The sequence below is a fragment of the Rhinopithecus roxellana genome, chromosome 8, assembly GCF_007565055.1.
Source record: "Rhinopithecus roxellana isolate Shanxi Qingling chromosome 8, ASM756505v1, whole genome shotgun sequence".
Lineage (NCBI taxonomy): Eukaryota > Metazoa > Chordata > Mammalia > Primates > Cercopithecidae > Rhinopithecus > Rhinopithecus roxellana.
The window spans coordinates 91,180,591-91,249,912 of record NC_044556.1 but is presented as its reverse complement, the minus strand read 5'-3'; the positions used below and the strand labels follow the sequence as shown (position 1 = coordinate 91,249,912).

Below are 69,322 nucleotides of genomic sequence, written 5' to 3'. Positions count from 1 at the left end.
AAATCCTAATTACCATACAAAAGTCTGAGCAGACCTAGGAGGAACTCCCTTCAAAACATGAAATAGATGGTTCCTCCCAGGTGATTGAAGGAAAAAGACACAATAGGCATTCAGTCAGCGATAGGGAAACTCTTGTAAGAGCAGAGTTAGGAAAACTGCCTAATAATTGAGCTGTTTGAACTCAGTCAATGCTTAAAGTACTTATAAAACCAGGAGAACCATCTATACCAATTCTAAGTTAATTTGGACTAAACAGGGTCTTATTAATAGCAAAGAATAATTGAAATTCCAAACTTAGAAGGTTTTCAACAAAAGTAAAGTTTGCTAAAAGTTAACAGTTTAACATGTATCATCCTAACTTCTAATCTTGCGCCCTTAGACAGTCTAGTACACAGACATGAAGGAAGTTCACGTTGAAAAAGAATGGTTATCATCTTTAGGGGGAAAAAAAAGGGCAAGGGGGAGAATTTATGTAAAAAAAATTCTTGTCCTAAAATAAGTGGTTGTTCAAAAAAAAAAAAAAAAAAAGGATGCTTGTGACAAGTCAGAAAATTGAGGCATGTCAAATAATTATCTGTGAAAGTTGTGGGGAAAGAAAAAGGTTGTAAAAGGAAATTTATGCAAGAAATGTTGTATAATTTAAAAGTTATTAGGCCTCCTAAATGTAAAACCATTGAAGATACAGTTTATGTGCAAGGTGTGTAAGGAAAGTAAAATATACTTTTGGTAAAAAGATTATAAGGAGGCATAAGAATGTGAATTTTTACCTACACTAAAAGGTTTAAAAATATGTATATTTTGTTTTAAAGGTTTAAGCAAGTTTTAAAACATTAATTGTAAGGAAATTCTGTGTGTAAACATATTAGCTAAAGTTAAACAGGTATCCAGTTTTTCTGTAAACTGGACATTAAAATAAAAACACAACAGGTTTTTCTTAAAGCACTAAACTGCTCTTTAACAACAATTTATAAAAGGTTGAAAAGAGTCTATAAAAATCTTACCTTATGGTCAGACATTAAAAATTGGATCAATACGTCTACAAGGTTTTATTAAAATTAAGTTTAGGCCGGGCGCGGTGGCTCAAGCCTGTAATCCCAGCACTTTGGGAGGCCGAGACGGGCGGATCACGAGGTCAGGAGATCGCGACCATCCTGGCTAACACGGTGAAACCCCATCTCTACTAAAAAATACAAAAAACTAGCCGGGCGAGGTGGCAGGCGCCTGTAGTCCCAGCTACTCGGGAGGCTGAGGCAGGAGAATGGTGGAAACCCGGGAGGCGGAGCTTGGAGTGAGCTGAGATCCGGCCGCTGCACTCCAGCCTGGGCGACAGAGCAAGACTCTGGCTCAAAAAAAAAAAAAAAAAAAAATTAAGTTTAACATTAATAACAAGCTAAATTTCACCTTTATATTAGTGTACCTGGTATAAAAATCATACAGGAAGCATTGTTAAATATAAAATGGTGTTTGACTTTTTTGGTCTATAAACTAATAAAAATAGGTGCTAAAGGAAATTTCTCAGAAGACACCAAAGACTGTAAGATCCACTGTTGATGTCCCCACATTTAAAACAAAAGGTCAATTTCTTAGAAATTATATACGTGGTTTATCTTCCACTTTCCTTTCCCTCAAAAACTAAAAGTCTTTTAGCACAGGTACCACCCCTAGAATTTCCAGTAAACCACCACCAGCCTGAAGATCACGTACTCATCAAAGAGTGGAAAGAAGAAAAACTCTAGACAGCCTGGGAAGGACCTTGTGCTGCTAACCACCAAGACTGCTGTCCATTCAGCAAAAAAGGAATGGACTCATCACACCCTGAGTCAAGAAAGCACCACCCCCTCCAGAATCGTGGGCCATAGTCCCAGGGGAAAACCTTACCAAACTAAAGCTAAGAAAAATTTAGCTCTTTCATCTATTCTATTACTCTTTCTTCTTTCCTCACTCTATTGCTGGCCATCTAGTTATTAACATAACCAATGAGTTTTGCCTCAAACTATGGCACTTAATGCTTGCCTTGTACCCTGTGGGGACTTGCCAAGTCAAAAACAGCTCTCTACCTCAAAAAAGTACCTCTGTCCCTCCTGACTCTCCTCAGACTGGGCATTAGTAAATTGGGACCATTTAATCCAGGGAGATTTCAATAAAGACCCCAGTGTCAACCAGGAGTCTTGCCCCCTGATGTAGAGCTTTTATGCCGTAGTTGGTCCAACATTCTGTGAATCACTAAAAGAGCAAGGATAGACTGTCCCAACCAGTTTTTGTAATTTCCTAAAACCATACATTCATTTTACTAAAGGGATAGTCCCCTCCTGTCAGCTAAACCAGTGCAACCCTATACAGGTTTATTATTTTGAGGCCCCAAAGTTCTCCCCCTTTTCTAAGCAGGTTCCTTCTTTTTTTATTTTTGAGATGGAGTTTCACTCTTGTTGCCCAGGCTGGAGTGCAGTGGCTCGAACTCGACTCATTGCAACCTCTGCTTCCTGGGTTCAAGCAATTCTCCTGCCTCAGCCTCCCAAGTAGCTGGGATTACAGGCATGTGCCACCACGCCCAGCTAATTTTGTATTTTTCATAGAGGCAGGGTCTCACCATGTTGGCCAGGCTGGTCTTGAACTCCTGACCTCAGATGATCTGCCCACCTCAGCCTCCCAAAATGTTGGGATTACAGGCGTGAGCCACTGTGCCTGGCCTCAGGTTCCCTTCTTTAAGCCAGTTTTATAGTATGGGGGCTGAGGTTTCAGGGACAGACCCTAATAGATTCTTTGAAATGCCTTTCTTTGATCCTCTGCCTCCTGAACCTGCCTCTAAACCTTTTTCCAAAACCTCTCACAACAGAACCATTGTTCCTTCTCCATATAACGACAAGACCAAGATAGCGATGATAGAAGTTAAAGACTTAAAACAAACTTTGGCAATTGAGACAGGATACCAAAATGTAAATGCCACTGAATCAAATATTCTGTCCACACGTTAAACAAAAGCAATTGTTATGCTTGTGTGCACGGCAGGCCAGAGACCCAAATTGTCACCTTTCCACTAGGATGGCTCTCCAGTAAACCAGGCATGGGCTGGCTGCATGACAGCTCTTTTCCAAGATTCTACAGCCTAGGGTAACAAGTCGTGCCAAGCTCTCCCTCTGCTATATCCTGAAATCTGGCAACCTGTGGGTCAGCTCCTGAGGGCCATCCAGCTTTCATCTCCCAACACTAAGTTCACTTTGTGTCTCTCACAACAGGGAGGAAAATTAGCATTCCTTGGAGATCTGAAAGGATGCAGTGAGCTTAATAATTTTCAAGAGCTTATCAGTCAGCCCTTGTTCATCCCTGAGTGGGTGTGTGGTGGTGTTGTAGTGGACCTTTACTGGATACTCTGCCAAATAACTGGAGTGGCATTTGTGCTTTAGTCCAATTGGGTATCCCTTTCACCCTGGCATTTCATCAACCAGAGGAAAGAAAAATAAGACATCTTAAAGAGAGAAAAGCCCCTTCTAAGTCTTTTGGCTCTCATATCTAGACACAATTAAAGACCCACGAGGAATAACGGATCCATTTGAAGCGAAAAATCAAATAGCTGCAGGATTTGAGTCAATATTTTGGTAGGTGACAGTTAATAAAAATGTAGATTGGATAAACTACATCTATTACAACCAACAGTGATTTCTTAACTACACTAGAGCTGCTGTTAAAGGAACAGCTGAACAATTAGGGGCTACTAACCAGATGGCTTGGGAAAATAGGATAGCCTTAGACATATTAGCAAAAACAGGAGTTTGTGTCATAATTAAAACTCAACGTTACACCTTCATCCCAAACAACCCTGCCCCTAATAGAAGTATAACAAAGGCATTACAAGGTCTGACTGCTCTATCCAATGAGTTAGCCAGCAACTCAGGGGTAAATGACCACTTTACAGGATGGCTAGAATAAATTAAAAAAAAAAGAAAAAAGAAAAAAAGTAGTTAGGTAAATGGAAAGGAATTATATCCCCAATTCTTACTTCCCTCACAGCCATACTAGGTGTACTTATTCTTGTCGGGTGCTGTGTCATACCACGCACCCATAGGTAGATGCAGAGGCTCATAAAAATGGCACTTACTAAAACCTCCCTTAACTATCCTCCACCTTATCGAGAGAAGCTTTTTCTTTTAAAAAATCAAGCAAAACAACCAAGCCAAGACATGTTAAAAAAAGTTTAAAAATAAAGCTGTAAGGAAGTACAAGGGGAGGGATTGTTAGATATGAGCTCAAAATTTCTTTTCAAAGAATATGTCAGTATGTTCAATTCTTTGTCTTCTACTTTTAAACTTAACTTCCTCATAAAGCAACCTTTTTCCAATTACCTGCTCCACCCTAACTCATTCCAATTATCTGCTACCCGCTCTGCCCTGACTCCTGCCAATGCACTCACGCCTGTCCTCTTTAAATTCGCCAGTTGGAATTAGTTTAGCCTGTGCAGTCTAACCCTAGCCAATAGGGGAAGGACACAGCAGCAGGGGCCACGTGCATCAGGGTTAAGAACCCCTTCCCCTCCCTTGTCCAAGTGTGCGCTCACCATTGTTCCATCTGTAAGGGCACACTCTTCTATATAGAAGTAACTTGCCTTGCTGAGAAAAAGAAAATTTTATATTCCAGTGCTATTTCTTTTGCGGCACTGAAACTTTATATATAATAGTTTTATTTACACACTCAAATCAAATAACTAAAGATTTGATAGCTGGATGGATGAAACTTTGGAGTTCAAGGGCAAATAATTACCAGATGCTGGAGTGTAAACTGGCATAAGGATTATGGAGTGCACCCATCCTATGAACCTGCTGTTTTATTGTAGTCTATATACTAGAGCAGTGTTTCCAACTGTGTAATACGACCTGTTGAAGATTCACAAATTAGTTTACTGGGTGAGAACAAACATCTTTTAATAGGTTCGAACAGTATTAACATTAATTTTCTGTTTGTCAACAAATTTAAAGTACAAGACAGACACAATTCTAATGCTTTGGGATGCACCTGCAAAAAGTAGATGTGGGTTCCATAACTGCAGTACCTTTCGCCAACAAAAAGAACTGCAGCTAAAGGTGGATATCACCCACTGCTGCGCCCACATGACCCTTCTCCATCCTCCCCACAATGTCCCAGTCTGGGTTTGATAAAGATGTGGAATCCGGCTGGAAGCAGTGGCTCACTTCTGTAACCCCAGAACTTTGGGAAGCTGAGACAGGTGGATCACAAGGTCAGGAGTTCAAGACCAGCCTGGCCAACACAGTGAAATACTGTCTCTACTAAAAATACAAAAATTTGCCGGGCGTGGTGGTGGGCGCCTGTAGTCCCAGCACCACAGAGTTTGAGACCCGAGAATCGCTTGAACCCGGGAGGCGGAGGTTGCAGTGAACCGAGATTGCGCCACTGCCCTCCAGCCTAGGCGACTAAGCGAGACTCCGTCTTCAAAACAAAACAAACAGAAACAAGCGGAATCCACCCTGCTGTCCCATGGAGAGCGCAATCCTGACCCTCAGGCCACGGGACACTGTGGCAGAACTGACTCCCTGAAGTTAACACACTTCCTCCCCGGGTGGGCTAGGACACTGCAGAGGCGCGTGGGAAATGTAGTCTCTCTCCAATGATGCCACCAGCACAGAACCAAGGGAAAAGAGCTTCCGGGTTCCTTCCGCGCATGCCCTGCCCCACTCCGCCATAGCTCCTGGTAAATTTGAACCCTGCGCTCTCTGGACTGCTCCGCAGGTCTGGGGTGGGGTTGGCCGTCCCTGAAGTTGGCTGCCAAGGCGGAAGGGGAGACCACCAGCCTTGGGGGTTCCTGGGTGGGCGTACTGGGCACCCTTGGTTGGAGCAGGCAAAGGGGCGGATTTGAGGCGGCAGGGCCTAAAGCCTAGATGTGGGGCTGGAGTAGGAGGCGACTGGGGTTGTGCTGTTCCCCGCTGCGTCAGAGGCTGTGCTCCCCATGGGCAGATGTGGCCTCTGGTCTCAGAAGAGGGTTCCAAGAGGGTGCGGCCAGGGTCCACTGGAGATGGAAGGGGTATTGGGGGCTGGGAGCTGGCGGGTCTCCCTAGGAAGGAAGGAAATCCTCCAGTGTGAAACTGTTTACACTGAAAATCTGCTGTTCAGTGTAGTCACCTAAATGGATGATTTTAGCCAGATCTGGGTCACTTGCTAAAACTTTTCCATCAGCATTTGCTGCTTCACCTTGCATTTTTATGTTATGGAGATGGTTTCTTTCCTTGAACCTCACAAACCAACTTCTTGCTGGTATCTTCCGCAATTTCCTCATCTCTCTTGGTTTTTATAGAGCTGAAGAGACTTGTATCCAGACCACTCACTCTTTACCTGTATCAGCAATAAAACTGTTACACTTTCCTGTACTCGTTTGTTCACTGGAATAGAGTATTTCCTTTCTCATTGCACTCACAACTTGGCTAAGTGGTGCAAGAGGCCTAACTTTTGGCCTCTGTTTTTGACATGCATCCCTCAGTAAACTTAATTATCTCTCGTTTTTGATGTAAAGTGAGAGATGGGCGACTCTTTTTACTTGAACACTTAGAGACCATTATACGGTTATTAATTGGCCTAATTTTAATGTTTTTGTGACTCAGGTGAGGAGACCACCCCTTCATATCATCTTATGCCCAATTTCTGCCTCCAAAGAAAGAACAAGTAAAAACTAAAAGGCAGAAATGAAATCCACAGGCAGACAGCCTGCCACCACACCCTGGGCCTGGTAGTTAAATATTGACTTCTGACCTAAGGGTCATGTTATCTATAGATTACAGACATTGTATAGAAATGCACTGTGAAAATCCCTATCCTGTTTTGTTCTGATCTAATTACTGGTGCATGCAGCCACCAGTCACGTACCCCCTGCTTGCTCAATCAATCACAACCCCCTCACATGCACCCCCTTAGAGTTGTGAGCCCTTGAAAGGTACAGGAACTGCTCACTCCGGGAGCTCGGCTCTTGAGACAGGAGTCTTGCTGATGCCCCTGGCCAAATAAACCCCTTCCTTCTTTAACTCGGTGTCTGAGGAGTTTTGTCTGTGGCTCGTCCTGCTACATTTCTTGGTTCCCTGACCAAGAAACAAGGTGATTGGCGGATGGTCGAGGCAGCTTTTTGGGCGGCTTAAGCCTGCCCTGTGGAACATCCCTGCAGGGGACTCTGATCAGCCTGAGCAACACGGATCCTGAGCACTCCTGGGTAGGCATTTGCCCCAGTGGAACACCTTGCCAGAGCAGTGTGTGGCAGGCCCCCATGGGGGATCAACACAGTGGCTGAACACCAGGGAGGAACTGGTACTTGGAGTCTGGACATCTGAAAGTTGGTAAGACTAGTCTTGAGAACTTGCCCACTCTATTTGAGTGGAAGCGTGGCCTGATCACCCACGGTGTGCCTTTATTGGCACTTAGGTTTGGTTTTGGTTTTGGTTTTGACTTGGTTTGAATTGCTTGACAGAACTGGTCTTAGGAACTTGCCCACTCTATTTAGTGGAAGCATGGCGTGGTCACCCACGGTGTGCCTTTATCGGCACTTTCATTTTGGTTTTGACTTGGTTTAAATTGCTTGACAGGACTGGTCTTGGGAACTTGTCTACTCCATTTGAGTGGAAGCATGGCCTGATCACCCACAGTGTGCATGTACGGGCACTTTGGTTTTTGTTTTTGACTTGACTTGGATTACTTGATACTTTGGTTTTGGTTTTGACCTGGCTTAGATTTCTTGATACTCTGATTTTGGTTTTGGTTCTGGTTTGGTGTAAACTGTAAAAGTGTGTGTGTGCCCTTTTTACCCTTTGTTTTGTGGTGTGCATGTGGTGTGAGCGTGGTGTTTTGTCTCGAGGAAACATGGGTCAGGCACAAAGTAAGACCACCCCACTAGGAACTATGTTGAAAAATTTCAAAAAAGGATTTAAGGGAGATTATGGAGTCACCATGACACCAGGAAAACTTAGAACTTTGTGTGAGATAGACTGGCCAGCATTAGAGGTGGGTTGGCCATCAGAAGGATGCTTGGATAGATCCCTTGTCTTGAAGGTATGGCACAGGGTAGCCTGTAAGCCAGAGTACTCAGATCAGTTCCCACATATAGATTCTTGGTTACAGCTAGTTTTAGACCCCTCTACAGTGGTTAAGAGGACAGGCAGCAGCAGTACTAGTAGCAAAGGGACAGTTAATTAAGGAAGGTTCTTGCTCCACCCGCTGAGGGAAGTCGGAACCAAAAGTCCTGTCCAACCCAACACCAGAAGAATTGTGGCAGGAATTGGTACGAGCAATACCCCCTCCTTGTTAGGAGGAAGGGCTCCCTCACCCCTGAGCCCACAGCACTTACACCTCCACCAGATAACTACACCCCTAGACCACCCAGAGTAGACAAGAGAGGAAGTGAAGCCGTGGGAGAAACTCCTCCCTTGGCAGCTTGCTTATGGCCCAAGACAGCAACCCAAATACCCCTGAGAGGGCAGTGATATACTGGGGTAGATGAGGATGGTCACATGGTGGAAAGATGTGCCTTTGTGTATCAACCTTTCATCTCTGCTGACCTCCTCAATTGGAAAAACAATACTCCATCTTACATTGAAAAGCATCAAGCTTTAATTGACTTGCTCCAAACTATTATGCAGACTCATAATCCTGCTTGGGATGATTGCCACCAGCTGCTCATGTACCTCTTTAATGCAGATGAAAGGCGAAGGGTGCTCCAGGTGGCAACTAAGTGGCTAGAGGAGCACATCCCAGTCGATTGCCAAAACCTCCAAGAATATATAAGAATTCAACTGCCAGGAACAGACCCCCAATGGGACCCGAACGAGGGACCAGACATGGAGAGGCTAAGATGGTACCATGAGGCATTAATAGAAGGTCTAAAGAAAGGGGCTGAAAAGGCTACAAATGTAATGGTCTCTGAGGTCATCCAAGGAAAAGAGGAGAGTCTAGTGCAATTCTATGAAAGGCTGTGAGGCTTACTGTATGTACACTCCTTTTGATCCAGATAGCCCTGAAAATCAGCACATGATTAACATGGCCTTAGTTAGTCAAAGTGTGGAAGATATCAGGAGAAAATTGCAGAAACAGGCTGGGTTTGTGAGTATGAATACCTCACAGTTACTGGAAATAGCCAATCAAGTGTTTGTGAATAGAGATGCAACAAGCTGCAGAGAAAGCCGTAAGGAAGGCTAATGCCAGGCTAGGCGAAACGCCAACTTACTTTCCGCAGCCATTAAGGGAATTCCCCTGAAAGGAGAGGGAAAAGGGGGTTCCGGGAGGAATACTCAGTCTAATCGCCCATGCTTGTAACATAACCAATGCGCCTATTGTAAGGAAATAGGGCACTGGAAAAGTAAGTGTCCCCAACTGAAGGAAAAGCAAGGTGGTTCAGAACAAAAGACCTCAGATAAAGATGACAGAGCTTTGTTCAGTCTGGCTGAAGGGTTATTGGACTGAAGGGGACCCGGCTGAAGTGCCCCCAAGGAGCCCGCATTCAGGATTACAGTTGGGGGCAAGGACATTAAGTTTTTGGTCGATACTGGTGCTGAACATTCAGTAGTGACCACCCCAGTTGCCACCGTATCCAAGAAAACCATTGATATAATCAGAGCAACAGGAGTTTCCACTAAGCAGGCTTTTTGTTTACCAAGGACCTGCTTGGTGGGGGGACATGAGATAGTTCACCAGTTCTTGTACATGTCTGACTGTCCCTTGCCCTTGCTGGGAAGAGATTTGCTTAGCAAGCTGAGAGTCACCATCTCCTTTACAAAACAGGGCTCTTTACAGCTAAAGTTACCAGGAACAGGAGTTATCATGGCCCTTACGGTCCCCCAGGAAGAAGAATGGAGACTTTTTCTAACCGAGCCAGGCCAAGAGATAAAACCAGCTCTAGCTAAGCGATGGCCCCGAGTATGGGCAGAGGATAATCCTCCGGGACTGGCGGTCAACCAAACCCCTGTACTCATAGAAGTTAAGCCCAGGGCCCAACCAATTAGACAAAAGCAGTATCCAGTTCCCAGAGAAACTCAAAGGAATCCAGGTTCATCTCAGGTGCTTGAAAGCCTATGGAATTATAGTTCCTTGCCAGTCTCCATGGAACACCCCCTTCCTGCCTGTCCCTAAGCCAGGGACCAAGGACTACAGATCAGTACAGGACTTGCTCTTGGTCAACCAAGCTACAGTGACTCTGCACCCAACAGTTCCTAACCCTTACACATTGTTAGGACTGCTGCCACCTGAGGACAGCTGGTTTACCTGTCTGGACTTAACAGATGCTTTCTTTAGCATCAAAATAGCTTCTGAGAACCAGAAGCTGTTTGCCTTTCAGTGGGAAGATCCAGAGTCAGGTGTCACTACTCAGTACACTTGGACCTGACTTCCCCAAGGGTTCAAGAACTCCCCTACTATCTTTGGGGAGGCCCTAGCTCAAGACCTGCAAAAGTTTCCTGCTAAAGACCTAGGCTGTGTCTTGTGCTTATGTATGTGGACGACCTTCTGCCGGGACACTCCATGGCAGTCGGGTACGCAAAAGGGACTGAAGCCCTGTTTTGGCACCTGGAGGACTGTGGGTATAAGGTGTCCAAGAAGAAAGCTCAGATCTGCAGACAGCAGGTACGCTACCTGGGATTCACTATTCAGAAAGGGGAGCACAGCCTGGGGTCCGAAAGAAAGCAGGTCATCTGCAACCTACCGGAACCTAAAAACAGAAGGCAAGTAAAGGAATTCCTAGGAGCTGTGGGGTTTTGCAGATTATGGATTCCAAACTTTGCAGTACTAGCCAAACCTTCATACTGGGTTACAAAGGGGGGTGACTGGGAGCCTTTTGAATGGGGTCCTCTACAACAGCAAGTCTTTTGTAAGTTAAAGGAAAAACTTATGTCGGCCCCAGACCTAGGACTACCAGATTTGACAAAGCCCTTTACACTCTATGTGTCAGAAAGATAACAAATGGCAGTTGGAGTTTTAACCCAGACTGTGGGACCCTGGCCAAGGCCAGTGGCCTATCTCTCAAAACAACTAGATGGGGTTTCCAAAGGCTGGCCCCCATCTCTAAGGGCCCTGGCAGCAACAGCCCTGTTAGCACAAGAAGCAGATGAACTAACCCTTGGGCAAAACCTGAATATAAAGGCCCCCTATGCTGTGGTAACTTTGATGAATACCGGAGGACATCATTGGCTAACAAATGCTAGATTAACCAAGTACCAAAGCTTGCTGTGTGAAAATCCCCATGTAACTATTGAAGTCTGTAACACCCTAAATCCTGCCACCCTGCTCCCAGTATCAGAGAGCCCTGTCGAGCATAACTGTGTAGAGGTATTGGACTCAGTCTGTTCTAGCAGACCTGACCTTCAGGACCAGCCATGGGCATCAGTAGACTGGGAGTTATACGTGGATGGGAGCAGCTTCATTAACGCACAAGGAGAAGGATGTGCAGGATATGCAGTGGTAACTTTGGATGTTGTCATTGAAGCCAAACCGTTGCCACAGGGCACTTCAGCCCAGAAAGCTGAGCTCTAACTCAGGCTCTAGAACTCAGTGAAGATAAAACTGTAAATATCTACAGACTGTAAACATTACAGTCTCACCTTCGCTGAGTTCTAGAGCTTGAGTTAAAGACTCAGCTTTAACTCAGGCTCTAGAACTCAGTGAAGGTGAGACTGTAAACATCTACACTGACTCTTGATATGCCTTTCTAACCCTCCAAGTGCTTGGAGCATTGTATAAGGAAAAGGGTCTGTTAAACTCTGGGGGGAAAGGACATAAAATATCAACAAGAAATTCTACAATTATTAGAGGCAGTGTGGAAACCTCAGAAGGTGGCAGTCATGCACTGCAGGGGACACCAGCAAGCCTCCACCTCAGTGACCTTAGGAAACTCTCGAGCTGATTCAGAAGCTCGAAAAGCAGCATCTACCCCTTACCAGGTATCGGTAGTAGCCCCCTTACTCCCTCAAACACCTGACCTGGTACCTACCTATTCTAAGGAAGAAAAAGGCTTCTTCCAAGCAGAAGGGGGGCAAGTAATAAAAGGAGGATGGATCAGACTGCCAGATGCTAGGGTAGCTGTGCTGTAGTTGCTAGGAGCCACAATCGTATTTGCCATGCATGAAACACTTATCTAGGTCAAGAGTCACTTGAAAAATTGTTAGACCGGTACTTCTATGTCTCACACTTGCCAGCCCTTGCCAAAGCAGTAGCACAACTGTGTGTTACTTGCCGACGGCACAATGTGAGGCAAGGCCCCACCATTCCACCTAGTATACAAGCTTATGGAGCGGCTCCTTTTGAGGATCTTCAGGTGGATTTCACAGAAATGTCGAAATGTGGAGGTCACAAGTATTTGCTGGTTCTTGTGTGTACGTACTCTGGGTGGGTGGAGGCTTATCCCACATGAACTGAAAAGGCCTATGAGGTAACCTGTGTGCTTATCTGAGGTCTTATTCCTAGCTTTGGACTGCCCTTATGAATCAGCTCAGATAACAGGCCGGCGTTTGTGGCTGACTTGGTACAGAAGACAGCAAAGGCATTAGGAATCACTTGGAAGCTATATGCTGCCTACCGACCTCAGAGTTCCGGAAAGGTGGAGTGAATGAATTGGACTATCAAAAATAGTTTAGGGAAAGTATGTCAGGAAACAGGATTAAAGTGGATACAGGTCCTTCCTATGGTATTGTTTAAAATTGGATGCACTCTTTCTAAGAAAACAGGATACTCCCCCTTAGGAAATAGTGTATCATAGGCCTCCTCCTATACTAGGGAGCTTCCAGGCACTTCCCGAGTTAGGTGAAGTTGAATTACAGCGACAGCTACAGGCTTTAGGAAAAATTACACAAACAATTCCAACTTAGATAAATGAGAGGTGTCCATCGGCTTATTCTCCCCAGTTCACCCTTTCTCTCCAGGTGATCATGTTTGGATCAAGGACTGGAATGTAGCCCCTTTGCAGCCATGGTAGAAAGGACCTCAGACCGTCATCCTGACCACCCCCATGGCTGTAAAGGTAGAAGGAATCCCAGCCTGGATCCACCACAGCCATGTGAGACCTGCAGCCGATGAAACCTAGGAGGCAAAACCGAGCCCGGACAACTCCTGCAAAGTGACTCTGAGGAGGACGGCAAACCCTGCTCCAGTCACACCTGGAAGCTGACTGGTCTATGCATGGCAGAAGCATGAGCAGAATCAATGTAGGACTCATTTTCCTTATAATTTGGACTTGTATAGTAAAAACTTCCACTGATTTTCCCTGCACGGAGGACTGCTCTCAGTGTATACATCAGGTTACCAAGGTAAGGCAACAAGTTAAAACAACCTTTCTGTTCTATAGTTACTATGAATGCCTAGGAACTTTAAAAGGAACATGTTTATATAATGACACTCAGTACAAGGTATGTAGCCCAGGAAACGACTGACCGGATGTGTGTTATGACCCTTCTGATCTTCCCATGTCCACAGTTTTTGAAATAAGATTAAGGACTGAAGACTGGTGAGGAATCATAAATGATACAAGTAAAGTATTAGCCAGAACAGAAAAAAAAGCGGTGCCCAAACTCATAATCTTGAAATTTGATTTCTATGCTGTCATTAATAGCAATAAGTTAGGAAGGGAATGTGGCTCTTTTAGTTGGGAAAAAGGCTGTATGACTGAAAATAAGTACGTTTGTCATGAATTAGGACTGTGTGGAAATGAATGTGGATACTGGTCTTGTGTCATTTAGGCCACTTGGATAAAAAGTGAAAAGGATCTAGTCCACCTTCAGAAAGGAAAAAATGGCCCTTCTTTACTATAGGACAATGTAACCCCTTAGAGCTAGTAATAACCAATCCCCTTCATCCTTGCTGGAAAAAAGGAGAGTGTGTGACCTTAGGAATCAATGGGGCTGGACTGGATCCTCGAGTAAATAGCTTGGTTCAAGGAGAAGTTTACAAACGCTCTCCTGAGCCAGTGTTTCAAACTTTCTATGATGGACTAAAAGTACCAATACCAGAAATTCCAGGAAAAACAAAAAAATTGTTTTTGCAATTAGCTGAGCATGTAGCACAGTCTCTCAATGTCACTTCATGTTATGTATGTGGAGGAACTATAATGGGAGATCAATGGCCATAGGAAGCCCAAGAATTGGTACCTACAGACCCAGTTCCTGATGAATTCCCAGCTCAAAAGAATCACCCTGATAATGTCTAGGTCCTAAAAGCCTCAATTATTGCACAATATTGCATAAGGAGAAGAATTCACTGACCCTGTAGGATGACTTAGTTGCCTGGGACAAAAACTGTATAGTGATACCACAAAAACAGTCACTTGGTGGAGTTCAAATCAAACAGAGAGGAATTCATTTAGCAAATTCCCAAAGTTGCAAACCGTGTGGGTCCACCCAGAGTCCCACCAGGACTGGACAGCCCCCACTGGATTATATTGGATATGTGGGCATAGAGCTTATGCCAAATTACCTGACCAGTGGGCAAGCAGTTGTGTTATTGGCACTATGAAACCATCTTTCTTCCTACTGCCCATAAAAACAGGTGAACTCCTAGGTTTCCCTGTTTATGTTTCCCACGAAAAGAGAAGCATAGCTATAGGAAATTGGAAAGGTGATGAATGGCCCCCTGAGAGAATCATACAGTATTATAGGCCTGCTACTTAGGCACAAGATGGCTCATGAGGATACTGGACCCTTATTTACATGATCAACCAAATCATATGGTTACAAGCTGTCTTAAAAATAATCACTAATGAAACCAGCAGAGCCTTGACTATTCTGGCCCAGCAAGAAACTCAGAGGAGAAATGCTATCTATCAAAATAGATTGGCTCTTGACTACTTGCTAGCAGCTGAAGGAGGGGTCTGTGGGAAATTTAACCTTACTAATTGCTGTCTACAAATAGATGATTGAGGGCAAGTAGTTGAAGACATAATTAGAGATATGATAAAACTGGCACATGTGCCCATGTAAATGTGGCATGGATTTGATCCTGGGGCCATGTTTGGAAAATGGTGCCTAGCGCTAGGAGGATTTAAAACTCTTATAATAGGAGTTATAATAATAATAGGAGTCTGCCTACTGCTCCCTTGTTTGTTACCCATACTTCTTCAAATGGTAAAAAGCTTCATCGCTACCTTAGTTCACCAAAATGCTTCAGTACAAGTATACTGTATGAATCACTATCGATCTGTCTTGCAAGAAGACATAGGTAGTAAAAATGAAAGTGAGAACTCCCACTAATAAAATGAGTGAGAGTCTCAAAAGAGGGGAATAAGGAAGGAGACCATCCCTCATATCATCTTATGCCCAATTTCTGCCTCCAAAGAAAGAAGAAGTAAAAACTAAAAGGCAGAAATGAAATCCACAGGCAGACAGCCCAGTGCCGCACCCTGGGCCTGGTAGTTAAAGATCGACCCCTGACCTATCTGGTTCTGTTATCTATAGATTACAGACATTGTATAGAAATGCACTGTGAAAATCCCTGTTCTGTTTTGTTCCTATCTAATTACCAGTGCATGCAGCCCCCAGTCATGTACCCCCATGTACCCCCTGCTTGCTCAATCACAACCCCCTCACATGCACCCCCTTAGAGTTGTGAGCCCTTAAAAGGGACAAGAACTGCTCACTCAGGGAGCTCAGCTCTTGAGACAGGAGTCTTGCTGATGCCCCTGGCCAAATAAATCCCTTCCTTCCTTAACTTGGTGTCTCAGGAGTTTTGGCTGTGGCTCGTCCTGCTACACAGGGAATAAGGGAGTTGAAGGGAGAGAGAGGCAGGGGAATGGCCAGTCCATGAAGCAGTCAGAACATGGACAACATTCATCACTTAGGTTTGTTGTTTTATATGAGAGTGATTTGTAGCACCCTCCACTCAGACAATTATAATAGTGACATCAAAAAGCACTCATCACATTGGCCGGACACGGTGGCTCATGCCTCTAACCCCAGCACTTTGGGAGGTCGAGGTGGGCAGATCACCTGAGGTCAGGGGTTCGAGACCAGCCTGGGCAACATGGTAAAACCCCATCTCTACATGCAAAAATTAGCTGAGCCTGGTGGCAGGTGCCCATAGTTCCAGCTACTTGGGGGGCTGAGGCAGGAGAATAGCTTGAACCCAGGAGGCAGAGGTTGCAGTGAGCCGAGATTGTGCCACTGCACTCCAGCTTGGGCTCAATCTCAAAAAAAAAAAAAAAAAAAAAAAAGAAAGAAAAGAAAAGAAAAAAAAAGAAAAGAAAACCGTACTGATCACAGATCATCATAATGGATATAATAACAGTAAAAAATTTTTTAAATATTGTGAGATGAAATGAGTACATGCTGTTAGAATATGGTGCTGATAGACTTCCCCACATGGTTGCTAAAAACCTTCCATTTGTGGAAAACTCAGTATCTGTCAATCCTAGTAAAGTGAAGCACAGTAAAACAAGGTTGCATTGCGTTGATTCCATTTGAAATTCAAAGTCTTTTTTTCTAATTATGTGAAGAATGCCCATGGTAGTTTGATGGGAATAGCATTGAATCTATAAATTACTCTGGGCAGTATGGCCATTTTTGTGATACTGATTCTTCCTATTCATGAGGATGGAATGTTTTTCCATTTGTTTGTGTCCTCTCTGATTTCCTTGAGCAGTGGTTTGTAGTTTTCCTTGAAGAGGTCTTTCATGTCCTTTGTTTGCTGTATTCCTAGGTATTTTATTCTCCTTGTAGTATTTGTGAATGGGAAATCATTCATGATTTGACTCTCTGCTTGTCTATTGTTGGCAATTGTGAATAGGATTTCATTCATGGTTTGGCTCTCTCCTTGTCTATTGTTGGCGTATAGGAATGCTTGTGAGTTTTGCACATTCATTTTGTATCCTGAGACCTTAAGTTGCTTATCAGCTTAAGAAGCTTTTGGGCTGAGATGATAGGGTTTTCTAAAAATAGGTTTTCTAAATACAGTCCATGAATAGACAATTCGACTTTCTCTCTTCCTATTTGAATACCCTTTATTTCTTTCTCTTGTCTGATTGCCCTGGCCAGAACTCCCAATACTGTGTTGAATGGGAGTAGTGAGAGAGGGCATCCGTGTCTTGTGCCAGTTTGAATGCTTCCAGCTTTTGCCCATTCAGTATGATATTGGCTGCGGGTTTGTCATAAATAGTTCTTATTATTTTGAGATATGTTCCATCAATATGTAGTTTATTGAGAGTTTTTAACATGAAGGGATGTTGAATTTTATTGAAGGCCTTTTCTGCATCTTTTGAGCTAATCATGTGGTTTTTGTCACTGGTTATGTTTATGTGATGGATTACATTTATTGATTTGCATGTGTTGAACCAGTCTTGCATCCCAGGGATGAACCCAACTTGATTGTGGTGGATAAGCTTTTTGATGTGCTGCTGTATTCAGTTTGCCAGGATTTTATTGAGGATTTTTGCATCGATGTTCATCAGGGATATTGGCCTGAAATTTTCTTTTTTTTGTTTCGTCTCTGCCAGGTTTTAGTATCAGGATGATGCTAGCCTCATAAAATGAGTTAGGGAAGAGTCCCTCTTTTTCAATTGTTTGAAACAGTTTCTGAAGGAACGTTACCGATTTTTTGTACCTGTGGTAGAATTCAGCTGTGAATCCATCTGGTCCTGGGCTTTTTTTGCTTGGTAGGCGATTTGTTACTGTCTCAATTTCAGAGCTTGCTATTGGTCTATTCAGGGATTCAACTTCTTCCTGGTTTAGTGTTGGGAGGGTGTATGTGTTCAGGAATTTACCAATTTCTTCCAGATTTTCTAGTTGATTTGTATAGAAGTGTTTATAGTATTCTCTGATGGTGGTTTGTATTTCTGTGGGATCAGTGTGATATCCCCTTTATCTTTTTTTATTGTGTCTATTTGATTCTTCTCTCTTTTCTTCTATGTTAGTTTAACTAATGGTCTATCTATTTTGTTAATCTTTTCAAAAAACCAGCTCCTGGATTCATTGATTTTTTTGAAGGGTTTTTCATGTCTCTCTCTCCTTCAGTTGTACTCTGATCTTAGTTATTTCTTGTCTTCTGCTAGCTTTTGAGTTTGTTTGCTCTTGCTTCTCTAGTTCTTTTAAGTGGGATGTTAGGGTGTTGATTTGAGATCTTTCTAGCTTTCTGATGTGGGCATTTAGGGCTATAAATTTCCCTCTTAACACTGCTTTAGCTGTGTCCCAGAGATTCTGGTATGTTGTCTCTTTGTTCTCATTGGTTTCAAATATCTTCTTGATTTCTGCCCTGATTTCATTATTTGTCCAGGAATCTTTCTGGAGCAGGTTGTTCAATTTCCATGTAGTTGTGTGGTTTTGAGTTTCTTAATCCTAAGTTCTAATTTGATTACACTGTGGTCTGACACACTGTTGTAATTTCAGTTCTCTTGCATTTGCTGAGGAGTATTTTACTTCTAATTATGTGGCCAATTTTAGAGTAAGTGCCGTGTGACACTGAGAATAATATATATTCTGTTGTTTTGGGGTAGGAAGTTCTGTAGATATCTATTTGGTCCACTTTATCCAGAGTTGAGTTCAAGTCCTGAATATCCTTTTCTTTTCCTTTTTTCTTTTTTTGAGACAGAGTCTCACTCTGTTGCCCAGGCTGGAGTGCAGTGGCACAACCTCGGCCCACTGAAGCCTCCATTTCCCAGGTTAAAGTGATTTTCCTGCCTCAGCCTCCTGAGTAGCTGGGATTACAGGCACCCACCACCTGCCTGCTAATTGTTGTATTTTTAGTAGAGACAGTGTTTCACCATGTTGGTCAAGCTGGTCTCGAGCTCCTGACCTCATGATCTGCCTGCCTCAGCCTCCCAAAATGCTGGGATTACAGGCATAAGCCACTGCACCTGGCCATATCCTTTTAATTTTGTCTCATTGATCTGTCTAATAGTGACAGTAGGATGTTAAAGTCTCCCAGTATTATTGTATGAGAGTCTAAATCTCTTTGTAGGTCTGTAAGAACTCATTTTATGAATCTGGGTACTCCCATATTGGTTACATGTATATTTAGGATAGTTAGCTTTTCTTTCTTTTTTTTTTTTTTTTTTATTATACTTTAAGTTCTAGGGTACATGTGCACAACGTGCAGGTTTGTTACATATGTATACTTACGCCATGTTGGTGTGCTGCACCCATCAACTCGTCAGCACCCATCAATTCATCATTTATATCATGTATAACTCCCCACTGCAATCTCTCCCTCCTCCTCCCTCCCCATGATAGGCCCCAGTGTGTGATGTTCCCCTTCCCGAGTCCAAGTGATCTCATTGTTCAGTTCCCACCTATGAGTGAGAACATGTGGTGTTTGGTTTTCTGTTCTTGTGATAGTTTGCTAAGAATGATGGTTTCCAGCTGCATCCATGTCCCTACAAAGGATGCAAACTCATCCTTTTTTATGGCTGCATAGTATTCCATGGTGTATATGTGCCACATTTTCTTAATCCAGTCTGTCACAGATGGACATTTGGGTTGATTCCAAGTCTTTGCTATTGTGAATAGTGCCACAATAAACATACGTGTGCATGTGTCTTTGTAGTAGAATAATTTATAATCCTTTGGGTATATACCCAGTAGTGGGATGGCTGGGTCATATGGTACATCTAGTTCTAGATCCTTGAGGAATTGCCATACTGTTTTCCATAATGGTTGAACTAGTTTACAATCCCACCAACAGTGTAAAAGTGTTCCTAATTCTCCACATCCTCTCCAACACCTGTTGTTTCCTGACTTCTTAATGATTGCCATTCTAACTGGTGTGAGATGGTATGTCATTGTGGTTTTGATTTGCATTTCTCTGATGGCGAGTGTTGATGAGCATTTTTTCATGTGTCTGTTGGCTGTATGAATATCTTCTTTTGAGAAATGTCTGTTCACATCCTTTCCCCACTTTTTGATGGGGTTGTTTGTTTTTTTCTTGTATATTTGTTTGAGTTCTTTGTAGATTCTGGATATTAGCCCTTTGTCAGATGAGTAGATTGCAAAAATTTTCTCCCATTCTGTAGGTTGCCTGTTCACTCTGATGGTAGTTTCTTTTGCTGTGCAAAAGCTCTTTAGTTTAATTAGATCCCATTTGTCAATTTTGGCTTTTGCTGCCATTGCTTTTGGTGTTTTAGACATGAAGTCCTTGCCCATGCCTATGTCCTGAATGGTACTACCTAGATTTTCTTCTAGGGTTTTGATGGTATTAGGTCTAACATTTAAGTCTCTAATCCATCTTGAATTAATCTTTGTATAAGGGGTAAGGAAAGGATCCAGTTTCAGCTTTCTACTTATGGCTAGCCAATTTTCCCAGCACCATTTATTAAAGAGGGAATCCTTTCCCCATTTCTTGTTTCTCTCAGGTTTGTCAAAGATCAGATGGCTGTAGATGTGCGGTATTATTTCTGAGGACTCTGTTCTGTTCCATTGGTCTATATCTCTGTTTTGGTACCAGTACCATGCTGTTTTGGTTACTGTAGCCTTGTAGTATCGTTTGAAGTCAGGTAGCGTGACGCCTCCAGCTTTGTCCTTTTGACTTAGGATTGTCTTGGCAATGCGGGCTCTTTTTTGGTTCCATATGAACTTTAAAGCCGTTTTTTCCAATTCTGTGAAGAAACTCATTGGTAGCTTGATGGGGATGGCATTGAATCTATAAATAACCTTGGACAGTATGGCCATTTTCACAATATTGATTCTTCCTATCCATGAGCATGGTATGTTCTTCCATTTGTTAGTTTCCTCTTTTATTTCACTGAGCAGTGATTTGTAGTTCTCCTTGAAGAGGTCCTTTACATCCCCTGTAAGCTGGATTCCTAGGTATTTTATTCTCTTTGAAGCAATTGTGAATGGAAGTTCATTCCTGATTTGGCTCTCTGCTTGTCTGTTACTGGTGTATAAGAATGCTTGTGATTTTTGCACATTAATTTTGTATCCTGAGACTTTGCTGAAGTTGCTTATCAGCTTAAGTAGATTTTGGGCTGAGACAATGGGGTTTTCTAGATATACAATCATGTCATCTGCAAACAGGGACAATTTGACTTCTTCTTTTCCTAACTGGATACCCTTGATTTCTTTCTCTTGCCTGATTGCCCTAGCCAGAACTTCCAACACTATGTTGAGTAGGAGTGGTGAGAGAGGGCATCCCTGTCTTGTGCCAGTTTTCAAAGGGAATTTTTCCAGTTTTTGCCCATTCAGTATGATATTAGCTGTGGGTTCGTCATAAATAGCTCTTATTATTTTGAGGTACATTCCATCAATACCGAATTTATTGAGCGTTTTTAGCATGAAGGGCTGTTGAATTTTGTCAAAAGCCTTTTCTGCATCTATTGAGATAATCCTGTGGTTCTTGTCTTTGGTTCTGTTTATATGTTGGATTACGTTTATTGATTTGCGAATGTTGAACCAGCCTTGCATCCCAGGGATGAAGCCCACTTGATCATGGTGGACAAGCTTTTTGATGTGCTGCTGAATCCGGTTTGCCAGTATTTTATTGAGGATTTTTGCATCGATGTTCATCAGGGCTATTGGTCTAAAATTCTCTTTTTTTGTTGTGTCTCTGCCAGGCTTTGGTATCAGGATGATGTTGGCCTCATAAAATGAGTTAGGGAGGATTCCCTCTTTTTCAATTGATTGGAATAGTTTCAGAAGGAATGGTACCAGCTCCTCCTTGTACCTCTGGTAGAATTCAGCTGTGAATCCATCTGGTTGTGGACTTTTTTTGGTGGGTAGGCTATTAATTGTTGCCTCAATTTCAGAGCCTGCTATTGGTCTATTCAGGGATTCAACTTCTTCGTGGTTTAGCCTTGGGAGAGTGTAAGTGTCCAGAAAATTAACCATTTCTTCTAGATTTTCTAGTTGATTTGCATAGAGGCGTTTATAGTATTCTCTGATGGTTGTTTGTATTTCTGTGGGGTCAGTGGTGATATCCCCTTTATCATTTTTTATTGCATCTATTTGATTCCTCTCTCTTTTCTTCTTTATTAGCCTTGCTAGCGGTCTGTCAATTTTGTTGATCTTTGCAAAAAACCAACTCCTGGATTCATTGATTTTTTGGAGGGTTTTTTGTGTCTCTATCTCCTTCAGTTCTGCTCTGATCTTAGTTATTTCTTGCCTTCTGCTAGCTTTTGAATGTGTTTGCTCTTGCCTCTCTAGTTCTTTTAATTGTGATGTTAGATTGTCAATTTTAGATCTTTCCTGCTTTCTCTTGTGGGCATTTAGTGCTATAAATTTCCCTCTACACACTGCTTTAAATGTGTCCCAGAGATTCTGGTATGTTGTATCTTTCTTCTCATTGGTTTCAAAGAACATCTTTATTTCCGCTTTCATTTTGTTATGTACCCAGTAGTCATTCAGGAGCAGGTTGTTCAGTTTCCATGTAGTTGAGCGGTTTTGATTGAGTTTCTTAGTCCTGAGTTCTAGTTTGATTGCACTGTGGTCTGAGACACAGTTTGTTATAATCTCTGTTCTTGTACATTTGCTGAGGAGTGCTTTACTTCCAATTATGTGGTCAATTTTGGAATAAGTGCGATGTGATGCTGAGAAGAATGTATATTCTGTTGATTTGGGGTGGAGAGTTCTATAGATGTCTATTAGGTCCGCTTGGTGCAGAGATGAGTTCAATTCCTGGATATCCTTGTGAACTTTCTGTCTCGTTGATCTGTCTAATGTTGACAGTGGAGTGTTGAAGTCTCCCATTATTATTGTATGGGAGTCTAAGTGTCTTTGTAAGTCTCTAAGGACTTGCTTTATGAATCTGGGTGCTCCTGTATTGGGTGCATATATATTTAGGATAGTTAGCTCTTCCTGTTGAATTGATCCCTTTACCATTATGTAATGGCCTTCTTTGTCTCTTTTGATCTTTGATGGTTTAAAGTTTGTTTTATCAGAGACTAGGATTGCAACCCCTGCTTTTTTTTGTTCTCCATTTGCTTGGTAGATCTTCCTCCATCCCTTTATTTTGAGCCTATGTATGTCTCTGCATGTGAGATGGGTCTCCTGAATACAGCAGACTGATGGGTCTTGACTCTTTATCCAGTTTGCCAGTCTGTGTCTTTTAATTGGAGCATTTAGTCCATTTACATTTAAGGTTAATATTGTTATGTGTGAACTTGATCCTGCCATGATGATATTAACTGGTTATTTTGCTCGTTAGTTGATGCAGTTTCTTCCTAGCCTCGATGGTCTTTACATTTTGGCATGTTTTTGCAATGGCTGGTACTGGTTGTTCCTTTCCATGTTTAGGGCTTCCTTCAGGGTCTCTTGTAAGGCAGGCCTGGTGGTGACAAAATCTCTAAGCATTTGCTTATCTGTAAAGGATTTTATTTCTCCTTCACTTATGAAACTTAGTTTGGCTGGATATGAAATTCTGGGTTGAAAATTCTTTTCTTTAGGAACGTTGAATATTGGCCCCCACTCTCTTCTGGCTTGTAGAGTTTCTGCCGAGAGATCTGCTGTTAGTCTGATGGGCTTCCCTTTGTGGGTAACCCGACCTTTCTCTCTGGCTACCCTTAAGATTTTTTCCTTCATTTCAACTTTGGTGAATCTGGCAATTATGTGTCTTGGAGTTGCTCTTCTCGAGGAGTATCTTTGTGGCGTTCTCTGTATTTCCTGAATTTGAATGTTGGCTTGCCCTACTAGGTTGTGGAAGTTCTCCTGGATGATATCCTGAAGAGTGTTTTCCAACTTGGTTCCATTTTCCCCCTCACTTTCAGGCACCCCAATCAGACGTAGATTTGGTCTTTTTACGTCATCCCATACTTCTTGCAGTCTTTGTTCATTTCTTTTTCTTCTTTTTTCTTTTGGTTTCTCTTCTCGCTTCATTTCATTCATTTATCTTCAATCGCTGATACTATTTCTTCCAGTTGATTGAGTCGGTTACTGAAGCTTGTGCATTTGTCACGTATTTCTCGTGTCATGGTTTTCATCTCTGTCATTTCGTTTATGATCTTCTCTGCATTAATTAGTCTAGCTGTCAATTCTTCCACTCTTTTTTCTAGATTTTTAGTTTCTTTGCGCTGGGTACGTAATTCCTCCTTTAGCTCTGAGAAGTTTGATGGACTGAAGCCTTCTTCTCTCATCTCGTCCAAGTCATTCTCTTACCAGCTTTGATCCGTTGCTGGCGATGGGCTGTGCTCCTTCGCAGGGGGAGACGCGCTCTTATTTTTTGAATTTCCAGCTTTTCTGCCCTGCTTCTTCCCCATCTTTGTGGTTTTATCTGTCTCTGGTCTTTGATGATGGTGACGTACTGATGGGGTTTTGGTATAGGTGTCCTTCCTGTTTGATAGTTTTCCTTCTGACAGTCAGAAGGACTGTCTGTTGGTCTGTTGGAGATTGCTTGAGGTCCACTCCAGACCCTGTTTGCCTGGGTATCAGCAGCAGAGGTTGCCGAAGATAGAATATTGCTGAACAGCGAGTGTACCTGTCTGATTCTTCCTTTGGAAGTTTCCTCTCAGGGGTGTACTCCACCCTGTGAGGTGTGGGGTGTCAGACTGCCCCTAGTGGGGGATGTCTCCCAGCTAAGTTACTCAGGGGTCAGGGACTCACCTGAGCAGGCTGTCCATTCTCAGATCTCAACCTCCGCGTTGGGAGATCCACGGCTCTCCCCAAAGCTGTCAGACAGAGTTGTTCGCGTCTGCACTGGCCCCCGCTGCTTCCCCTGTTGGTCTTCAGCTGTGCGCTGTCCCCAGAGGTGGAGTCTACAGAGACAGGCAGGCTTCCTTGAGCTGCTGTGAGCTCCACCCAGTTCGAGCTTCCCAGTGGCTTTGTTTACCTACTTAAACCTCAGCAATGGCGGGCGCCCCTCCCCCAGCCTTGCTGCTGCCTTGCGGATAGATCGCCGCAGACTGCTGTGTTAGCAGTGAGGGAGGCTCCGTGGGCGTGGGACCCTCCCGGCCAGGTGTGGGATATATTCTCCTGGTGTGCCTGTTTGCTTAAAGCGCCGTATTGGGGTGGGAGTTACCCGATTTTCCAGGTGTTGTGTGTCTCAGTTCCCCTGGCTAGGAAAAGGGATTCCCTTCCCCCTTGCGCTTCCAGGTGAGGCGATGCCTCGCCCTGCTTCAGCTCTCGCTGGTCAGGCTGCAGCAGCTGACCAGCACCAATTGTCTGGCACTCCCTAGTGAGATGACCCCAGTACCTCAGTTGAAAATGCAGAAATCACCGGTCTTCTGTGTCGCTCGCACTGGGAGTTGGAGACTGGAGCTGTTCCTATTCGGCCATCTTGCTCCGCCCCCTAGTTAGCTTTTCTTCTTGTTGAATTTATCTCTTTGCCATTATATAATGTCCTTCTTTGTCTTTTTTGGTCTTTGTTAGTTTAAAGTCTGTTTTGTCAGAGACTGGGATTGCAACCCCTGCTTTTTTCTGCTTTCCATTTGCTTTGTAAATTTTCCTCCATCCCTTTATTTTGAACCTATGTGTGTCTTTGCACATGAGCTGGGTCTCTTGAATACAGCACACTGATGGGTCTTGACTCTATCCAATTTGCCAGTTTTTATCTTTTAATTGGGGCATTTAGTCTATTTACATTTAGGGTTAATGTTGTTATGTGTGAATTTGATCCTATCATCATGATGCTAGCTGGTTATATATTTTTTCACACTAGTTGATGTTGTTTCTTCATAGTGTCATTGGTCTTTACATTTTTGTGTGTTTTGCCATGGCTGATACCGGTTTTTCTTTTCCATATTAAGTGTTTCCTTTAGGAGCTCTTGCAAGGCATGCCTGGTGGTGAGGAAGTCCCTCAGCATTTGCTTATCTGAAAAGGATTATATTTCTCCTTCCCTTATTAAGCATAGTTTGGCTGGACATGAAATTCTTGGTTGAAAAAAGTCTTTTCGTTAAGAATGTTGAATATTGGCCTTCACTCTCTTCTGGCTTGTAAGGGTTTCTGCTGAGGGATCCCCTGTTAGTCTGATGGGCTTCCCTTTGTAGGTAACCTGAACTTTCTCTCTGGCTGCCCGTAACACTTTTTCCTTCATTTCGACCTTGGAGAATCTAATGATTATGTGTCTTGGGGTTGATCTTCTTGTGGAGTATCTTAGTGGAGTTCTCTGTAATTCCTAAATTTGAATGTTGGCCTGTTTTGTTCGGTTGGGGAAGTTCTCCTGGATAATATCCTGAAGTGTGTTTTCCAACTAGGTTCTATTATCCTTGTCTTTTTCAGGTACTCCAATCAGTTTTAGGTTCTTTTTTTTTTTTGTTTGTTTGTTTGTTTGTTTGTTTTGTTTTTACGTAGTTCCATATTTCTTGGAGGTTTTGTTCATTCCTTTTTATTCTTTTTTCTCTAATCTTGTCTGCCTGCCTTATTTCAGCAAGACAGTCTTCCATCTCTGATATTCTTTCTTCTACTTGATCGATTGGGCTATTGATACTTGTATATGCTTCACAAAGTTCTCTTGTTGTGTTTTTCAGCTCCATCAGGTCATTTATGTACATCTCTAAACTGGTTATTCTAGCTAGCAACTCCTCTAACCTTTTTTTAAGGTTTATAATTTCTTTGCCTTGAAGTTAGAACTTGCTCCTTTACTTCAGCGAAGTTTTGTTATTACCCTCTTTCTGAAGCCTACTTCTGTGAATTCATCCATCTCATCCTCTGTCCAGTTCTGTGCCCTTGCTGGAGAGATGTTGCAATCATTTAGAGAAGAGGCACTCTGTCCTCTTCTCTAACGCTGAGTTAGATTGTTTTGATGTTGACTCTTTCTCATCTTCATGAGTTTGTCTAGTTTCAATCTTTGAGGCTGCTGACCCTTGGATGAGGTTTTTGTGGTACTTGTTTTGTTGATGCTGTTGTTCCTTTTTGTTTTTTTGTTTTTCTTTCAATAGTCAGGTTCCTCTTCTGTAGGGTTACTGCAGTTTGCTGGGGGTTCACTTCAGCCCCTATTCATCTGGTTTGCTCTCACACCTGGAGATGTCACTCGAGCCTGCAGAACAGCCAAGGTGGGTGCTTGCTCCTTTATCTGGAATCTCTGACTTTGAGGGGCACCGACATGATGCCAGTAGGAACGCTCCTGTATAGGATATCTGACAGCTCCTGTTGGGGGGTCTGACCCAGTTGGGTGGCACAGAAAGCAGGACGCATTTAACATAGCACTTTGGCTGTCCCTTGGTGAAGGAGGTTTGCTGCACTTGGGGGAAACCTACTCATCTGGGCTGCCTGGATTCCTCAGAGCTAGCAGGAGGAAAGACTAAGTCCGCTGGTTGGCGGAGACTATGGGCACCCCTCCCTCTAGGGGCTCAGGTCCAGGGAGATCAGAGTTCTGTACCTAAGCTCCTGGGTGGAGTTGGAGTTCCTGCAGGGGGCCCTGCAGCTACAGTGTTGGCAGCTGCCCCTCCCCCAAGGATCACAGATGGCTTAGATGGCAGACAGCTGTAGCAGTGGTGATAGCTGCCCCTCTCCCTGGGAACTCAGCAGGCTTAGGTCAAGTGGCTGTTGAGAATCTAGGCAGCTCCCTGATTGAGACCCAAGGCCCCAGTGGCGTGGGCTCCTGAGTGGGATCTTCTGATCGGTGGGTTGCACAGTTTTGTGGAAGAAGCACCTTTTCCCAGGGAGGGTAGCACTCTCACTCACCGCCTCCCTTGGTTGGGAGTGGGGGCTCCCCTGCCCCTTGTCACTCTCAGGTGGGCTGCCGCACCACACTGCTCTTCTTTTCTCTGATTGGGTCATGCCAGCCACCTAGCCAGTCCTAATGACAGAATCTGGATATCTCGGTTGCCGGTGCAGGATTTGCATGCTACTTTGGATCTTTTCAGTGGGAGCCTCCAATTACAACTGCTTCTAGTTGGCCATCTTGGCACCCCTCTCCCCCGCTCTTTTAAGTTTTTTTATGATATAAAATCTGACTGGGCATGGTGGTTTACGCCTGTAATCCCAGCACTTTGGGAGGTCGAGGTGGGTGGATCACTTGAGGCCAGGAGTTTGAGACCAGCCTGACCAACATGGTGAAACCCGTTCCTACCAAAAAATACAAAAATTAGCCGGGTGTGGTGGTGCATGCCTGTAGTCCCAGCTACTCAAGAGGTTGAGGCAGGAGAAACGTTTGAACCTGGAAGGCAGAGGTTGCAGTGAGCCAAGATAGCACCACTGTACTCCAGCCTGGGCGATAGAGTGAGACCCTGTCTTAAAAAAAAAAAAAAAGTCTGCTGTCTCTAATATTTTCTATCTGTGTCACACGTACATTTCCTGTACTCTAGACTTTGCTTCAGATTTTCCATCTCATTCTCTCTCTCTCTCTCTCTTTTTAACTATACCCAGTCAAGTCTTTCTTCCACAGGAGCAATTCATACAGAATAGAAATATGCAAATTATGGCTACCATGCCAGATTTAGCCCACTTTCTCTTTTTATATGACCTATGAGTGCCTTTCTTGGATTATTGGTTGTAAGTTTTTTGATTTTTTTTTTTTTTTTTTGGTTTAGATTTTTAAATTTTCTTGTGGAGACAGGATCTCACTATGTTGCTCAGGCTTGTCTCCAACTCCTGGCCTCAAGTGATCCTCCCTCCTTGGCCTCCCAAAGTGCTGGGATTACAGACATGAGCCACTGCGCCTGGCCTGATGGTTGTTTTATGGTTCATCATATTCATGTTTGACTTATAGGCTACCTTCAGGTAGTATTATGCCATTTCAAATATACTATACAAACTTTATAAGATGCTTCCCTTTAGCTCTTCCCAGCTTCCATGCTTATCATACTTTTTGCTCCTACATGTTATAAACTCCACAATATGTTATTTTCTTGCTTCAAAGGGTCGGTGACTTTTTAACGAGGTCAGAAATAAGATCAATGTATATGTTTACTCACATATCTACCATTTCCATTGTTTTCTTTATTTGTATTTACCCAGATTTCTGTTATCTTTTTGTGTGTGTGACAATTTTATCACTGTACACCCTTGGTATGCTTATCTCTACATTGTTCTTTTCTGTAAGAGGTTTAGATGTCCCCAAGGCTATGATTCTTCTGATAACAGCTGCAAATTTGGGGGTCCCCAAGAAAACCCACAGGTTCGGTAATCCTAGAAGGAATTAAGAACTTAGAAAAGGTTTTGTACTCCCAGTTGTGATTTACTACTATGAAAAGATCAACTAGCTCTGGCTTATGAGCTATCATGTTTCTCCAGTATTACCTCAACGAGGAGGGAGATCGGGTCTATACGCTGAAGAAATTTGACCCGATGGGACAACAGACCTGCTCAGCCCATCCTGCTCGGTTCTCCCCAGATGACAAATACTCCCGACACCGAATCACCATCAAGAAACGCTTCAAGGTGCTCATGACCCAGCAACCGCGCCCTGTCCTCTGAAGGTCCCTTAAACTGATGTCTCTTCTGCGGCCTGTTACCCCTCGGAGACTCCGTAACCAAACTATTCAGTCTGTGAGCCCTGATCCCTTTTTACCAGCCATACTCTTTGGCATCCAGTCTCATCGTGGTGATTGAACATGCTTGTGTGAGGCAGTCATGGTGGCATCACCCATAAAGGGAACACGTTTGACTTTTTTTTCTTGTATTTGAAATTACTACAAGATTATTAAAGATAAAATGATTTGAAAAGCTAAAAAAAAAAAAAAAAAGAAAAGATCAACTAAAATTAACCAAGGAACAGGGTGCATAGGGCAGGATCTATGAACCACTTGGGACAAGTTTCTAGTTGTTTGCTCTTAGTGGAACCTCGTGGTCATTGTCTGTTTCTGCCAACAGTACATATCAGCACCCACAAGACATTGACAACACAAGGATCTCATTTGAGTCTGTGTTCAAAGTTTTTATTACAGTTTGGTTATGTAGACTTGCTGACTACATGTCTACATGTTGGTTATGTTGACTACCAATGTGGCTGCCCTTTTATGAAGGTACCCTTTAGGAGGGCACCCATGTGACCTCTTGTGAGGTCATAAGAGTTGAGATCTCTAAGCCAGTAGTATTGATGGTCTTATAAGAAGAGGAAGAGAGAGATCTATCTATCTCTGCTATGTGAGGACACATCAAGAAGGCTATGTCATCTGTAAACCAGGAGGAGAGACCTCATTAGGAAGTGATTTGCCTGGCACCTTGATCTTGGACTTTTCAGCCTCCAGAATTGTGAGCAACAAAATTTCTGTTAAGTCACCCAGTCTGTGGAATGTGTTATGGCAGACACAGCTGACTAATACAGGGAGGAAGGACCAGGTTTTAGGTGAACAGAAATATAACCTAGCATACACTGTCTATTCTTGTTTAATTTTCCACATAAGTGTTCTTCTGGCTTATCAATATCTGAGAATGTGTTGCTTTCATAGGATGATATTAAAGCACTTCACTGACTTAGGGAGAATTGGCATCTTTATGATGTAGACTCTTCCTGTTCATAAACATAATATATCGTTTTACTTGCTTAATTAGCTTTTGTATCCCTCACTTTTCCCCCGCCACCATTTAGTTCTATACTAATTTTGTTAAATGTACTGCTAGGTGTGCTGTCTTGTGGTTGTAGTATGAATGTTATTACATGTATGAAGACTTTTGTATCTGTTTATACATTGAGCTTGCTTTCTTTCTTTCTTTCTTTCTTTCTTTCTTTCTTTCTTTCTTTCTTTCTTTCTTTCTTTCTTTCTTTCTTTTCTTTTCTTTTCTTTTCTTTTCTTTTCTTTTCTTTTCTTTTCTTTTCTTTTTTATTGAGACGACCTTTCACTCTTGTTTCCTAGACTGGAGTGCAATGGCGTGATCTCAGCTCACCGCAACCTCTGCCTCCTGGGTTTAAGCAATTCTCCTGCCTCAGCCTCCCTAGTAGCTGGGATTACAGGCATGTGCCACCATGCCCAGTTAATTTTTGTTTAGTAGAGACAGGGATTTTCTATGTTGGTCAGGCTGGTCTCAAACTTCCGACCTCAGGTGATTTGCCTGCCTCGACCTCCCAAAGTGCTGGGATTACAGGGGTGAGCCACTGCACCCAGCATATTGAGCTTTCTTATTTGGAATAGTTTTCAGAAGATTCTCTTGGGTTTTCTAGTTTTAAATTATATGCAAATCATAGTCTTTCTCATTTTTGTTTCTCTTCATTTGAGTTGAACAGTACCTCTTGTACAATGGTAAATATTTGTAGAGATGGAGCATATGTGTCTTCCAGCATTTCCTCATTAACTATGAAGCTGCTCTTTGGGTCAAGATATGTCCATTTTAACATGTTGAAGAATGTCATGTGTGCTTTTTTTTTGACTCTTTATTACAAATGGGATGATATATTTAAATATATCTTCTCGATGTCTGTGTGATCATAGGACTTTTTTTCATAAACCTGTGAATATTATGAAATATATTTATAGATTTTATTTCTTCTCAGTTGTCATGGTCTATTTCTCTTCCTCTGTTGGTAAATATCAGTGTTTCCTCAGATTCTGTACTTGCTCTTTTTGTCCTTTCAATCTCTTAAGTTCTGTAAGGGAAAGTGTTTAGTAGAACTTTTCATAATTGGTAAATTAGCAGCAGTATGCTTCTACTGTCAGTTTTCTTTTTCCCATCATAGAGTAAAAAGCAGGCTATATCTCATGTAAGACACATGCACACACACGAGTGAACAACACCAAGACTGTGTTCTCATGATGCAGCAGTGATGTGAGGATAAGTATGCCACGTATTCTTAAAATAATCTAGAGGAAAGAAAGTGTTATCAAGAAAATTATGAGAGAACATATGTTCATTGGAGATACTGGTCTTTCTGACTCTGGGGTGGCAGAGACAGAAGAAAATCTGCATGTGCGTGGACCCATGTAGTTCAAATCCGTGTTGTTCAAGAGTCAGCTGTAATTAAATGATTACACTTGAGGCTATTTCTACCATGATTTTTCTTTCTCACACCATATAGACTACAAAGCAAGCTACATCTTATATGACATATATATGAGACACACAGAGAAGAGTGATCTCCATGATTCTTGTTATTGTGACCCATGGCTGGTGACTTGAGGAGAAATATGCTATTACAGGAGTTGATGTCCTTTGAGGATGTGGCTGTGGGCTTCACCTGGAAAGAGTGGCAGGACTTGGATGATCCTCAAAGGACTCTGTACAGGGACATGATGCTGGAGACCTACAGCAGCTTGGTGTCCTCGCGTGAGTGAATATCACAGTAACTCCCAGGAGCAAGTGCTTTCTTCTCTGCTAGTAAATATATGGACATGTATACAGTTTAATGTTATTTAAGTATAATATTCCAGTCCATGAGTAACGTGTCAGCCCCCTCTAATGAAAGGTTCAAACTGGCCCCTTCACTGCATGGCTCCTGAATCCAAGCTGTTGTCATTCTTCAAAGGACCTGATTTCTCAGTTCCCAGGTTCATGCCATTCTCCTACCTCAGCCTGCCGAGTAGCTGGGACTACAGGTGCCTGCCACCATGCCCGGCTAATTTTTTGTATTTTTAGTAGAGACAGGGTTTCACTGTGTCAGCCAAGATGGTCTCAATTTCCCGACCTTGTGATCTGCCCGCCTGGGCCTCCCAAAGTGCTGGGATTACAGGCATGAGCCACTGCACCTGGCCTAGTCTCACATTTTTTATTAACAGGGTACCACATTACCAAACCTGAGGTGATCTTCAAGCTGGAGCGAGGAGAACCTTGGATGGTAGAGGACACTAGAGCCTCCCAGGTTAGTGATAACATATAGTGCAGGGAGATGGAGAAGAGCAAAACCCAGCAGATGTTGACTTTTTAAAGGTTTTTTTTTTTTTTTTTTTTTTTTTTTTTCCAGACAGGGCCTTGCTCTGTCACCCAGGCTGGAGTGCAGTGACACAATCTCGGCTCACTGCAACCCCCACCTCCTTTACTCAAACAATTCTCCTGCCTCAGCCTCCTGAGTAGCTGGGATTACAGATGCCCGCCACCATGCCTGGCTAAATTTCTTTCTTTTTTGGAGAATTTTTTTTTTTTTTTAATACTTTAAGTTCTGGGATTCCATGTACAGAACGTGCAGCTTTGTTACATAGGTATACATGTGCCATGGTGGTTTACTGCACCCATCAACCCATCATCTATATTAGGTATATCTCCTAATGCTATCCCTCCCCTTGGCCCCCACCCCTGACAGGCCCCGGTGTGTGATGTTCCCCTCTCTGTGCCCATATGTTCTCCTTGTTCAACTCCCACTTATGAGTGAGAACATGCAGTGTTTGGTTTTCTGTTTCTGTGTTACTTTGCTGAGAATAATGTTTCCAGCTTCATCCATGTCCCTACAAAGAACATGAACTCATTTTTATGGCTACATAGTTTTCCATGGTGTACATGTGCCACATTTTCTTTATCCAGTCTAACACTGATGAACATTTGGGTTGGTTCCAAGTCTTTGCCATTGTGAATAGTGCCACAGTAAACATACATGTGCATGTGTCTTTATAGTAGAATGCTTTATAATCCTTTGGGTATTATACCCAGTAATGAGATTGCTGAGTCAAATGGTATTTCTAGTTCTAGATCCTTGAGGAATCACCACATGGTCTTCCACAATGGTTGAACTAATTTATACTCTCACCAACAGTGTAAAAGCATTTCTATTTCTCCACATCCTCTCCAGCATCTGTTGTTTCCTGACTTTTTAATGATCGCCATTCTAACTGGCATGAGATGGTATCTCATTGTGGTTTTGATTTGCATTTCTTTAATGACCAATGATGATAAACTTTTTCTCATATGTTTGTTGACTGCACAAATATCTTCTTTTGAAAAGCATCTGTTCATATCCTTCACCCACTTTTCGATGGGGTTTTTTGTTTTTTTCTTGTAAATTTGTCTTAAGTTCTTGTAAATTTGTTTTAAGTTCTAGATATTAGCCCTTTGTCAGATGGATAGATTGGAAAAATTTCCCCCCATTCTGTGGGTTGCCTGTTCACTCTGATGATAGTTTGTTTTGCTGTGAAGAAGCTCTTTAGTTTAATTAGATCCCATTTGTCAATTTTGGCTTTTGTTGCCATTGCTTTTGGTGTTTTAGTCATGAAGTCTTTGCTCATGCCTATGTCCTGAATGGTATTCCTTAGGTTTTATTCTAGGGTTTTTATGGTTTTAGGTCTTACATTTAAATCTTTAATCCATCTTGAGTTAATTTTTGTATAAGGTTTAAGGAAGGGGTCCAGTTGCAGTTTTCTGCATATGGCTAGCCAGTTTTCCCAACACCATTTATTAAATAGGGAATCCTTTCCTCATTGCTTGTTTTTGTCAGGTTTGTGAAAGATCAGATCATTGCAGATGTGTGGTGTTATTTCTGAGGATTGTGTTCTGTTCCATTGGTCTATATATCTGTTTTGGTATCAGTACCATACTGTTTTGGTTACTGTAGCCTTGTAGTATAGTTTGAAGTCAGGTCGTGTGATGCCTCCGGCTTTGTTCTTTTTGCTTAAGACCTTTGTCTTGGCTCTATGGGCTCTTTCCTGGTTTCATATGATATTTAAAGTAGTTTTTTCTAATTCTGTGAAGAAAGTCCATGATAGCTTAATGGGAATAGCATTGAATTTATAAATTACTTTGGGCACTATGGCTATTTTCACAATATTGATTCTTCCTATCCATGAGCATGGAATGTTTTTCCATTTGTTTGTGTCCTCTCTTATTTCCTTGAGCAGTGGTTAGTAGTTCTCTTTGAAGAGGTCCTTCATATCCCTTGTAAGTTGTATTCCTAGGTATTTTATTCTTTTTGTAGCAATTGTGAATGGGAATTTGCTCTTGATTTGACTCTCTATTTTTGGTGTATAGGAATGCTTGTGATTTTTGCACATTAATTTTGCATCCTGAGACTTTGCTGAAGTTGCTTAAGGAGTTTTGGGCTTAAGGAGTTTAAGGAGTTTTTGGGCTGAGATGATGGGGTTTTCTAAATATACAGTCATGTCATCTGCAAACAGAGATAATTTGACTTCCTCTCTTCCTGTTTGAATAGCTTTCTTTCTCTTGCCTGATTGCCCTGGGGAGAACTTCCAATACTATGCTGAATAGGAGTGGTGAGAGAGGCCACCTTTGTCTTGTGCCGATTTTCAAAGGGAATGCTTCCAGCTTTTAGCCATTCAGTATGATATTGGCTGTGGGTTTGTCATAAATAGCTCTTATTATTTTGAGATGTGTTTCATCAATACCTAGTTTATTGAGTGTTTTTAGCATGAAGGAGTGTTGAATTTTATCAAAGGCTTTTTCTGCATCTGTTGAGATAGTCATGTGATTTTTGTCATTGGTTCTGTTTATGTGATGGATTATGTTTATTGATTTGCATATGTTGAACCAGCCTTGCATCCCGTGGATGAACCTGACTTGATCGTGGTGGATAAGCTTTTTGATGTGCTACTGGATTTGGTTTGCCAGTAGTTTATTGAGGATATTCACATCGATGTTCATCAGGGATATTGGCCTGAAAGTTTCTTTTTTGTTGTTGTTGTGTCTCTGCCAGGTTTTGGTATCAGGATGATGCTGGCCTCATAAAATGAGTTTGGGAGGAGTCGCTCTTTTTCTATTGTTTGGAATAGTTTCAGAAGTAATGGTACCAGCTCCTCTTGGTAGAATTCAGCTGTGAATCCATCTGGTCCTGGGCTTTTTTTGGGTGGTAGGCTATAAATTACTGCCTCAATTTCAGAACTTATTATTGGTCTATTCAGGGATTTGACTTCTTCCTGGTTTAGTCTTGGGAGGGTGTTTGTGTCTAGGAATTAATCCGTTTTCTAGATTTTCTAGTTTATTTGCATGGAGGTGTTTATAGTATTCTCTGATGGTGGTTTGTATTTCTGTGGGATCAGTGGTGATCTCCCTTTTATCATTTTTTATTGTGTCTATTTGATTCTTCTCTCTTTTCTTCTTTATTAGTCTGACTAGCAGTCTATTTTGTTAATCTTTTCAAAACCCAGCTCCTGGATTCATTGATTTTTTTTTTTAAGGTTTTTTTGTGTCTCTCTCCTTCAATTTTGCTCTGATATTAGTGATTTCTTGTCTTCTGCTAGTTTTTGAATTTGTTTGTCCTTGCTTCTCTAGTTCTTTTAATTGTGATGTTAGGGTTTCAATTTCAGATCTTTCCTGCTTTCTCCTGTGGTCATTTAGTGGTATAAATTTCCCTGTAAACACTGCATTAGCTGTGTCCCAGAGATTCTGGTATGTTGTGTCTTTGTTCTCATTGTTTTCTAATAACTTATTTATTTCCGCCTTAATTTCTTTATTTACCCAGTAGTCATTCAGGAGTAGGTTGTTCAGTTTCCATGTAGTTGTGTGGTTTTGAGTGAGTTTCTTAATCCTGAGTTCTAATTTGATTGCACTGTGGTCTGAGAGACTGTTTGTTATGATTTCCATTATTTTGCATTTGCTGAGGAGTGTTTTACTTATAATTATGTGGTTGATTTTAGAATAAGTGCTGTGTGGTGCTGAGAAAAATATATATTGTTTTGATTTGGGATGGAGAGTTCTGTAGATGTCTATTAGGTTCTTTTGGTCCAGAGCTGAGTTCAAGTCCTGAATATCCTTGTTAATTTTCTGTCTCATTGATCTGTCTCATATTGACAGTGGGGTATTAAAATCTCCCACTGTTTTTGTGTGGCAGTCTAAATCTCTTTGTGGGTCTCTAAGAACTTGCTTTATGAATCTGGGTGCTCCTTTATTGGGGGCATATATGTTTAGGATAGTTAGCTTTTCTTATTGCATTGGTCCCTTTACCATGATGTAATTCCCTTTGTCTTTTTTGATTTTTGTTGGTTTAAAGTCTGTTTTATCAGAGACTAGTATTGTAACCCCTGCTTTTTTTGCTTTTCGTTTGCTTGGCAAATCTTCCTTCATTCTTTTATTTTGAGCCTATGAGTGCCTTTGCATGTGAGATGGGTCTCCTGAATACAGCACACCAATGGATCTTGACTCTTTATCCAATTTGCCAGTCTATGCCTTTTAATTGGTGCATTTAGCCCATTTACATTTAAGGTTAACATTGTTATGTGTGAATTTGATCCTGTCATTATGATGCTAGCTGGTTATTTTACCCATTAGTTGATGCAGTTTCTTCATAGTGTTGATGGTGTTTACATTTTGGTTTGTTTTTGCAGTGGCTGGTACCAGTTTTTCCTTTTTATATTTAGTGCTTCCTTCAGGAGCTCTTGTAAGGCAGACCCAGTGGTGACAGAATCCCTTAGCATTTGCTTGTCTGTAAAGGATTTTATTTCTCCTTCACTTGTGAAGCTTAGTTTGGCTGGATATTAAATTCCAGGTTGAAAATTCTTTCCTTTAAGAATGTTGAGTATTGGCTTCCACTGTCTTCTGGCTTGTAGGCTTTCTGCAGAAGCTCCACTGTTAGTCTGATGGGCTTCCCTTTGTGGGTAACCTGACCTTTGTCTCTGCCTACCCTTAACATTTTTTCCTTCATTTCAACCTTGGTGAATCTGATGATTATGTGTGTAGGGATTGTTCTTCTCAAGGAGTATCTTTGTGGTCTCTGTATTTCCTGAAATTGAATGTTGGCCTGTCTTGGTTGGTTGGGGAAATTCTCCTGGATAATATCCTGAAGCGTGTTTTCCACCTTGGTTTCATTCTCTGCATCCCTTTCAGGTACACCAGTCAAACATAGGTTTGACCATTTCACATAGTACCATATTTCTTGGAGGTTTTATTTATTTCATTTCCTTCTTTTTTCTCTAATTTTGTCTTCACACTTTATTTTATTAAGTTGATCCTCAATCTCTGATATTCTTTCTTCTGCTTCATTGATTCGGCTATTGATACTTGTGTATGCTTTACAAAGTTCTCATGCTGTGCTTTTCAGCTCCATTAGATCATCTATATTCTTCTCTAAACTGGTTATTCTAGTTAGCAATTCTTCTAACCTTTTTTCAAGGTTCTTAGCTCACTTGCATTGGGTTAGAATAGCTCCTTTAGGAGTTTGTTATTACCAACCTTCAGAAGCCTACTTCTGTCAATTCATCAAACTCATTGTCCATCCAGTTTTGTTCCCTTGCTGGTGAGTTGTGATGCTTTGGTGAGAAGAGCCATTCTGGTTTTGGAATTTTCAGTGCTGGTTTTTCCTCATCTTTGTGGATTTATTTACCTTTGGTCTTTGCTGTTGGTGACCTTCAGGTGGAGTTTTTGCGTGTTTGTTCTTTTTGTTGATGTTGATGCTGTTGCTTTCTTTTTGTTAGCTTTCCTTCTAACAGTCAGGCCCCTTTGCTGTAGGTCTGCTGGAGTTTGCTGGGGGTCCCCTCCAAACCCTTTCTGCCTGTGTATCACCAGCGGAGGCTGCACAACAGCAAAGATTGCTGCCTGCTCCTTCCTCTGGAAGCTTTGTCCCAGAGAGGCACCTGCCAGATGCCAGCTGGAGCTCTCCTGTATGAGGTGTCTGTCAACCCCTGCCTGATGGGGAGGTGTCTCCCCATCAGGAGGCATGGGGTTCAGGGACCCACCCTTAGAGACAGTCTGTCCCTTAGTGGAGCTCGAGCACTGTGCTAGGAGATCTGCTGGTCTCTTCAGAGCTGGCAGGCAGGAACGTTTAAGTCTGCTGAAGTTGTGCCACAGCTGCCCCTTCCCCCAGGTGCTCTGTCCCAGGGAGATGGGAGTTTTATCTATAAACCCCTGACTGGGGCTGCTGCCTTTTTTTCAGAGATGTCCTGCCCAGAGAGGAGGAATCTAGAGAGGCAGTCTGGCTACAGCAGCTTTGTGGTGTTGTGGTGGGCTCCACCCAGTTTGAACTTCCCAAAGGCTTTGTTTACACTGTTATGGGAAAACCACTACTCAAGCCTCAGTAATGGTGGATGCCCCTCCTCACATCAAGCTCAAGTGTCCCAGGTCTACTTCAGACTGCTGTACTGGACCTCTCATGCTGGTATTTTTCTCATTCTTCTGCTTTAAAGGAAGGTTTTCCTAGATTGGCTACTTGTAGGTGCAGGAGAGGGTTATTTGCCTCTCAGCTAAGCAAGAAGCACAGCAGTCTGGTGTTTTTGAAGTGCTTTCATGAAGAGATAAAAAAAAAATGTTAATTTTGAACTTCACTTCCAAATAGAAATCTGAGTCCTTTGACATAAAATGCTGAGTACACTTCACTTTGGGATAGCTTATATTTGAGAAGCTGTTTTCCAAATTTAACGTGTAATATGTAGGTAGATATATAATTTTAGAGAATGGACATCACTATTGGAGATACAAATTTGAGTCTCAGGAGGTTAAAGCTGGTATTTAAAGCTACACTTATGAAGGAGGTCACCTAGGGAATTGATAAGAATCTGAGAAGTACAGCACTTAGAATTGTGTGTACAGCATCAGAAATCATGAAACTGAGGAGGACCCGGTATAGGGGTATGCAAAGGGGGTGGTCCTGAAGTTGGGAGGAGAAGAAGGGATTTCTGGGTATCACATTTTACCTGCTTAGATGTGAGGCAAATAATCCTCTCCTGCACCTACAAGTTGCTGATCTAGGAAAACCTTCTAATCTTTAAAGCAGAAGAATGAGAAAAATACCAGCATGAGAGGTCCAGTGTTATAAGAACAAAATAGGTAAAATGAATAGGTAATGCAAATGGCAGGTCAAAAGTGCTTAGTTGAAAAATACAAGACACTAAGTGATTTTTTTTACTAAATATTTCTACATGAATTTAAAAGGCCAGGCTCAGTGGCTCATAACTGTAATCCCAGCACTTTGGGGGATGGAGTCAGAAAGATCATTTGAGGCCAGGAGTTTGAGATCAGCCTAGTAAGATAGCAAGACCCCATCTCTACAAAAAATCCAGCACCAAAAACCAAGTGTCGTAGTGTATGCCTGTAGGTGCATCTACTTGGGAGGCTAAGGTGTGAGGATTGCTTGAGCCCGGGAGATTGAGGTTGTAGTGAATTATGATCTCACCACTGCACTCCAGTTTGGGCAACACAGCAAGACCCCATCTGTCTCTCTGTCTTTTTTTTTTTTTTAAAGCAAGAAAAATAATTTAGCATTAGATAATCTATTAGTGTAATTAACTCAATAGGAAAAGAATCCACATACTTATAAAAACAGTACCCATTGATTTTTATAAAATCTTATGGCACTAGGATAGAAAGTTATTTACCTTAGCTGGGCACAGTGGCTCATGCCTGTAATCCCAGCACTTTGGGAGGCTGAGGTGGGTGGATCACAAGGTCAAGAGATCGAGACCATCCTGGCCAACACGGTGAAACCCCGTCTCTACTAAAAATATAAAAATTAGCTGGGTGTGGTGGCGGGTGCCTGTAGTCCCAGCTACTCAGGAGGCTGAGGCAGGAGAAATGCTTGAACCTGGGAGGCGAAGGTTGCAGTGAGCTGAGATCATGCCATTACACTCCAACCTGGGTGACAGAGCAAGATGCTGTCTCAAAAAAAAAAAAAAAAAAAAAAAAAAAAAAGAAGCAACTTATTTACCTTTAAATGAGCATCTCATAGGAAATATTTATGTGTGGTTATGTGCGATTTTTTTTTACTTCTTTCAGCTGTCCATATAGTTGATGACATAATTGAGAGGAGCCAAGAAAGTCACAGTAGACATTTGTGGCAGGTTGTAATTACCAAAAGCAAATCGTCAGTTGAGAAGGGAATGGTATCAGGAAAAACATGTAGTTTGACTTCAAACCATGTACCAGAACTGATTAGAAATAATGGAAACTATTCAGGAATGAGACCTGAGGAGTTGAATGTATTTCAGAACATGCTTCTTTCTGGTGATCCTGATGAAATACAAGCTGGAGTGAGACCTGATGCTTATGATTTAACTGGAACATTTCTCAGAGGTCATGAGCATCTTAGGATCACAAGATTCAAATTGGACTACAGTGTTTTGAATACAGTGGACTGAGGAATGCCTTCAACGTGGAGGCTATATTAACACATAAGAGTGTTTCTATGGGAGAGACCTCTTGTAAATGTAATAAATGTGGGAAAGCCTGTAATGAGTCAGCTCCTATTGCTCAAGAGCTAACTCAGGTAGGGAGGAAAACTTTTGAACGTCATGTATGTGGGAAAATATTCTGTAAGAAGCATAAACTCACTGAACATCAGAAAATACGCTCAGGAAAGAAACCTTATAAATATAGTGAATGTGAGAAAGCCTTCATTATCAAATCATGTCTTACAAAACATCAGAGAACACATACAGGAGAGAAACCCTATGCATGTGCCATATGTGAGAAATTCTTCTGTCAGATCAAATCCAAGTGTTTATCAGCAAATCCACACACAGAGAAAATCCTATGAATATAATGAATGTGGAAAAACGTTTTGGCAGCAGTCAGCACTCAGGGTGCATCAGAGAACTCACACAGGGGAGAAACCCTATGAATGTAATGGATGTGGGTTGACCTTCTACCATAAGTCAACCCTCACTATCCATCAAAGAACTCACACAGGTGAGAAGCCATTTGAATGTAAATAATATAGGAAAAGATTCTGCCAGAAGTCAGCCCTTCTGATACCTCAAAGAACTCACACAGGTGAACAACCGTATGAATGTAAAGAATGTAGGAAAACTTTCTATGAGAAGGCAAATCTCAATGTACCTCAGAGAACTCACACAGGGAAGAAACCCTATGAATGTAACGAACGTGGATACACGTTTCATCACAAGTGATACCTCAGAGTGCATCAGGGTGTTCATACAGGCAAGAAACCCTATGAATGTAATGAATGCAGGAAAACCTTCTATGAGAAAGAAATCCTCACTAGCCATCAGAGAAGTCACACGGGGGAACAGCCTTATGAATGTAATCAATGTGGAAAACCCTTTGGCTGGAAGTCAAGCCTTAGGTCACATCAGAGTATTCACAGAGGGCAGAAAACCTATGGATGTAATATATATGGTAAAAGCTTCTACCAGAAGTCAGACCTCACTTGATGTGAAATAATTCACACTGGGGAAAAACCCTATGAATGTAATGAGTGTGGAAAATCCTTTGGCTGAAAGTCAAGGCTCAGCCAACATCAGAGACCTCACATAGGATAGTAAAACCTATGAAAGTAATGAATGTGGGAAAATATTTTGCCTGAGGTCAGTCATCACTGGACACACAGAACTCACATAGAGAAAACCCTGTGTAATAAATGTAGAAAAAACCTTTTGCTTGAAGTCACAGCTTAGCAGACATTAGAGAAGTCACAGAGGAAAGAAATCAGATATTGTTCTTCAAAAAGCATTCCCTTTTATCTAGGACACAGACTTTGTCTACATTTCTGAGCATTCCAGTGTTGTGGTTGGGACCAGGTAAAACAGAGTTGTATAGGATAATATGGATAGAAGTGATGAATGTTATTTACAGGCTTCATAACAATAGTCTTGATGGTCCTTCCTGATTTATTATGCCTTGTCAGACTGAAGTTCAGCTGACCCCCAGAGTGACCAGGGAGCCATTAGTTTGGACCTTCTCACTGATTTAAGAAAGGAGGAATTCAATAGTGTAGAGATCTTTCCACCTCCACTCCCAAGAAATTCCCCTTTGTGCTTGAGAGATCAGGTATTTAAAGCACATGTGTGATTTGTTTGCTTTACACTACAGCCCACTCTAGTAATTTGGAAGTTTCTGAGAGCAGTTACTGTCTTCTGGCAAAGCAGTCATTATAGCACCGATGGTGCCACCCTTTCCTCAGCCCTGGCCCTGGTCTATGATTCGCACCTGCTAATCAGGGCACATCTTGTCTGAGATCCACCTGTGTTTCTACTCCCAAGTGGTGGCACACTTGTTCCAATATCCAGGCTCCCCTGAAGCCCCAGTGGCTCCTCTTCCACCTATGCATAGCGACCTTCAGGAACACAGAATCCAACCCTAGACCTGCAGAGAAGCAGTGGGAGAGTACAGATTTCTGAACTTCCAAAGGAAAGATGGTGGGATTTGAACTGAACCAGAGCATCTGTCTTGCTCCCTATGGATCAGGACCTGATGGATCAAGACTTCTCTTTGTCCATATGACAGTGCTGTGGAATTTTGTTTATTTATTAAATCCTGGATTGATAACCTGTGATATTACGGCAAAAATTAGGAGATTTGAATGTAGACCAAGTGGTTGATATTACTATTAACAACTAGCTTTAATATATTAAAGGTATATGGTTATAGACCAGATGTCTGTTTATAACAGGTGCACCCTAATGCATGAAGAATTGTCTGTATTTTTGCAAGTTTATTGAAGCAGAAATTAATGTGTTAACTGTCTTTGAATCCATTAAAAAGATGTTTGTTCTTACCCAGTAAACTAATTTGGGTGTCTTCAATGGATTATCTTAGTTGGAAAAACTGCTCTAGTGTATATGATGGGATAAAATAGCAGAGGCAGAGTCATGGGGGTAAACCTACCCCATAATTCTTGAGCCAGTTCATACTCCATATATCTGATAAATGTTTACCCATACTTTGAAATTCCATTGGTCCCATTTCACCCAAGCTTTACTTAGTTCTTTTATGAGATAGACTTGAACTTTGCTTTTCCTTCCCTGCTTTAGACAAGGAGTTCCACACTAGTTTCTCATAGTTTTCACCACCACTTTTCCTGTTCAAAGGGAAATGCTGGCTGGGTGTGGTGACTTACTCCTGTAATTTCAGCACTTTGGGAGGCTAAGTTGGGAGGATCCCTTGAGGTTGGGAGTTTGAGACCAATCTAACAACATAGTGACTCTGTCTCTACAAAACAAACACACAAACAATTAGGCATGATGGTGCCTGCCTGTAGTCCTAGCTACTCTGGAGGCTGAGGTAGGAGAATCGCTTGAACCCGGGAATTGGAGACTGTAGTGAGCTATGATCACACCAGTATACTCCAGTCTGGACAACAGAGTAAGAACCTAGCTAAAAAAAAAAAAAAGAAAGAAAAAAGAAAGAGGTATAGGGAGGGAGGGAGGGAAGGAATTAAAGGAAGGAAGGAAAAATGCTGAGGTGGAGTCATCCAGGTTTATGTGATCTTGACTTTGGTGCAGGTAATAGGTTGAGGCTGAGTGGCTTTGTATTTTGTCCTCTTTGATAAGGATTGCTAAAATCTCTCTTGATGGGTCTTAGTGTTCTTTTCATAAAAAGGGAGAGTCTAATACACATTTGGAAGTATTAAGTCCACCTCGAACATAAAGGAAAAAAGTGCAATTACTTTTCTCCCCCTAAGAAGGTAAAGTGGTCAGAGCCAAGAGGAGGAGGCTCAGAGATGACTCTTAAGTGTTTACAACACTAGCCTTGAATTGTAATGTTCAGTGTTCCAGTTTTCACTTCTTTTGTTAAAATTATTATTTTTATTTTTATTTTTATTTTTTTGAGACGGAGTCTCACTCTGTCCCCGGGGCTGGAGTGCAGTGGCCGGCTCTCAGCTCACTGCAAGCTCCGCCTCCCGGGTTCACGCCATTCTCCTGCCTCAGCCTCCTGAGTAGCTGGGACTACAGGCGCCCGCCACCTCGCCCGGCTAGTTTTTTGTATTTTTTAGTAGAGACGGGGTTTCACAGTGTTAGCCAGGATGGTCTCGATTTCCTGACCTCGTGATCCGCCCGTCTCGGCCTCCCAAAGTGCTGGGATTACAGGCTTGAGCCACCGCGCCCAGCCATTAAAATTATTTTTATTTGGCTTTTGATACTATTGCAACTAAAATTGTTTCTTTTATGTATTGTTCATTTTTTATGTCAAGAAATACAATTAAGTTTGTATACTGATCTTGTATCCTGTTGCCATACTGAACTTTATTCTAAGGTGGTGAATTCCTTATGATTTTCTAAATACAAGATCAGGTCAAGTGCAAATAAAAATAAGTGTACATAATACTGGCCAGGCACAGTGGCTCACACCTGTAATCCTAGCACTTCAGGAGGCCGAGGCAGGTGTATCTCTTGAGGCCAGATGTTCAAGACCAGCCTGGCCAACTTCATCTCTACTAAAAATACAAAAATTAGCTGGGCATGGTGGTGTGCCCCTGTAGTCCCAGCTACTCAGGAGGCTGAGGCACAAGAATCGTTTGAACCCAGGAGGTTGCAGTGAGCCGAGATCATGCCATTGCATTCCAGCCTGGGCGACAGAGTAACACTCTGTCTCAAAAAAAAAAAAAGTATAGTAATCCTTTTCAAAATAGATGCATTTTGATTTTGCTTGTTGCCAAATTGTCCTGACTAGCACCTCGATTTTGTACAATGATAAGCAGATGTGACAGTGGATATATTGTTTTTTATCTTAGGAAATACTTATACAGGCTTTCACCATTAAGGATGATGTTAGATGTGGGTTTTTCATGTATTCTTTACCAATTTGACTGTATCCTTTTCTATATCTACTTAGCTGAAAGTTGTTATCGTGAAAGAATGTTGAATATTTTCCAACCACAGCTGTGATCCCCAGCTAGTGATCAGGTCCCTGCAAGTCAGAAAGGGAAGGACAGGACCCGAAGCTTGCAACCCCACCACAATCACACAGCGCAAGAGATTATAGAAACACCAGTTAGTAAGAGGTGTATTTCACCCAGTAGAAGACAAACTACAAAGAAATCAGCCAGTCTTCAAAACTAAGATCAAGATTGATCACAGGATTTCTGAGTGACTTTCTCAGCCAGGAGACTGCCCCTTTTAAAGATTCAGTGGTAGAGGGGAGCAATTAGGAAGTAACAGGTACTGACCACGTACTGGACCCCCAGGGAGCTGTTCCAAGAGGATAGAAAGGCTGAGCACCTGTCAGCCACCACCCAGCACCAGCTGCAGCTGCAGCTGCAGCAGAGGTGAGTGAGGGACCCTTACATGCCATCCCTCCACAGGAATGTGCCCCAAAGAGGTCTCTTCCCCCTGCTCCACATTCTGTGTGTCTGCACACCACTGATGCTTCTCCATTTCTTCCCACTCTTCATTTCCCCATCCCACCCTTCTACCCCATCCCTTCCTACACAGACTGAAGCAGGAACTAGAAAAGTGTAGGTCAAGCCCCTGCCCAAGTCCAGGGCATGCAAGAGGTAAGGATGGCCCAGTAAGAGTGAGCAGAGAACTGAGCTCCTGAAGGGGACGAGGCAAGAGGGCAAGGAGGGTCCTCAGAGAATGGTCTGCACGGAGGTATGGTTCTACAGAGACGCAGCCAAGAAAAAGGTGTTGAGGCAGGCTGATGGAGCAGAAGGGTATGGCGAGGGTAGGGAAATACGTGGAAACCCTCAACCCTAATGCTCATCTAATGAGTTAGTCCCCAGCCCCTAAGAATTTCTGAGGAGAAACCTAGTGTTGCCCATTGAGCAGGGCCTGATTCCCTCCTAAGCTGGGAAGACACACTGTGCCTTGCCCTTATTCCATGGGGCTGCAGGGAAAAAAGGCAGTATTTTGCCACAACCTACCTCAGCTGAGTCTGTTTGTGGTGGAGTAGGTGTTAGGCACAGGTCCTACATGCAGGCCTCTGAACAGAATGAAATGGCCTGACTGCCTCTTGCCCTGGACAAAGTTATCGCTGCAAGTGCTCAATAAATGCTTACCTATACTCCAGGTCTCTACACTACTCATTTCTGGGACCCAACAGGCTGTTCTGGGCCCCCAAGCATAGGGATGCAGTCCTGAGACCCTCTAACAATGGGCCCAGGATGTTTGGATCAGTGATGATTTCTTCTATTCCTGCACAGACTCCCAGTATTATTACTTTTTAAAATAAAATTAGGGAGCTGGGATTCAAAGCCAATCAGGTTTCATGCTGTGGTCCTTTCTGGTTCACTGAGTAATTTGAGACTGCATGTATTGTGTGTTCTGATGGACACACACGATGTAACAGACACTAGTTAAATGTAGTATGTTAGAAATCCTCAGTGTGCAGGGAGTCATTCAACTAGCTTAGTCATTCAACTAACTTAAGTTTGTGTACATTTGAGGCATATTTAAAATCCATGGAAATGCATTGACACAATTAAGGTCATCATGTACTCCAAATTCTGTGTTTATGTATCTTGATACATTAAATTAACATCTAAGAGGTATCTTCCCTTGATAGGCTTCCACAGTAGGTAGTCTGGTTACACTATGGAATTGGAGACAGGGTCCCTGGAGATAGTAACTTTTTCCACAGAAAAGTAAGAATGTGGCAAGGATGGAAACTTCTTCAGTCACTCTGGGATATTAGGCAACAAACCTAAAACTTGACCTTTCAGCTTTCTAACTATGATGTGGTGTTAATCATTTCTGTGTTATAAATGAACTGGCAATACGCTACAAAAATATATCAAGTGGAGATTAGAAAATATATAAATGTAATGGTTACTAAGATATATTTAAAAACAATTTCAGCTAACCCATGATTACAAGTAATTTATAGCCTTGGTTTATTCATTATGATACAAGAAAAACATAAATGATTAGTTCAATTGATGAATAAGATGCCTTCATAAAAATTCCAACTACTCATAATTGTAGGAACTCATGAAAACTAGAAATAGAAGGTAGCTTCCCTCATACATATTGGTGAAATGTTTAAAGCATATTTGGTTGGGAACAATTCAAGTATGCCTAGTATATTCAGATACAATAGACCATCATACTTTAAGTTTTAGACTGTGAAATAGATAAAGGTATAAAATTTATGCAGCTAAAAGAATCTACAGGTAATTTGTAGAGTGGCTAAATGAGTATAAAAGCTTGCTAAATGTATGCCAATATTTTAAAAATCAACTTTATGTCTTGATATCAGGGCAGAGGACCCAAAATAAATACATTGAGGAATCTACAGTATATTGAAAAAAGAATACAATATAGCCATGACATTAAAGACAGGTACCTGGTGAGGATAAGCATCTCAGTCAAAGCCTGCTTCACAGGGAAGGGTCACAAGAGGTTGGGCATGGGCTCTAGCTTTTCTTTCTTCAGGGTTGTGCTGGCTTGTACTTCGTCTCTCAGATCTGGAACTACCAGTATGTGCACAGAACACCTCAGATCCAGGGGTGTGTATCCTGTAGTGTAGACCTAACACTGAGATGAATAAATAGACCTGTGGAGTTAAGGAGACAACAGTTATTTGAAAGACCCTTGTCTTTTAGATACTTGTAAGTGACAGAAACTGCATTTATTATTGCTGTTGTTGCCTGTGCTTTTGAGGTCATATTCAGAAAATTATTGCCCTGGCCATTGTGTTGCAGCTTTCTGTGCCACCACCCCCTGCCTTTTTTTTGTTTTTGTTTTTGTTTTTTTGGTTTTTTTTTGCTCAGTCATTTTATAGTTTCATGTCTTATTTTTAAGTTTTTAATCCATTTTGAGTTGATTCTTTTTTAAAAAAAAATATTTTTTGAGACAAGTCCTGGCTTTGTCACCCAGGATGGAGTGCAGTGGCACAATCTGGGCTCACTGCAACCTCTGCCTCCTGGGCTCAAGAGATTCTGTCATTTCAGCCTTGAAAGTAGCTGGGACTATAGGTGGACACCACCATGCCCAGCCAGAGTTGATTCTTGTGTAAGCATTGACCTAAGGATAGAATTTCTTCTGCATGTGAATAGCCAGTTTTTGTAAGTTGGTTTATTGAAGAAACCACCCCCCCCCAACTTATTTTGTGTTCTTTGTAACCTTGTTAAAAATCAGTTGGTTGCAGATATGTGGATTTCTTTCTCTCTCGCTCTCTCTTTTTTTTTTTTTTTTTTTTTTTGAGACAGGATTTCTGTCACCCAGGCTGGAGTGCAGTGGCATGATCTTGGGTCACTGCAACCTCTGCCTCCTGGGCTCAAATGATCCTCTTTCCTCAGCCTCCCAAGTAGCTGGGCCTACAGGCATTTACCACCATGCCTGGCTAATTTTTGTATTTTTTTTGTAGAGACAGGATTTCTCCATGTTGCCCAGCCAGGCTGGACTCCACCTGCCTTGGCCTTTCAAAGTTCTGGGATTATAGGCATGAGCTATCATGCCTGACCTATGTGGATTTATTTCTATGTAATCTTTTTATTGTGTTGGACATAGTGTTTGTTTTTATTCCAGTACCATGCCATTTTGATCACAATAGCTTTTTTTTTTGAGACAGAATCTCGCTCTGTCGCCCAGGCTGGAGTGCAGTGGCGTGATTTCGGCTCACTGCAAGCTCTGCCTCCTGGGTTCACGCCATTCTCCTGCCTCAGCCTCCCAAGTAGCTGGGACTACAGGCACCCGCCACCGCGACCAGCTAATTTTTTTGTATTTTTAGTAGAGATGGGGTTTCACCGTGTTAGCCAGGATGGTCTTGATCTCCTGACCTTGGGATCTGCCCGCCTCAGCCTTACAAAGTGCTGGGATTATAAGGTGTGGGCCACTGCGCCTGGCCTTGATAGCTTTTAATATATTTTGAAACGTGTAGGATGATGCCTCCAGCTTTGTTCTTTTTGCTTAATGTTGCTTTGGTTATTTTTTATTTGTTTTGGTTTTCTACAAATTTTAGGGCTTTGTTTCTATTTTTTCTACTTTTTCTATTTCTATAAGGAGTGGCATTGGAATTTTCATTGGAATTGCATAAAATCTATATATCGTTTTGGGTAGTATGGATATTTTAACAATGCTAATTCTTGCAACCCATGAACATGGGATGTCATTCCATTATTTGTGTCATCTTTAATTTTTAAAATTTATGTTTTATAGAGTTCAACAAGGACATTGTTCATTTTCTTGTTTAAATTTACATGAGTGTTTTTTAATGCTATTGTAAATGGAGTTGTTTTCTTAATTTCTTTTTTATGTAGCTTGTTGTTAATGTACAGACATGATTAGTTTTGTATTTTGATTTTATGTCATTCATTTTTACTGAATTTGTTTTGTCTTTTAACTCTTGTACAAGAGGAATAATTGTGATACTCACCACTATGAAAACACTAATATTGTGTAATGGTAGAATTTTAATTTTGACCATTTACTTCCTTTTCCAGTGAGTTGTATGCTTTCATATATTTTCATGTTACTGACTATTGTCCTTTTTCTTCAGCTTGAAGAATCCCTTCAGCATTTTTTGCCAGACAGGTCTAGTGGCAATACATTCTCCCTAACCTTTTATTTTGCTGACAAAGTTTCTCTCTCCTTCATTTTTGAAAGACAAGATTGCGGAAAATATTATTCTTGGTTGGCTTTTTTTTTTTTTTTTTTTGATTATATCATCCCACTCCCACTGATCTTCAAGATTTTTGCAGAAAAATGCTGTAGCCTTCTAGGAGTTCACTTAAACAACAAGCCACCTTTCTCAATGCTTTCAAATTTTCACTTTGTCTTCATTTTTAACAATTTGACTATGATATGTCTTGGTTGGGTTGGTCTCTGTGGATTCATCTTATTTGATGTCCTTCAGGCTTCCTGGATGTGGATTTCTACTTTCCCAAGGCTGAGAAGTTTTCTGTCATTATTTCTTTGAATATCTTTACTATCTTTTTCTCTCTCTTCTTTCTATATTATGAATAATGTGTAAGTTTTTCAACTTGATAGCATGCCAAGAGTCCCTTAACCTACCTTTACTCTTTCATTTTAAAGTGTTTGCTCCTCAGATTGGATGATTTCCAGTGACCAGTTTTTGAGTTCACTCATCCTGTCTTTGAATTAGTCTGCTGTAAAACATGTCTATTAAAATTTTCAGTTTAGTTATAATATTCTTCAACTCTATAATTTCTCTTTGTACTATTTTTATACTTTCTTTTTTTGTGAAATTCTCAGTTTCTTCTTGCGTTGCTCTCCTAATCTTGTTGAACACTTTTGAGACCATTATTTTAATTCTTTGTTGTGTAAATTGCATAGTTTCCTTTCACTAGGGTTGGTTATGGGACATTTTTGTCTTGTTCCTTTTTTGGAACATATTTTCTTGTTCCTTTATTTTCTTTGACTCTCTGTGTTAGTTTCTGCACATTATATAGGGAAACTTCTCCACCCTCTCTTGTCACACTGACATGAGAGAAAACTTTCAGCAATTTATGTGGTCAGAGATTCTAAGGTACCTTTCATATTTGTGCTTGTCTCTATGTTTGTTGGCTGCCAGGACAGTAAGATGTATCACATTCTATCATTACCCCCAAGAGAGTAATGTTTCTACAATTTCTGCAGTTAAATTCACATGATACCTTGTGATCCTGGGGAGACAGTTGTGGAAAATGAGCCTGTTGTGTGGCTACCTCTGCTTTCTTCTGCATAGGGAAACTCAAGAATGCAAAGCCAATTCACTGCCAATGATAGGTGATTAAGGCCACAGTCTCTTGGGGGAGCCAAAGAAGTTGTGGCATTTGGTGTGTGGACAAACTACGGAAAGAATAAGTAGAACTAGATTTATCACTGTGGTGAGCTATGAGGGAAGACTCAGAAAGATTTCAGGGTCTGCTCAGGCTGCTAAAGGTCTGCTATTTGCCCCTTTCATCCTGTGATGCAAATTAATTAGAAGCCAGGCCATCAAGTTGCCACTGGAAGAGTTTGTTGTTAATCCCTTCCCAGGAGAAACAGGGAGCTGTGCCTGTTAGCCCCTTCTCTGCACTACCTATGAGGGTTGTAGCCCTTGGAAGTGCTTGCATACCAATTTGATTCGAGCCCTTTTTGTGAGACTCACACTTGCCCTGTCTCCTGCACCTTCAGAGTTTGGAGGTTTAGGATATAGTTTCTGAAATGGAAAATGTAAATATTGAAGCACTTAGCACATGTAAAGTACCATCCAGGAGGAACTGGGAGATCTCGAGTTATTAGTGGGGCAAGCTGGGGAGCAGGGCTCAAGAAGTGGTGAGCTCCTACTCGGGCTGCTGGAGGTTACTATTTGTTGGCCCCATTATCTTCCTAATGCAGAACAGGTAGAAGCTCATTTGTCAGCATCAGCAAGCTTGAACATCCCTTCTAGGGAGAAACTGATACCTATGAGTTTTAAGCCCTTCGTTGCCCATATCTTGGGAGATAAAGCCTTTCAAGTACTAGTGTGATCATAGAAAACTGCCATTTTGTTTTGTTTTCTATATAGACTCATGGATCTTAGTCTCTTATATTCCCAGAGCTAGATAAATTAAGAGCCAAACCATGGGGAATTTTACAGGTTGGCTCCCATATATATGGTCCATACCCTACATTTCTCAGTGTGTTGCAAGAGTGTTGGGGGTTCCTTTCCAACTGTATGTTGTAGTGGCTAGGGCAGGCACTACAGTGCCCAATTGTGTTTTGGTATTTTCTGCTCATGTATGTTTTTTTTTCCAGATTTCCACTGCTTGGGAGTCTTAACTTATTTATGACTTTCTCTCAGAGGGAATTGAGCCTGAATAGATGTGTATTCATTGTATTCGTGGATAGAAGGAGAGTTGGAGCTTTGTCTTTGGCCATGTGACTGTTGCCTCCTTTTAACATTGACCTTTGAATTGGGTTAACTCATTTGCATTTAGAGTTATTATGATGTGGTTGGATATATATCTGTCTATTGCTTTTAAAGGCCACTTGCAACATACAATTTATTTTTACATTTATTTGGATCCATCTGGATTTTGTGCATATTCTGGTTCTTGATCTTTGTCAATTCTTATAATATTAGAGTTTCATAATATAAATTAGTGCCAGGTAATGATAGTTATTCCTATTGCTTTTATAATTCACAAATGTCTTGGCTGATTTTATATGTATATTTAACCTTTCAGATGCATTATAGTGTTTTTTGTTTTGATCTCTTCTTGCATAAACAAAGCATGTTGACCTTTTGATGTCATAACAATATATTTATAGATTAATTTTAGGGAAAATGATTATCTTTGAAATGGTGAGTTTTGTTTTACCTACACACATAATATCAAGTCTTTTATGTCCCTCTGTAAATTTTTATCTCCTTATTCTATGTATTTCTTTTTAAAATATGTACATATGAAATACCACCTGCATATTACCTCCAGGGGCAACTGGAGATTCTTAATCTCACACCTGTAGGCAGTCAAAAGTTGAAATCATGAATCTTATACTTGTTTCCAGTTCACAGGTAAAATGGTGACATATAACTTTGTCCTTTTCTATTTTTTCTATTTACTATTAACTCTTTTATTTTTTGTTAACTCTCTTCTATTAACTCTTTTCTATTTACTTCCTTTGGTCTCATTTTCATTTAAGCCCTTTTTGTCCTTGGCTCTAGAAGTCATTTACTTTTTTTTTCCATAGGAGAGTGAGTTTAATTCAGTTTCTAATAGTAGCAGGTTATTTTGTTGGTAAGTTATGGGCATTTGTTTATTAATAGCTGTTTTAATTAATCTTTGTGCTAGTCCTCTCACACAAGGGGTAATACAACATCCCACTGCTGTTAAGACTCCTGCCACAATTATGAGAGATGTAAGTATTGAAGCTACCATGCCTTTCCATTTTTCAAACCAACCTTCTAGTCAGCCTTTTAATTCCAGCATTTTCTGTCAGGTCATTGGCTAGAGTTTTTAGTTCTGGTAAAGCTTTTGTGATGGTCCCATCTAGGGCAGTATTGTTGGGAATGAAAGTACAACATTTCGCACTCAGAATAACACATAGGACCCCTTTTTTCTGATAGTATTATGTATAGTGCAAGCCTGTTTTCCCAGGCCATTCAGCTATGGCTTCTAACTGGCTAGCCACCCCTTTGAGGGCATCCTGAGTACATCTGAGAATCTCTGTTGATTATAATAGATATAGTTAATCCAATCCACATTCTTATTAATAGTTGACCACCAGAAGAGTGCTGACTCAAACCCAGCAGCTATTTGGTTTTAGGCCTAAATTCATTAGGTACAACTCTAGGGACTCCAATTGAGTTAACATATATATTGGGATTAAAAGAATTTGTCAAATCTCTCTGGTTTCAGTGTCCATGTGTATTTTTGGGTATCTTATGGAATGCCAGGATGAAGGGAATGGCCAGCTGGACTAAAGCAGAAGTCCTAGTGCAATTGGATGGTAACAGGTTATGGAGGTTCCTTTTCCCATAATACCACCAGACATCAGCCTGGGGTGTATGGAGAGCTGAGTAATTGCCATTGCTTGGTTCACCAGTGACGTGTAGGTAGAAGTTGAGAGTTCTCCCACAGGCTTATTGAACTCTTCCCTCTGCCTGGAGAGGCAAGAGGAGTGGTTCTGAGGAGAGAGAGAGAGAGACCCTCTCATATTGTTTTATACTCAGTACCTGTTTTAAGAAAAAAGGAAGTAAAACCAAAGACAGGCAGCCTGGTGCCAGGCCCAAAACCAGGCCTGGGCCTGCCTGCCCTAAACCCAGTAGTTAAAAATCAACTGATAACTTAGAAACCGATATTATTCATAGATTCCCGGCATTGTATAAAAGAATGTAGTGAAACTCCCAGCCCTGTTTTGTTTCTCTCTGACCACCAGTGCATGCAGCCCCTATCACATACCCCTTGCTTGCTCAAATCAATCATGACGCTTTTATGTGAAATCTTTAGTGTTGTGAGCCCTTAAAAGGGACAGAAATTATGCACTTGGGAAGCTTAGATTTTAAGGCAGTAGCTTTGCCAATGCTTCCAGCTGAATAAAGCCCTTCCTTCTACAACTTGGTGTCTGAGAGGTTTTGTCTATGGCTCGTCCTGCTACAGTTCATATTCCCTATAGAGAACAAGGAGATTGCTCTGGAATCTGAGCTCTGGAATGCGGGAAAGAGCAATGACAAACTCTTACAAGTCTTACTTCCCCATGCATCCTTGTCCTGGTATAGAGCCAACATACAGTGCAGTCCTTTAGGATGGGTATTACATCCTAGGGGAAATGGAACCACCTGTGCCCGAGGTCATCCCACAGCAGTTACTCTTGTTGAGGGCTTGTACTGAAAATTTGGCCCATTTGACCCAGGCATTTACATCCCCATACCCTGTCTCAATTTCTAAGGTTTGCCTTAGATCCTTTACCTTAGTATTTTTCCCTTTTAGGGTCATTATCTGGTGAACTAAAGTGTTTATTAGGGTCTGGGGTTGGAGTAGTCCCAGGAAAATGGTAGGTAGAGTTCTTGATTAGTTTGAGAACAAATAGCCCTAGGGGGTCTTTCCATGTGATTTCTGCCCCTCACCCATATATCCGAGATGCTGCTTTTGGTTCTTGGTCTACAATGACTGGATTGTCAATGATGATGAGTATAGAATTACATTTTAAATTCTGGCAGTTATTTGTCAGGGAACGCTTGGAAAGATGTAGTTTATTCTTTAAGAGTCTCCAGCTTGGAGTTACTTATTCCATGTTTACTCTTCAACCCTGAAATTCGGTAGTCCACTATACATCATCCCAGCTGGGGCAGGGTGATGCCCTACTGTAACATGTACTTGGTTCAGGCAAAAGGTATTTATCTGCCTGTGAGAACTGTCTCTGATTTTCTAAATTCCCACAAGTTAAAACCTGGCAGGTATCAAATCTTATAGTCTGAGGTGCGCATTATTCACCAACCTGGTTGGGTAGGGAAGAGTCCCCTGCCAGTTTCCATTTTGACCTTCTGCTCTTGTATGTAGCCCATCCTAGCCATATTAACTTCCAGAAATGGGGCCAGCCTGTGTTTTCCTTTTAGATTTTTCCTAGAGTTAACTTTAAGGGGTCCTCAGGTGACCCATGTACTTTCCACTGGTCTTTTTCCTTGCCTTCTAGGGTCCCTTTTACCAGTCCCTTGACTTGAGTATAGTGAGTCCACCGTTGTTCAGCTGTTTGCACATCCAGCCATCTTAGTGGTCAGGAGCCCTTGATAAGGAGCTTCCCAGCTTGGGTGGAGCTTATCTTCTTTCCAAGTTTTAATCAGCACCAAGTCACCAGGCCAGAAGTGGTGAACGTGAACTCAAGAGGCAGAGTTTGAGTCAGAAGTCCTTTTAACCTAAGGAATGACAGGGTGGAGGATATGGCCAGTATATAATTTCTTCAGAATTGATTCTTAGTTTCCATAGTAGGGAGATCTGTAGCTCTGCCCAAATACTGGAACCCGTATAATAACTCATGGGGGACAATCCCAAGGTTTTTCTTGGGGCTTCCTAATCCTAAGGAGTGCTATTGGGAGATATATGGTTCAAGATACTTTAGTTTTTAAGATTAGTTTGGTGATAGGCTTTTTGAGAGTTTGATTTATTCTTTTTACCTTTCCAGATGAATGGGGATTCCAAGGGGTGTGATAATCTCATTTAATTTGTAAACCTTCCATAACTCCCCTTAACACCCTTTAAATAAAGTGACTCCCATTGTCTGAATCAATATTTTCCGCCAGGCCAAATCTAGGTACAATCTGTTTTGATATTATTTTGATCACATTCCCAGCAGTGGCTGTTGGAAGGGGAAAGGTTTCCACCCAGCTGGAAATTACCAGATTGTATATTACCAGTAAATACTTTAGTCTTCCTACTTTGAACATTTCTGTGAAATCTACTTGAATGCTTTGAAATAGCCTTAGTCTGGAGGTCTTCCTCCCATGGCCGTTTTTAATTACCTTTTTGTTTATTCTTTGACAAGTTACACAACTTCCCCATACTTGTTTAGCAAGAGTATAAATTCCTATATTCCCATATATAGGAGGCAGAAAAAAATTATTTAGGTAGACAGGGTAAAGTGAGTCCCTGGCAGGAAACTTTCTTTCTAACAAAAAAGCAGCTTAGAAATAGCTTCCTTTCTAACCTCATGCAATTCAAAGAAATCACTTCTCTTCTAACAAAGGGCAGCCTGAAAGTTCAGGCTGTAAATCACAGATAAACAGCTCAAGCACAGAAGGGGTTGGGGGGGTGGGGTTGGGGATGAAGTCTCCTGGGTAATCAACAAACTTCACACTTATACAATGGGCCCCAGTAAAAACAGTGGGTCTTAATAAGCACATTCGTTTCCCTTTAGGCAGACAAAGATAGGGAAGCTAAAAGCAGACTGTAGCAGGGGATGCCTGCAGCTGCACGATGTCTGGGAACTGACACAGAAACTCTCCCTCCCAGATAAGAACAACAGAGACTAAAAGCCTGCCTACATAATCAAGGAATTGGGTAAAGGCTGATAGAAATTTTGCTTTATACAGATAGCACACCTGGTCCCAACTAAATCATTGGGCCCTAGGAGGACAAGACATTCCCTCCTCACGAGCCCCCTCCTCACTGGCCCATTTATAAAAACCCTGACATTTTTACTAAAACTTGGCAACCCACTTGGGACTCCCCTGCTGCGATGGAGAGATGTTTCCCTGCCCACCAAACTCCTGATCCAAACCCATTCCATGTGCACGCGCATCCGTGATGCTGATCTCCCTGGCCGTGAGACCAAGAACCCTTGCAACCACCCCAGACAACAAGGCTGCCTCAGTAAGTATTGCATCACACAGAGCCTGGGGTCCCCAGTGACTCCCTTTATGTAATATAGACATTCATTCTTTTATTAGGACTTTACACACACTAGCTCTCTCACACTGTCCCCTTTATCTTGGCTGTCTGCTTGGGCTCTGCAGCTTATGTCACCTCCATGCCTGCAGCTGCACTCCCTCACCTGCAATGTCAGCTTTTAGTTACAAAGTTAACCTTTAAAAGGCCTTGCCCTGCTGGGTCCTCCGGATTTAATCCGGAGTTGTTTTTTTTTTTTTTTTCATCTGATCTCTGAGCCTCTGCAGGAATGCAGAGAGTTTTTTCTTTTTCCTTATTAAATCTTGAATGTGTTTGACACATTTTAGGTTCTAAGAGTTGACTCTTTGATCCTTTTTTTTTTCCTGAGATGGAGTCTCGCTCTGTCGCCCAGGCTGGAGTGCAGTGGCAAGATCTCTGCTCACTGCAAGCTCTGCCTCCCAGGTTCACACCATTCTCCTGCTTCAGACTCCCAAGTAACTGGGACTACAGGCACCCACCACCACGCCTGGCTAATTTTTTTGTATTTTTAATAGAGACAGGGTTTCACTGTGTTAGCCAGGAAAGTCTCGATCTCCTGACCTCGTGATCCACCCGCCTCGGCCTCCCTAAGTGCTGGGATTACAGGCGTGAGCCACCACGCCTGGCCTAATCCCTTTAATTGTTAGTTCCTTGAGGTCCTGCATTTGGGCCTGGTCCCTGGGATCATTATTATCCTGTTTGGGATCAACATTTAGAAATTTGTATTCGGCTAGCAAGACTCCCTGTCTGGGAGGGTGTTGCCTTTCCCTGATGGTCGTGGCTGCTCACCTAATCATTCCCCTTTTTTCTCCTGTGAACAGGATATTTATAATAGACTTTATTTTAGCCCAGGTGTAAATGCTGGGTCCTAGGAATTGGTCCAGCTGGTCTGCTAAACCGAGGGGATCTTCTAGGGGTGGTTTCATTTCCTTCTTAATATTCCTAACTTTCGTACTTGTAAGAAGAGCATTTACAAAGCCAATGTCTCCCTGTCTCATGGGTGTTTGGATGAACGGAGGCAAGATGGTGCACTTCCGGGTTCTTCATCCCCCAACTTTTCCCGCGCGCGCGAAAATGCAGCCGGCGACCCGGGAAGATGCAGACCAACTAGGCATGTGCCAGGTGATGTCAATCTGAAGAGACCAAGATTTACCTGGTCGCACCTGCGGAACGCCCCCCAACACGCCCGTGCCCTGCCTATTGCCCTCCCACTCCTAGAAAAGCCGCTCCGGACGAACGCCATGCACGGACTTCCCAGCTTCCCCACTGCGGTCGGGACTGTTGGAACTCCGTCTGAGAGCTGCACAGGTGACTCTGTTGGCCTCATTTGCCGGAGGCCAACAGACCTCTCCCTACCCACCTTCTTCCCCTGAAGCTAGGTGACCAAAATAAACTTGCAGTTTTGCTCCTACACTTGCCTACTCGCTGGTTCTTTTGTGCCTGCTCTGGTGGTCTTAGAAAAACAAATCAGTTGGTGCCGAACCCGGGAGGAGACCCCTCCTCAGGGCCCCCAGGGTTTGGGGAGCCTCCTCCTCCTCCTCGTTCCACGCCGCAGACGGACCAGGACCTGAGACCCGCTTCCCTCACTCTCACGGCCTCTCTGGGGTAAGTGCCCTTGTCTCCTCTTTACCTCCCTCAGCCAAAATCCTGCGCAGGTCCGAGGTCCATTTGGAGCCACCATGTGGCTCGGGAGACCCGTTCAGGTTGGAGACGTCTGCCTGAAGGTAATCTCCACTTTGGCTCCATGAGCCTCCAGTCTGTCTCTGCTGGTTCCAAAGGATGCTTTGAAGCCAGGCAGGGATCCATTTCCATTTCCATTGTGTCCATTGTGTCGGTAAAGAGGAAACAAATGGGAAACCCCCAGTCCAAATTTCCAAAGAGCACCCCCTTGGGGTGCCTCCTAGCCAATTTAAAAACCTTACAGCTTGAACAAGACCTTAGGAGGAAGCGGTTAATTTTCCTTTCCACTGTGGCGTGATCGACCTCAGCAATTTCTGCCAGCGGCTAGGCAAGTGGTCCAAAATTAATTACGTACAAGGCTTTTGGGCCTTAAGCTCTCGTCCCTATACTCCTCCTTCTCTCCCCACTCTCTCCACCCCCTCCCTTCCTGCCCAGACTCCTCCTCCTCCCCCCATCCAGACTCCTCCTTCCTCTTCCTTACCTACTAGTAATCCACTCAGTCCCGTGCCTCCTTCGGGGCCCCCAACTGGCTGTCTTGAGTCTCCTATCTCTGCACACACCTACTCTAAGTGCCCTGCTGATGCCTCCACTCCTGCCCCACACCCTCCTACAGTGTTAGCGCCTTTGCGAGAGGTGGCTGGAGCCGAGGGGGTAGTCAGAGTACATGTCCTTTTTTCATTGGCCGATCTTTCCAAAATTGAGAAGCGTTTAGGGGATTTCTCAGCTAATCCCACCATTTACATAAAGGAATTTAGATACCTTTGTCAGGCCTATGACTTAACTTGGCATGATCTCCAGGTTATCCTAACCTCCACCCTAAACCCTGAGGAGCAAGAGTGCATCCTAGCGGCCGCCAGGCAGCACGCCAACCAACTACATTTAACTGACGCCGCCATCCCACTAGGGGAGCAAGCAGTCCCCTTGGCAGACCCAGACTGGAACTACCAAGCAAACCAGCCTGGGCGCCGTAGGCGAGACATAATGGTTCAGTGTTTGTTGGCTGGTATGCAAGCCACCTCAAACAAAACTGTAAATTTTAACAAATTAAAAGAAATTATTCAAAATCCAGAAGAAAATCCAGCTGCATTCTTAAATAGGCTGACTGAGGTTCTAACCCAATATACCCGGTTAGATCTGGCCTCCCCCACAGGGGCCACCATTTTGGCGTCTTATTGCATTTCTCAATCAGCTCCTGACATTCGTAAGAAACTTCAAAAGGTAGAGGATGGTCCTCAGGCACCAATACAAGACCTGGTTAAATTAGCCTTTAAGGTCTATAACTCCAGAGAGGAGATGGCTGAGGCAGTGCGACAGGCACGCCTCAAACAGAAGGCCCAGCTCCTAGCAGCGGCTTTACAGCCCAGTTGTAACCCCAGACCAGACAGCACACACCCCACAGACTCCAAGGCCACGAAAGGAGCCTGCTATAAGTGCGGCAAGGCAGGACACTATGCCAACAGGTGTCCGCAAGGTCCCCGAGCCCCAACGCAGCCTTGCTATAAGTGCAAGGTGTCAGGAATTGGGCCAATGAATGTCCTAACCCTCGTCCACCAGCAGCCCCCTGCCCTGCTTGCCAGCAGGGAGGACACTGGAAGTCTGATTGCCCCACCCTGAGAACAGGTGCTGCGTCTCCACGTGACCCCCTTTCCCAGGATCCTGGGAGCTCCTTCCAGCTCCTACATCTGGACAACAGCTACAACTGAAGGTGCCGAGACTCAGGGACCCCCATCACCCTCACCGAGCCGCGGGTAACTCTCCTGGTAGTGGGTAAGACAATTAATTTTTTAATAGATAACGGGGCTACCTATTCTGTTTTGCCGTCCTTCTCTGGACCTAGCCTTCCATCCAATATCTCTGTAGTAGGAGTAGACGGAAAGCCATCCACCCCACGAAAAACTCCACTCCTCAGTTGCTGCCTGGCCAACAACTACTTTGCGCACTCGTTCCTCATTATACCCTCATGCCCTACCCCCTTACTAGGCCGAAACATCCTAAGCACCTTAAAGGCCTCCATATACATTCCCACCAACCCATCCACTCTCCTTCAACCCCCTCATGACCTGTTGCTCATGCTTTGTGCAAGCGCACACGCTCCTCCTATGTCGCCCCCACCCCCCATCTTCCCTATTTCTGTACACCCTCAAGTGTGGGACACTTCCACCCCGGTCATAGCTGCCCACCACCCACCAGTTCTCGTCAAGCTCAAAGATCCCACTTGTTTCCCAAACCGCCCCCAATTCTCTCTCTGACACATCTACAAGGTTTAAAGCCAATTATCACGCGACTAATTAGCCAACATATTCTTGTCCGCACACATTCCCCCTGTAACACTCCAATACTTCCAGTTAAAAAGGCAGATGGAACGTATAGGTTAGTACAGGATCTTCGGCTAGTCAATGAAGCCACCCATCCCACGCACCCTGTAGTTCCCAACCCTTACACCCTTCTGTCCCATATCCCCACCAATTCTACTTATTTTACTGTGCTAGACCTTAAGGATGCTTTCTTTACCATACCCCTACACACAGACTGCCAGTTCCTTTTTGCTTTCACATGGGAGGATCCAGACACACATACCTCCACTCAACTGACGTGGACAGTCCTCCCACAAGGGTTCCGGGACAGCCCCCATTTCTTTGGTCAGGCCTTAGCAAAAGACCTTGCCTCCTGCCCTCTCACTAATAGCAAAGTTCTGTAGTATGTAGATGATCTCCTAATCTGTAGCCCTACCAAACAAGACTCTCTTCTAGACACTGCAACTCTCCTCAACCATTTAGGCTCATTAGGTTATAGAGTATCTAAACACAATGCCCAAATTTCTTGCCAAACCATCATATACTTAGGAATTGAAATCACCCCAACAACCCGGTCACTAACTACCAACCGCATGGCCCTAATACGTAACCTTCCCCCTCAAGATGCAAAAGAAATTCAATCCTTCCTAGGTCTAATAGGTTTCTTCAGACATTGGATCCCCAATTTTGGAATCCTAGCCAAACCTTTATACACCGCAGTTAAAGAAACCCCACATGGGCCTTTGTCCAACCCCAAGTTAATCTCGACCCATTTCACCCGCTTAAAAGCTTGTCTTCTCTCACAACCCACTCTCTCACTGCCTGATTTCCAGCGTCCCTTCCAACTCCTTACAGATGAAAGGCAGAAAGTGGCAGTTGGTCTCTTGGCCCAGCCTGTTGGTAACACCCACCATCCTGTGGCCTATCTATCCAAACAGCTAGACCCAACTGTACAAGGCTGGCAACCCTGTCTGCGTGCGCTAGCAGCGGCAGCCTGCCTGACCCAGGAAGCAAAAACCTCATTAGAGGCAGTAATCTAACAGTCCTCTCCACACACCGTCTTCAGGATCTCATCTCTCATAAAAGTATTAGCCACTTAACTCCATCCCGGCTCCAACTTTTCCATCTCTTATTCATAGAAGGCCCCACTGTTACTTTAGAAGTTTGCTCCTCTCTAAATCCAGCCACTTTACTACCAGACTCTCTTAAACCACCCCATACTAAACATTCTTGTCCTGAGGTTCTGGAGGCTCAACCCCCCAGCCACCTACACTTGCATGACCAGCCCCTTCAGAATGCACAACTAACCCTATTTGTGGATGGCAGCTCCTTTATCAACCCTTAAGGAAACAGACAGGCAGGATATGCAGTAGTTACCTCTTCCACAGTTTTAGAGGCAAAACCCCTACCACAAGGGACCACATCACAGCAGGCAGAACTCACTGCACTAACCAAGGCACCCCTACTATCAAAAGGAAAAACAGTAAACATATACACAGATTCTAAATATGCTTTTCTAATCGCACACACCCATTCAGTCATCTGCAAAGAAAGAGGGTTTTTAACCACCGGCGGTACCCCTATTATTAACAAAAACCAAATACTCAAACTACTAGATGCACTGTCGGCACCTTCCAAGGTAGCCATTATACATTGTAAAGGGCACCAAATTTCATCTAACCTGGTAGCAGCTGGCAACAATTTCACTGACGTCACTGCCAAGACAGCCGCCGGATTTTCCACCCCTAAGCCTCCTTCTGCCTGTTTTCTCTCCCGCCAGTATGCCCCTAATTACACTCAGGAAGAAAAGGCTAAGCTATTACAAAATCCAACAGCCAAACTAACTACAGGTGACTGGATATATGTTGATAACAAACTAGTTATTCCTGAAACACAACTCCATACCATTCTAACAGACATACATAATTCTTTACATATAGGACCCAAAGCCTTATATGATTTCCTAAATCCCCTCCTCCACTCTCCAACACTACAAAAACACTTACTTACAATCAACCAGCAGTGCTCTACCTGCCTAAAGGCAAATCCTCAAGGCGCATTGTGTAATCCCCATCCCAGCCATCAACTCAGAGGACACCAACCAGGTGAAGATTGGCAAATTGATTTCACGCATATGCCAAGACACAAAAAATTCAAATACCTCTTAACCCTGGTGGACACCTTTTCAGGGTGGATCGAGGCCTATCCTACCACAGGAGAAACTGCTAACATTGTTGCCTCTATACTCACTGAACATATTATTCCTAGGTTTGGCCTCCCGGTCACTCTTCAATCCGACAATGGTCCAGCATTCATCTCTAAGGTAGTCCAACAGGTGGCAGCCCTCCTACACATCACCTGGAAACTCCACATCCCTTATAGGCCTCAGTCTTCTGGTAAGGTAGAAAAGGCTAACGGACTCATCAAACAGCAGCTCACCAAACTCTCAATCGAAACCCGGCAGTCGTGGGTAACTCTCCTTCCCTTAGCCCTGACCCGGCTGCGGGCAGCACCTCGAAGCCCAACAGGCCTCAGTCCGTTCGAATTAGTCTACGGATGGCCCCTAACCCTCCAACAAATACCTTCCCTGCCAGCCCCTTTGGCGAACTACCTCCCATATCTCACTCTTCTCAGAAAACTCCTAAGACAATACGCTGAGTTAGCACACCCTCCTCCAACAGTCGCCTACAACCCACATCTCTCCCTCAGTCCCAGAGACCAAGTATACATAAAAGATATCCAAGCCAAAGACTTACAGCCCAGGTGGAAAGGCCCATACATTGTCCTCCTGTCTACACATACAGCAGCAAAACTCCTAGGACACACGCACTGGATTCATATTTCCCAGCTAAAAAGGGCCCCCACTGGGAACAATCAGTGGACATCAGTTCAACTTTCCCCCACTCGCCTCAAACTTACAACATTTTCTTAACTAGTTCATGCTCCCTGATCCCTGGCGCTTAGCTCGCTTTCTCACCATCCTCTACATAAACCTATCAGACTTTCAATACATAACCCCAGACCCATATCTACCTCCAGACAATAGTCCAGAGCAGTGGTTCTCCCATCTCCTAACCTCCATCGAACATCTCCAGTGGCAAGGGACACTCCGTGACTACACTGAAAATGAAGTCTCATTTTATACTTATATTGCTGTTTCACTCATACACTCAGACCTTTGCTAGTCCGCCTACTGTATGGCAATTTTTTTCTCATCACTGAAACTTGGCCACAAGACAGCCGAACACACTCAGTAGCACATAGTTCTGCCAGTTGTCTTCCTTAAGGCTATCAAACTTCTCTCCGCACAATAGAGACCCCTTTCTCATGGCTCACACTTATCCGCCAAAGGCTAAACTTAACCTACACTGTGAATATAACCAATCTCTCCCACTGCTTCCTCTGTGAGGCTTTAGAAGGCCCCCGCCTAGTGGCAGCCCCCTGCCCAGGGCCTTCAACACAACTGGTCAAACATCCCACAATTCACTCACACTCCAGGCGCCACTATACCAAAATCCAAATAGCCCAATCCTTCCTTTCCATTATTCAACTCCAAATTCATCCTGAGGTAATCATACTCAGGCACCCAATGGAGGCTAAACAGCCCCCATTGGAGGCTATTTCTGGTGCAACTGGTCTCTCTCTAAAACTCTTAACCATACAGCCATTAACTGATCCCTCTATGTCCCCGTGTCCTTGGTCCCCAGTCTAACTTTATACAGCCAGGCAGAAGTAGCAGAGCTTTTCCAGCAACTTTCTGTGCCACTATGCCACTTCCGTCAAAAACAGGCTGTTTTCCTCCCTCTAGTTATTGGAATCAGCTGAAAGCCTGGCCTCCCTGCAGCGCTGAACTACCTCAATAGCCCAAGTAGCTGCCCAAAACAGGCGAGCCCTAGGCTTGTTTACAGCTGAAAAAGGAGGCACTTATCTCTTCCTTGAAGAAGAGTGCTGCTATTATGTTAGCAAGTCAGGCCTAGTAGACACTAACATTCAAACCCTCAATAAAATAAAAAAACTGAGATACAGAACCTTAATACCCCAACCTTGCCGGGACCTTCCTTCTGGGTTTTGCCCATATTCCAACAAATGCTTCCATACCTCGTTCCTATACTAATACTGTGCCTTATTTTATTCTTCATCCGTACGTCCAAATGCCAACCTTGGGCCCCGACCTTAACAGTGCCCCTTAACAGCAGGAAGTAGCCAGACAGACCACAGCACCCCTTTATCACTATTATCAATAAAAGGTTGGACTGTTTGGATGAATGGAGGCAAGATGGTGCACTTCCGGGTTCTTCATCCCCCCCCCAAATTTTCCCACGCGCGCGAAAATGCAGCCGGCGACCCGGGAAGGTGCAGACCAACTAGGCATGCGCCGGGTGATGTCAATCTGAAGAGACCAAGATTTACCTGGTCGCACCTGCGGAACGCCCCCCAACACGCCCGTGCCCTGCCTATTGCCCTCCCACTCCTAGAAAAGCCGCTCCGGACGAACGCCACGCACGGACTTCCCAGCTTCCCCACTGCGGTCGGGACTGTTGGAACTCCGTCTGAGAGCTGCACAGGTGACTGTTGGCCTCATTTGCCGGAGGCCAACAGACCTCTCCCTACCCACCTTCTTCCCCTGAAGCTAGATGACCAAAATAAACTTGCAGTTTTGCTCCTACACTTGCCTACTCACTGGTTCTTTTGTGCCCGCTCTGGTGGTCTTAGAAAAACAAATCAATGGGCACTTCCCTAAGAAGGAACATGCTAGATGCCTGCTGTGGAAGGGATAGGGAAGTTCTCAATATCCTTCTTACACTATTCTAATTCTTGCCTTAAATTTGGATAAGGATTTAAAGGAGCAGTTGGTTTGGCTCCCCATGGTCTCCAGGTCTGTCTTCCTCTAACCCTCCTGCTGCCCCTTGATCTTCCTGTCCCTTTCTTTGTGAGACATATGGAGGGGCAAGCATGATAGGGGGTCCCATGGCTTTTCACTGGGTGAGGGCTCTTTACTAGACTCTTTTTCTTCTTTGAGGTGGAACATGCGGGCTAATTCCTTGACCTACCAGAGAACGTAACCTTTCTCTTCTTGTGAGGATGGGGTTTTATTAGTCACATAGAGAATTAAAGCTTGGCACACCCAATCCTCATCTGAGCCAAACTTAGGCCAGAAGACTGAAGGCTTACAAATGTCTTTCCTTTGTCCCCCAGTGCTAGAATTTCTGTCTCCCATTTTTGGCCAGTCTCTGTGTCTGAGTTTTTCCTGTGTCCTCAACTGCACTTACAGGAGGCTTCTTTCACACTCATGTGTACTCAACCTCCACTTATTGGAGGTTTCTTGCACACCCCAAGACAGATGAATCACTTCATCTGTCTCTAGCCATTTCCCTCTCAGGAGAATGGAACTGCGGATTGGGACTCCGTACTTGCTTTAAATCTAACATTCAGCTTAGTCACACACACTCAACCTCCAAAAATGCACCATGACCAAGGCAGTAGTTATAGTCCAATTTTCCTACCTTGGCTGGTGCATGAGTTTGCCTGGTTGCCCGGTGCCTGCTTTTCTCTCTTTGTCACCTCTGCTCCCTCCTGAATAACAACCTTGGGGTTGTCTATGTTTTCTGCATAGAGCTGGAAAGCCTGGAAAGAGCAGGCCACCTAAATTGGGTGGGATAGATCTCCCACTCCAAGCAAGCAGAGATCGCAGATGAGCCCCCAGGTTTGTGAGAAAAATGTTCACCCATTCAAACTCAAAAGAATGGACTTACAGGCATGAAAAACAGTGAAAGTGAGACTTAATAATGGTCTTGCAAGATAGGGGGTCTGGTAGGCAGGCACACCCAGGGCAGTCATAACAGGTAATTTATCTCCTAACATGCAAGTCCCCCAGTTCCTCATTGGTCGAGTACTATGGGGTTACAATCTTCCTAGATGTCGCCTAAGTTTAATTATCCGCCTTATAAGATTATATCTTGGTCCTCTTCCCTACTTAAGTTTCAATTTTCCAATAGTGAAACTTTCTTCCCTTTTATGGGCTGACCCTTCCTCGACATTTTGTTCACCAATTTTGACCTTCTAGGTGCATGAGCAGTGTGGTTTGTTATGTTGGCAGACTGGCTGCCAGTACTTAGATTTATCATACCTTGAAAATGGTCCATTTAAATGTTTTCTCACTTGACAGAGGTGCTTGCTTCACTTTCACCTTCTTCCATGATTGCAAGTTTCCTGAGGCCTCCCCAGCAATGCAGAGCTGTGAGTCAATTAAGCACCTTTTTGACTACTACTACCTAGTCTCAGGTAGTATCTTTATAGCAGTGTGAAAATGGACTAATACAGACACAGATGACTTGTGAGGTCCTGAATCTCTCACCTGGATGCATTCAACAGTTGGAAGTGTGACTCTCATCTGTGGTTCCAGCCACAGGTGGAATGGCAAATTACTTCTGGAACCAGCTCACAGGGTTAATAATAATTTTCATTCCTGAATGCAGCCAATAGAAAATATTTTGACCTTGGCTTAGAATAACAGGCAAAATTGTTTGTCCACCATGAAGTCCTCAGAGAGGATTGTGACTCTCACATCTACTATATAAAGCCCTCAGGTGGTACAGAGAGTGGCACAAGACTCAGCAAACAGTTGAGATTTGACTCCTGTATTCACAATCAGCCAACAGTAAGGATTGTTACCTAACCACAGACATAGCCAGCTGGTAAGGTCCTGAATTTCACACCATGATGCAGTTGACAGTTGAACTTGTGATTATCATACCTGGTTCTGGCCACAGGTAGAATGATGCCTTATTTCTGGACCCAGCTCAGAGGCATGATGATGACTCTCATACCTGGACCCAGCTAATAAAAGAAATTTTTACGCTCATACTTGAGTTTATGGAAAATTATATAATCATGTACAAACAATCACAAAGGTTTTAGAGAGTAGTGTTACCCTCACACCTACCATATAAAGCGCTAAGGTGGTAGAGAGAGTGCTATAATAGAGCTTAGCATAAAACACGAGGTTGTAACTCATAGCAAGACACAGACTACAGGTGAGATTAAAGCTCTCATTCATGAATGCAGTCCACTCTTGAGATTGTGACTCCCATACTTGGACCAAACTCACAGCTGGTGTTGACACTCATATCTGGATCCAAGACATGTATGAAATTGTGACTCTCATTCCTGGACTTTCCTGGAAGTGAGATTGTAACACATACTCTTGGCCAGGGATTAGGTGATTTGATTCTTATACCTATGTCCAATCCACATGTGAAATTGATATATGACAGAGCCAAACGCCTAGCTGATTTGATTCTCCTTCCTGGGGACAGCCCACAGAAGGTACAGTGAATCATTTCTGGACTCAGCTAACAAAATAATGACTCTCCTACCTGGACCTAGCCAGCAGAAAATATTGTGACTCTCATAGCTAGGCTTTGGTCAACATGTAAAATATGAGGTTCAAATCTGTATGAATGTCACAGAGAGAATTGTGATTCTCACATATACTGTGTAAAGCCATCAGGTGGTACAGAGAGTGTCATAACAGAGCCTAACACATTGGTAAGATTGTGGTTCTCATATGCACAATTAACCAATAGTTAGGAGTGTCACTGTCATTCAGGGACACAGCTCACTAGTGAAGTCCTAAATATCATACCCGAATGCAGTCAGAAGTTGGAATTGTGGCTCTCATACATGGATCTGGCCCACAGGTAGCATGGTGACCCTCAAACCTGTATTCAGCACACACGTGATGCTGGGACTCTCCTACCAGGACAAAGTTTACAGATGATATTGGGGCTCTCATGCATGGATCTAGTCCATCATTGAGACTGTGACTTCTGTTCTTGGAACAAAATCTTGGTGATGTTGACTTTCAGACCTGGACCTGGGACGTGTGGCATTTTAACTCTCATCCTTGAACCTTGTCACAGGTGGGATTCAGATACATACCTTTGCCTAGCACCTAGGTGATTTGACTTTTCTATGTGGGCCCAGGCCACAAGTGGGATTGTGATGTATAAAAGAGGCAAGTATCTTGGCTCTTTGGCTCTGCTGCCAGTGCCCAGATGACTGACAGAATTGTAACATACACCTTGGCTCTTCACCAAGTTAATTTGATTATTTTTTCTGGTCTCAGCCCAGCGAGATTGTGACATATACCTATGTCCACCATCTAGGTGATGTGACACTTCTGCCTGGACCATGCCCATGGGGGGATTGTGACATGTAGCTGGACCTAACACCTAGGTGGTTTGGCACTCCTGCCTTGGCCCAGCACATAGAAGTAATTGTAAAATGTACT

General features: G+C 42.9%; 1 protein-coding gene across 1 annotated transcript; it reads left to right on the top strand.

Moving 5' to 3' along the window:
- The first annotated feature begins 29,018 nt into the window (after positions 1-29,018).
- LOC104672029 (H/ACA ribonucleoprotein complex subunit 3) lies at positions 29,019-29,478 on the top strand. The gene has a single exon (XM_030936155.1). The coding sequence runs from the start codon at positions 29,032-29,034 to the stop codon at positions 29,224-29,226; it is 195 nt and encodes a 64-aa protein (XP_030792015.1). The 5' UTR covers positions 29,019-29,031; the 3' UTR covers positions 29,227-29,478.
- The last annotated feature ends 39,844 nt before the right edge of the window (positions 29,479-69,322 follow it).

Coding starts and splice junctions, on each gene's coding strand:
- LOC104672029 (XM_030936155.1), top strand. CDS start 29,032: ATGTTTCTCCAGTATTACCTCAACGAGGAGGGAGATCGGGTCTATACG.